The following is a 70,376-nucleotide window of genomic DNA, read 5'->3' as shown; positions in this document are numbered from 1 at the left end:
CAGATGATTATGATCTCTGTGTGCTCATTTCCATTCTGTACACAAAGCGATGTGTGTAAACCATGTTTCAGCAATATAAATGCTGCAGAGGATATCCTGGAGACAAGCATTTGTTTTCCCCTTGGAGATATGCAAACCTTAGATAAAGAGCATACTATCCTATTCGGACGTAAAAGTATGACATCATCTTCTGCTGGCAGTATCTATAATCTTCCTAAAAAACATGTTAAGAGGAGATACAGAGTGTACAGGTCTTGCTGAGGAGATAGGTAGTACAGTACAGCAGTCACAGACAGCATCTGACATCTGACTGCTACTTGCATAAACCCTCACAGCTTGTCATGTCCTCATATGAATCAGCCATTATCTCACAACCACCACAGTATTCTTAGACAAGAGCCTATTCACCATGCATCTTAGAGCTGCCTTGTTGTTAAGAAAAGGCCAGGCACCCAGAGTCTGTACGCACTCTCAGCCTGTCTTGTACAGGAGAGGAGATTAAGCTGTCTATGTGTATTGTGCTCATATCAGATGAAAATGGTTGGTGTGCATATATCAGCAGGGCAGCTCACCTTCACCATAGCATTTATATGCCATATATTTTGTGTGGGTGCTTTATGTCTCAGCAGTTCAATGTAAAAACAAGACTTCTGAGTAACTGGGGGTAAAGATATGAAATTAAATGCATTAAAGATAGGATAATGTAGGCATTGCTCTATGGTCATATTTTTTTTAAGTGGCGTATATCTTTCTCTCTGCAACGTATGTTGTTGAGTTCAGAGAGCTAAGACAATGCTCCTCCTGTCTCTGGCAGTCAAACTGCCCTTTACTCACTGGTAGGGCTCAGGAGGAGGTTAACGATTCCTGTGTTTTGCTCTGCATCCATCACCAACTGTACAAAAACCACCAGAAACCAGATCCTTTTTCAGGCAGCTGTCGCGTGCAGCTGGTAACCCGAGACTGAGTTATCCAAGAGGCTTTTTATTCCACACATGTGGCACTACCTGTCCATTTGGAGATGGATTTGAAGATTTTATGTGCATGGGGCAGCTGCTGTGGCTCGACAGCCTGATAAGAAGGAAAAAGGAGCAGGCAGAAACTGTAAAAGTATCCCCTCTTAGATCTCAAACTCATATCTCCATTCATATAGCATATCTATTTATCCTTCTGGTGATTAGCCGCATGTGTCTGGACATGTCAGGAAAAGAAAGAATGCCTTAAGTGTAAATCTGTCACCCCATATGTGTCTGTGTTTATGAAACTTTACCACTGACTGCTGCTCCACAGTAGGCCCTCAAGAGACACTACACATCGGGCTGAGTGAGCTGACGGATGGTCGGAGAGGGGGGTCAATTAAGATAGCTGCACGGTGTCCAAAATAGCAGGAATTGGTTAGTTTGACTACTTGATTATCTGGAATTATAATGCCATATAAAAACTTCATGTTTATGTGACTCACATAAGGCCTTCTGCTCCTTCACCTCTCTGAGGTGCCAGACTCGCTGCAGAGGTATTTTTTGCACATGTATGATTCAGAAGCGTCTCTCAGGTTTCCTGGAAAGAGCTTCTCATCTCAGCAAGACAGAAGATTCTGTGTTGAATTCTGTGGATTCTGTTATAGAAGCTTGTTACGTGTCGCTAACATGAAGCATCTTTCCTCTATTAGAGAGCAGCATTTACAGAAAAATAACTTGGAAGAATTTCATTTGACAGCAACACATTGTGTGTTTTCTTAATTCACCAGAAGAGCAAGACGCAAAGTACTCAGAAAGCAAGAGCCACTTCTTAGAGAGAATGTAACCATATCCTCTGTGAGCCAGTGCTGGGCAGCCAGTTTGTTTCAGTTTACAGGAACGAACGCTGCTGCTTTAGGGGGTTTTGCCGTTGCTTTCTTTTTCCTGGAGGAACTTTATGGTTTGCATTTACCATCTCTATTTACTCAAAGTAAATGTCCAGTGTGGGAGAGCATGCTCATTAGGTTAGATAACCCGCATTAGCTGAGGGGAGTATAAACACATATAAGGCAATATGATTGGCTGCAGGACAGCTGTGTGAATTTGTGAATTTATGCAATAACAATGTGGTTTTGACTTCCCTTCTCCTTTTCTCTGTCAAATACTCAATCTGCAGCTGGTTGTATGTATCTTTATGTACTCAGCTGGACTTGGCTTCCTTTCTTCCTCAGCCCATTTTACAGGCTGGGTCTCCAGCAGCCACTTCAAACAAGCAGCATACCAGTGAGGAGGGAAATCCATGGGACTGACAAAAAAAGGAACTTTTGTGATTACAAAAGTGAGATTTTGTATATTTATCTGTTAAATCATTTTTGCCACCCAGTCGGTCACTTGCCTGTCTCATTAGTTAAATCCCTCTTAGACTATTTTTTTACTCATTCAACTAATTTTAACCCCCCTTAGACCTGAGATTTTGCTTGGAATGCAACAGAGTGAAGGATGAAGTATAATATGTAGAAAACCCAAAAGTAATGTCGCCATAAGGGGAAGCATCACATCAGAGACAATATTTGAGTCATTCATGAATCAGTTTGCCCATTTGTGGATAATAAGTGTGGCTTTTGGACCAATTTACACACTTTAGACAAACTTCTTTTTTGATCCTTCTTTTAAGAAGGATCAAAAAACTGCTGGAAATACTGCACCCCAACAGATGCACATTGACGCTCAGTCAACCCACTTATTCTGTGTTTGGCTGTTGCAAGCACATTTGCCGTCTTTTTACAAAGCTGCCCAGTGAAGGAGCGCTGGATGTAGGTAAGTTCTGCTCTGCTGAGAAAGGGGATGTCTGGCTCACATTAGATGGTGCTTGGGTTCACATCAAAGTGGCATTGCATTAGCCAGAGTAATAAAAATCCCACTTCAGTGAGTTGTCTGGTTTTAATGTGTTTGTATTAGGAAGTTATGTTTTTTTGGCTAAAACTGAGGGAAGTTTAAAAATAACAGCTAATATGCTGCGTCTTAAAGTTTTTTCTGTTCAAAGGAGGACCTTAATGTATAATGATGTTCTATCAACACTGACCAAAGGTGTTTAGGGTGTTATAGCTGCACTTTTGGTGTGATTAATGTATCATTTGATAAATGATAGCTTTTAGTCTTTTGTTGTCTTTACGTTCAGTGAACCAAAAGCATGCACTAATCTGATCCAATAGCGATTCAATGACAACGTTCAGACAAAAACCTTGTATGCTACCCGTGTGGACATGACACCAGATCACTAAAGTTATTTCAACTTACTCATCTCTGCAACAAAAGCTAAAACTCGCTGACACATGATCAAAGAACTTGTTCTTCTTAGGAGCCTTTTTTGTCTTCCAGACTTCAAAGCCCTCAAACATCTTACACTTTTCTGCTTTACAAAGAAAAAAACACAGAAAGAAGAAAAAAAAAAGCACTTGCTGTGTGACTCCTCCCTAGAAAAGACACAAGGGTGAAACCTGGCAAACAGAACAGTTGCTAATAATACCTCAGACTATGCACTCAAAACTGCTTTCTTTCTTTCTTTCTTTTTTTCTTTCATTCCCTCTCTCCTGTGCATTTTGAGCAGGTGAAAGTTTAGTGAGTCAGCTTGGACTTTCCAGCCTCTCCTCTGAACTCTCTAGAAGTCACCTCACGGTGCCTTTCCTGTTATCTTCTAAAAAAAAACACTCACATGCACAATCTACAAGGGAACCGCTATTTCACATCTCACCTTCTCCTTTCTCATCACTGCTCGATTTTTACCCCGAAAACCCATCTAAAGGTTAAAAGAAAACTGGAATCCCCCCTTGGCTGAGGATTAGGGTGCCTCTCGGGCAGCTTCATGTCTCAGAGGAGTGCGAGGCTGATCTTTCACCTTTTCTCTTCACTCTCCCGGTTTTGGCTGTGGGGCTAAGGAGTTAGGGTGGACAAGTTAAGTGTACTGTTACTTGGGTGTGACAGTGTGCCAATGTGGAATCTAGTTTCACAGCCTAACCTGAACCCTATCTGAGAAATACTGAGTCTTTCTTAGATATGGCAGAGTAAACAAAACACTCTGTGCCCGGTCATTCCATCTCGTGGGGTTAAGTGCATGGAGGTCAGTTCTTGGAACTTTTGTGTACCTTTGGACACACAGCGAACCAAAGCAGATTCAAGAAGCATTACAATACACACCTGCTCAATGGTTATCAAAAATTTAAAGCAAATATATTTGACAATGTTTAGTTGATATTTACAGCATTTTGGTCAGATGTACACTTTTGCTCTTGCACTTCATACTGTGGCTGCAGGGTGTGGTCTCTGGGCTCAGTCGCAGGATGGAGAGGTGAAGCGGTGTTTTTTTTAGAGAGGAGTGCCTGATGAGGGAAGGTGGCACTCCTGTCAGACATGACTAATTAACTAATTAACCTCTCCAGTAGGTGTGAGGTCAGACACGAGTGGAACAAGAAGCCCAGCAGTGAGCTTAGCACAGAGCTCTCCACAGCTGGACATAAAGAAGTGGAGCACAAGAGTGGCACTTGCTGTGTGACTCCTCTCTGTGGGAAATAAAAATAGGAGGACTCACAGTGGCAGAGGCAACTGCTACCAATACAAATACATTTTGTTGTATATATTCCTAATTCTAATTGTGCAGAACTGTTAACCAAAATGTAACCGTTGCTTTTTACATTCAAGTGACTGCTGTGGTTTATCACCAAGTTTGTGTCCAAGCAAAGCAAAATGCAGTTTTGTATGTTTTGCAAATTCTTCTTAGATTATATTCCTGCTACAATTCTTAAGACTAATGTTGACTCAAGCCACTGTTAAATGTACTGACTCATGAACTTTGTGGTCGTGCATCTTCTTGTTTTCTTGTTTGACTGAACCACAGCACTCTATGCAGTTTGCCTACTCCATCTCATTTTCTGATGCCAACTACAACTTAATGCTATTCGAAAAGAGGTAAGACTTTGAGGATTCAGTGTGATTTAGGGATTTTGCCTACAAACAAAACGTGAAGACATGCAATAACAAGCGAACATAAGGAACACAGATTTTAATAGACATTTCTAAATACTTTGATTTATACATATTAACAAATCACATCTGTTTATTTCTTTAGAGTCACATAATCAAGTAGTCTTTAAGTGCTTAGAACAAGCATTGCTCAAACATACATCATGTGATGGGTTTTTATGTATATAACCAAGTAAATATGACCTCATAGCATTTTGGAAAGTGGCTTTCCTGTGACTCATGAAAAACACGGATGTTAGACGGCTTAATCACCCCGATTTTATCCAACAGTCAGCCTAAACTATGGGCGCAATAATGGAAGTCGGAAGGCTCTAAAGACAAGTTGTCGCTCCAAGTGTGGATACTCATTCTCTTGGTGCAAATATATATAGGCCCCTAATTAAGTTGTTAGGTTAAAAAATGGTTTTAGGAGCTGCAGACAGATAGTCTGAAGACTGGTCGACAGCAAACAACAGGACTCGACAGGTAGATACAGGTACAATGTCAGATAGCAGGCCAGACAGATTGTTATCAGCCATGCAGTAGTGCGCATTGTTGCAAGCGCAAACAGTTGAGAGAGAAGAGCAACACAACACGCATGCATCCATTCTGCATCCAGATGTGTCTGTTTGCATATACAACAGCAGGAGTGTGCTGTTTATTTGTTGTGAACAAGTGAGTGCATGTGTGTGTCTTTCTGCAGTACTTTTCCAGTCTAGTTTTCAGACTTTTTGGGGGGTAAAGGTGCATCACTGATGGCCTCAGCAGATGGTGTAGTGTGCTGATGAGCATGTGTCTAAAGTATAAGATAGCAAAAGCTTGTCATTGCTTAAACTCTAAGCAATGACAAGTTTATGAGCAAGCTTATGCACCATTAGGTTATGCTCCAATATATATCTATCTATATATTATAGTTAGTTTTGTTTTTAAAAAAAAAAAAGCAGTAAGAAAAAAGGTGGAAAAAGAAAAATCAAATTTTAATACATGCATGGAAACATCAACAAATGTAAACCAACAATGTGGTCAGCACCCAGCTACTTATTTAATCTTTTTTTAGCACTGATGAGGATTTCTTTGAGTTTTAAAATGATCTTGAACAAGTTCTTCAGACTTTCTGAACGTCTTTCAAAGTTTTTCTTTGAACATTGGCTGCCTTTTCACTCATTTTCAGTCCAGTCCTTGTACCTGACCATTTCAGGTGTGTGAGCGTTTTTTGCCTCTTAAGTAACTTAACACCGACCTTTGAATCATTCAAGCATAAAAAAGGCATGTAAGTCACTGATGAACCAGTAATTTATGTCTACACAAAAAAATGTAAAATGTACCTGCAGGCATTTTGTTACTAGTAGCCCCCTTTCTTTGCACGAAACTATGGAAAATGCAAAAGATAACACAATTGGACAGGCAAACAAAAACCCCAAAGAGCTATTAGCTGAAAACTTGGGATATCTTGACATGTTGTGCAGATGAACAATATCTGAAATTGAAATCCTTAATATATAGGGAGGAAATGCAGCAAAGACCTCACACAAGACTTGAGAAATGTTCAGAGGACAGGCTTCTAGTGTGCCGAAGCCTCATCAGAGATGGTCTCAGTGCAAGGGTTTCATAAGAAGCCATTCGCCATTCTTAACCCTTTAAAACCGGTCGGAACAGGCACGAAGTATTTTTAAATCCCGGTAGCTCGGCAACCACGTAAGCTAGCGCAATAATTTTTTTTGCATATGAAACCGGAGGAGTTGTACTTACATCTTATGTCATCAGCTTGCCCTACGTTACGGTTTCCTTCCACATATAGCTTTGCAAAAACTGCATAAAAAGCACTTGCAGCAACAAAAACATAATATTCCAGAAACACGCTTTGCCGATCCGATCAGCTGTTCATAACACTTCCTACATTGGAACAGACGTCAGAGCGAACTTTCGCATGTCCGCCATTACCTGCCCGAAACCGGAAGTGACGTCATTTTCGCGGAAATGTAGTTTTTTTTTTACCATCAGGGCCTCATGAGCCTATACTGGTGTTTTTAAAAGTTATCTTTGACTTTCTGACTTTCTGTGTCGTTTCTGGGATGCTTAGAAGTCATATTGCACTGCTGGAAATAGTTTATTTTGATGCATATGCTGATTTTTTTGCAAATTTGCATTATAATATTTATTTTCATTTTTCCTGCAATATATAAAAATTGGTGTATTTAAAAAATAAAACTATGAAGACACTTAAAATAAATTTCCTGTGGTGGGAAACTATTTTGTGCAACTTTTTTGTATTTACAGTTTTGAGGGATAAGCCTCTTAAATTTCTCTAACTAGAAATATATGTTAAAAAAACAAAAACGATTTTCAATTTTTTTGTAGTTTATTGCACTTTTTTGCAATTTATGTAATTACTATGCACTTAATGCATACATATTATTAAGATTTGGGCTATAATGGTTGTATTGATGTATAGCAACTTGAAATGCTCCCAAAAATGGCTCCACAGCATGTAAAAGTATAATATAAGCTCTGGCGGACTTGGTTCTATGGTAGGTCTTAAAGGGTTAAGGAAGAAAAGACTGAGGTACACCAAATTGCACAAGAACTGGACTGAAAATCAGTGGACACAGGGTCATATGATAAATCTATATATGAAACTTTTGATTTAAATTGTTGTCAGTATGTATGAAGGTAGTCAGGAGAGAGCTCCAGCAAGCCATCTATAAAACTTGGCTGAGGCTCTGTCATGGTTTGGAGATGCATGTGAGCCAGTGGTGTTTGGGATCTTGCCAAAATTGTCATAATTACTAAATTATGAACACAGAAAAGTACAGCCAGATTTTGAGGCATATATCATCCAATACCATCTGGTAAGCATCTGATTGCCAATGCATTAATTTTTAAGAATGACACTGATCCCAAACCCACTACCAATGGAGTAAAAGAATACTTGGAAAAACACACAGGTGAACACCATCAATCAACAGATTCAATAACCAGGTCCTCTGAAGCTCAGACATCAAAGTTACTGAAGTAGTGTGGGATCATCTTGACAGAGAACAGAACATGTCCTTCAAGAAGTCTGGAGAACGAGTCCCGAAGACTGCAAAATTACAATTTCCTTCGGGGTCAACCTTCAGGATCAATAAAGTTTTTTTGAATTAAATTGAATTGAATTGAATTGAATTGAATGGAATTGAATTGAATTGAATAAAACTTGCACCCTTGAGTTCAGGTTGTGTTAAAGATGGTGTTCACACCATATATATTGAGTTCCAAGCTCTATAGATAATTGTACAAACTCTGCTTTTGCCTTATATAATGTATTTCCATATATTTTTTAACACGTGTCAGTTAATCACGGCACCAATGTCCCATTATCTTGCAATATCAAAGAAATCAGGGGTTTCTGGGACTTTTACACAACACTGTAGCTCTAGTTCTGTGAAGTTGCTATATTTAATTTGCCTTTTTTTAAATATTGGACTTCCTTGCTTCAGCTAAGTGCATCAAGCTGCTAACTTTAATACATGCTGTGTCCTGTTTACTTAGTAATTACTTACTGAATAGGTTCTGATAATATCTGCCAAATATGCAGAAGGTCCCGTGAAGCTTCCTAAAAGCAGAGGATGAGATTAATCTCTGCTTGCTAATGTGTTTTCTGAGAATTACCAGCATCAGATGCAACCAGTAACAAAATAATGGGTCATTGCAAATTTTGCTTTCCGCAAGATCTGAACTTTTTGAAAGTGCAGTCCATGGTACAGTGCATCTGTTGTCAAACAGTTTTCAATGAGGTCTTCTTAGGACTGCAGCGTAGCACAAAGTATGCGTATTACATGACATGATGGTAACCACGTGTATTTGTCATTCAGTTCTGGTGTCTATCAAGCTAATATCAGTTAAACTGTACCTCTCACTACAACTGCAGTCTGACCTATGACCTCAGTGATATCTTACTCTAACTTCCTTTTAGTTATTGCCCTGCATTGCCCTGATCCCTTTACACACAGCCATGTGGGGTCAAACATTTTTAAATTTCATAAAAAGACACATTGTCGTATGTTTGCCTTTCTTGTCAAAATTACACTTTGAGACAAACGACTTTTTCACTGCAGCGAATAACAATGTGCGTAATAAACAAAGACCAGACAAAGGCTTCGTAATTGAATCAACCGTCACTCTCTTTTCTGGAGCATCCCTCGGCCTAATTAAGGATTGCTCGCAGGTTGTCATGGGAGACAATGACAACCTGAATAGAGCTGTCACTCTGGATCAGACTGGCATGTTGCCTTGGCAACGAGGGTCAGTGGGTTTGCAGTTCATGTGGAGGATGTAAGATCGGAGGAGGAGGAGGAGAGGAGGAGCAGGAGGAGGACAGAAGCGTAGAGGCTGTAAAGAGAATCTATAGCCAAGAATCTGCTGGGGGTCAGTCTTGCATTAGTATTTCACAAAAGCAGTTTTAAAAAGCACTGAAACAGACTCTCTGAAGGTCAGTGTTGCATTAGGGATGTTTCAAAATGCTATTTGCTAAGTGTTATATACTATGTGTCTGATGGGACTTCACGTCATTTAACCTTTGTCTGTGATTTATCTCCATTACAGGGATTTTGCAAACATATGACTCAATGCTCTTTAAGGCTTTTAACCATCTGATCTGTGTGCTTTTCACAACGTCTCGTGCTTAAGACTGGATCACGCCAGAATGATTTGCATGTGTCTCCATAAGCCGAGTTACTGTGTAAATATCATGTTGTTGTGAAGCTCTGAATGACTCCTCTGTGTCAACAAACTGTGGCTCTGTCCTGGAGATGCCATTGTGTTTTAATAAATCAACATGGATGAAAACATGTCTATAAATGGCTCTTTAGGGGGTGAAAGTCTGTCTCCCTCCCCTCCTTCGTATCAGTCCACTCAGAATGCTCTTTTTATTTGCCGAGACATTCGGGTGAAGCGTGCCACTCTTTATGTCTTGGCAAGAATCCACACCCATCAATTTCAAAAGCTCTTTATTTTTTCTACCACACACACACACACACACACACACACACACACACACACACACACACACACACACACACACACACACACACACGACAGAAAAGTGGCCCCTCCATTCTTCATAGCAGCCCTGTATTTTTGAAAAGGCCTGGCTCAGATATCCTATAGGCATGAGTAACAGCTGTCACCATAGCTGGCCCCCACTCAGCACCAAGTGGGGACCCAAAACTCTCTGTGTCTTTCAGTGTCTCCATCCCACTGTCTAGCCCTTCGCTTGGCTGACACTGGCTACTTTCACTGTCTCTCTTTCAGATCCCGTTCATCTCTCTCTGTTTACTTTTCTCTCTCTCTCTGCTCCGTCTTTCCCTCTAATTATATTGCATTCTAATTTTTCATTTAGGAAAAAAAAAGTGCTTCCTTTTGCTTTTGGAGGGAGACGCCACGAAAAAGAAAATGATACAGGAGATGGGACAAAGAAGAGGGCTGGTCCATTCATTGAGTGTAAGGCCGCAGACTGGGCCACACGTCCCCTTGACACACTCATGCACACAAACACACACTTCACCCCACCCCAGTCAGCCTCTAATCTGCCCTGTTCCACCCTGAGGGCCCGAGGCTGGGGCAGCTGCTACTGATGGAGCCAGAGAGCCAGCTGTCCTCACACACACACACTTCTCCAACTCATTCATTTGGGACAAAGGAGCCAGGATAGGGGTGAGTGTGTATGTGTGTGCGGGGCTCATGATATTGGAGTGTGCCATGGTCATGAGGAGGGGGGCCCTTCACAGTCAGTAAAGTGGTTTTTATGTTCACTTTGTGTCTCAGCAACAGTTGGCAGCACGTGTGTCAATGACACGCCTCTCTCCTTTATTGTCCATGAAGTCAGAGGGTTTGGGGTGACCTGGGCCAAACACAGTGGCACACTTATACAGAGATCTATGTGCTCAAATAGAGGACAGTAAGGAAGTCAGGTAACCTTTCAAAAACACAACCAGTCAAGAGCAGAAAAAACAAAAACAGATATACTGTTTGCACTGCCTATTTCTGGAATTTCATCATCTTGCAACATCTGCAGGAGGCTTTTTTCCTGTAACACGCGGGTCTTCTATATGATTGGATTTGCACGTGTGTTAATAGAGAGTTAGCACTGCCGAGAAGGGGCATTAAGTTCTTGTATGTTTTGGTTATAAAGGAAAAGTTCTTAGCAGAAATTCAAAAACATCACATCAATGGATTCAACCTTTAGGCTCTGATTGGTTTATCTCTATCTCCAACTGCTTCACTTTCTGGCTCCTGCTGGTATTGGTTATCCTCACTCTTTGTTCCTGATTGGCTCAGCTGCAGACTGCACTCAGGCTAAGCTACACGATTGGTGGAGTATCAGCCGAGCAATTGCTGTGATTTGCCCTTGGTTATGCGTTCACCAGTGTTTTCTAGATTCTGCAGCTGCTTTGGAGACACGGTGAAAGCCAGCGTGTTTGTTCGAGTGGGTGCATGAGGTGGGTTAGGTGTGTAGTTAGTAACTAAGGGCCATATGGCCGATGACACATATATACACGCGCTTGCTCTTGTGCACACACACCTGACGGCTGCCTCACACCTGCTGCACTGTCTAAGGTTGAGTAAGACCTGGATCAAAGGAAACAAGCCCTTGGGGGCTTGTGCGTGCGTGCATTTATGTGTGTTTGCATGCGTCTGTTTGAAGAGACATTCACTGCTTCTGAATCCATGCCAACAAAGAGGACTCTATTTGAATGAGAGACTCATGTCTGGCTTTGTAAAGAAAGAGAGATTGAAGACAAAAAAAAACCCACACTTGGGATATGGAGTTTGACAGGAACAAGAGAAAGATGAGGGATGAGGTAGAAGGAGAGAGTGAAATTTCCCTATAAGAAAATTCATTGTAGGACGCGTGGGTGTATTGATTGTTATCATCTTAAATCCAGCAATGAAATATATTGTTACGCCTTTATTAACAAGGCTGGGGATACCCTTTCCTTTGGTCTTGGAAATAAAGTTCCATTGCTCTCATATATACACCCACCTACACACAAACGCACACTTACGCAGTCAAAGGGGGATGCTGAAAGGCTAGGTTCTTTCGGTTCACCCACAAAGGCAACAAAGTCCGTCTTTGTCAGTTTCCAAGTCAGACGTCAGTAAGTTGCCTTGCGCTGAGGCTGTGGATAAATATGCCTACACGTAGTCCCCTCGTCTACAAGTGCGACAGTAGCTACCCGCACCCACACTGCAGACAGTACAAGATACTGTACAAGATAATGTTTCTAATATAGACCGACATCATAAGCAGGACTTCCTAATTCCACCTCCTTGCATGCATGCATGTCGGCATGCATGCAAAGGGGCTTTGATACATAATATCTACAACGACAGCAACAAGATCCTCTTTTGGCGTCAAAGCTGAGCGAGATCTTTTCACTGTGGCCTTGAGTCTGTGTGTCTGTGAGCACACATGCATGTCTGTGTTTGTTTGCGACAGAAACACACTGGCTAAGTATCAGAATGTAATAGTTGCTGGGTAGAGTTGAGGAGTCTGCTGAGGTTGCTGTGGTTGGCTACCCACTTTCTTTGTTTCATAAACTGTCTGTCTGGCACTCCACTGTTAGACCAGGACAAAGCAGCAAATGTATACTGTACTCAAGAAAGCAGAAATGTGCCTACAATTTTATGCTTTTTTGATTTATATTTCAAGGTTTTATTCCTCTGTTTTTACACTTTCTCCGCGTTCAGTCCATTCTCATTTTCTGGTTTGTTACATCAATTTCTTTTCATAAAATTTAGTATGATTTATATTAAATGCAGAGTGTTATTTGGATCCCTTTTTAAAGAGATTAAGTTAACATACTTAAATCTCCTTTTATTGGGATTTTGCTGTAAATCCGCTGTTTTCATTGTGGAGTAATTCACGCTTCAAAAATAGCCTTATGCAAGACACTGAAGCCCCAGAAGGCTGATCTCAAACTTATTTCACCTCCCAGCGGGGGGATCAATCAAGCATTACTTTGGTCTGTCCATATTGCAGCTTTAGATGAACCGTCACTCACTTACTACATCCCTGTTTTGCAGTGATTAGGCAAACATGATTGCACTTGCATGCTTTGTGGGTTGTTGGTGCAAAGAAAAAAGAAACAGTAGGTTACTGATTAGATTACCTTCCTTATGCCTTAAGGTTACATCCAGGGTACACATAAGGAAAAGAGGATAGACAGAAATGACAAAGAAGCTCTGTTTTAAGGAGCTGATCAGTAAAGTCTCACACACACAGACATTCACAATCCCACACTGTGAAGAAGCTATTGTTCACTTGCTGCAGCTGCATCCTGTGTGGTAGGTAACACATGGGTTACTCTGTAACAGTTCTCACTCTCACACACATGCACCAGAATTACTCTTTGTTTTCCCTACACCTTTGCAAATACATGAAAATATCCACAGATAAAGGGTAGTCCCTTCTACAGCTAAACAAATTAAGATCTAAATAACAAAATGCATTATACATATAAATACACACCCGAATCAATCACAAATATTAAAGCTTTCCCCCACTATTGTTCATTGTGTGCACTGCTTGGATGCTCGCTTTAGTCCTTCTGCAGACTAGACCACTGGAACATTGTTATTTACACAGCTATTCTTAGTTTGCTCCCATCTTACTTAAAGACCTACATCTGTCAAAAAATGGGGGCTGTTATTTTATTTTGCTCCCAAGACATATTCCTCCTATGTTTTCCTAAAGCCTGAAATGAACTGGGGAAAAGGGGAATTTAATTATGCCACTCCCTCCCCTCGGAATCAGCAGCAAAATCAGCTACATCTTGGCGAGCTCATCTCACTTAATGAATTTAGTGTAATTTTGACTGAAGGTAATAAGATCTACTACCATTGTTACCATTGAAGTGACAGTGAAACTTGTTTATTTTCACGTTGCAGGGTTTTATTTCTTTTCCATTTTTTATTCTCCGATTCGCATTTTACAGCGTGCATTTGTGTATATTTGCACTCATATTCAGGTAACTTTATTAATCCCAAAAAGTTCATTTTGTTTGCAGCTTACCCAAACAAGCTACTCACACGGTCAAACTCACACAACCTACAGTCTTTGAACATCAGTCACAGTGTGTGCATATTTTTATGCAACCACAAGAGAATAAGCTGTAAGAGATGTTAAATATTAAAAGGGATTGGAGTTTTCATCAAAGTGCACATGGCACGAGTTTATGTTTACACACTAGTGTGTGAGTTAATCATATTTTATAACACAGTAGATAGCAAAGCTTCTGTTATTGTGTGTTATTATGGTCCACACTGATAAACTCAGTGCGAACAGGAAGACCGAAACATCCTTATGGTAAAGGACCCTAAACAGGTGCCAGCACAAGCAATTAATCACTCATAACAATAACAGCTGTATAAAATACACATGACCACACGTGCACGTACACATGTCCACAAACAGGGAAAAAAACATGTACTGGGCATGCCACAGTGGCTGTGACACCTGCTCATTCACAAATATATGCAGCAAGAAATGAAAGTGCAGAAAACTTTGTCTCATACACAAATAGTCTTACGGATACACAGGCAGATACACACACTCCTCATAATTCTTCACTTGCAAATTAAACTGTTGATCTTTAATTGGCTTAGTCGCGTGTCTGTTTGAGCCTGGCATTATTGCCCTGTGTTTATTCTTTCTTGAAAGACCTGATTTAAAAAAAATCTTCCCCTGTCAACACGTTGCCTGATTGATACCGCTGTTTGATTAATTCACACACACACACACACACACACACACACACACACACACACACACACACGTCATAATCCCTGCCCTCCTATTGGCTGCTGTTGGAGCTCTGTTTCCAAAGCAACACTGGAATACTGCTTGTGTGTGTGAGTGTGGCGCCACCCCTTTCAGGAAGGAAGCGCATGTAAACAAAGGTGACATGTGCAGCGCTCTGAGCTCGGCCTGATTCTGTTGTAAACAGCGTGTGACTGTGTGCACACAGTGCAGCTGACCTCTGGGATTACATGTTATTTTCTTGACTTTGAGCACTTTAAGTATTTGAAGGCTCGTACATGGTGTTACGATGCCGGGTTATGAAAATTCTCAAAACACGCTGAAAAACAAGTTATGAGAGTTTGGATTAAATTATTTGTCCATATGTATGAGGTGTGGTCCATGTAAACAACTGTCTTACGTCAGTGTGGCAAAGCAGGTGCAGGTGCATCATGCACTAGGACACCAACCTGTCTCCACAACCCGGTGTCACATGTTCCCCTCCCCTTGTGGTTTTTTACGGGATGTCCAGCCTTTTGTACTGTTGTGTGTGTTTACTTCTGCAGTCTAGATAGCATAAAAAATGTGTGTGTGTGTGTGTGTGTCTGTTTTTTTCTGCAGGCCTGCAAATAAAGGTAGCCAAAGTTCATCAGATTTAGCCCTCTGGGTGGTACGTAACAAGTCAGATGAAAAAACTCCTCCTCGGTAAGTGAAAACAGAAGGGGGAATAATAACAAGGTTATTAAAGAGCATAACAGCAGATAAACACATTCATAACAGTGATCAAAATACCCCAACACTGAAACACCTATCCCATTGTGCAAGAGCCCTCAACAGCCAATCAGATTTCTGTTACCAACAGCAACAACTCATGTTTATGCCTATCTCCAGCTAATACTGCTCTCCTATTGGCTGCTTCTTGGGCAGGGGAGAACACCCCCTTCCCCCTTCCCCTTTTCTCCTGTTCTTCCTCTGCCTGCCCATACATCCCCACAGATTAAGTGACACCAGCAAAAACAAAAAGCTTATTTTTGTTTTTCATCAGTAACAGTGCACCCACATAAACACCGGACTTGTTTAGATCTAAAAGTATAGGTTTGACAACTGCTGAAAATAATGTACAGTAGACAGGAGGATATGGGTGAGGAGGAGGGATAAATTGAACCACTGTTGCCATGCGCCCTCACTGTGTTACCAGGTTAAGTATGATATGTTGCTATGAAAAAAAGCCCTAGTGTAAGGAAGAGGGGCAATTGCATCACTCCCTTGAAAAGTCCTTGAAAAACACATCTTTCTCCTTTTGTGCTCTGTGCAAAATTCTAATTGGACTTTCAAGTCATCCTCTGGGAGGAATTCCAAATTGAAATGCAGCACATGAAGCTACAGCATGCAAACTTTTAAATGCTCTTCATGCATGAAGGAGACTCCAACTTTAACTTCAATGAGTATTTTTGCTCATTGGTGTTTTAAAAAAAAACAAAAAAAAAACTGGTCATTTCTCTTTTTTCACTTATTTGTTGAGACAAAGCGTATGAACATCCAAGCAGCTACTGTTTATTTTAATCTGGCAGCGAGTGTTCTGAGGCTGTTGGTAAAGCATTTGATAAGATATGCTGCCAAGAACATGGTTGGCCAGTGCAGATCTAATGCTATTATGCAATAGCTCAGTGGTTCAAGGAACATGTTTTTAACTCCTAAAAGCACATCAGAGCCCCTCATGCATGTAGGAAATCTGAAAACATGTTGTGGTCAAATTTAATGTTTAACCATGTGCTTTTCTTGTTATGCATTCCTATGTGTGTACTTCGTTGAAAGAGAGTCTACTTGTTTGTGCACAAGGAGGAAGGTATCGTGATAGTGAGCGGCTGCATCATCACTCTCCTAATAACCCTGAACCGTAATCGAGTGACGGCACAGCCAAAGCAAACAAGGCTGCCATTAGGGATTCTCCTTTGCTCTTTCCTTTACTTCTTGGTCTTCTGTCTGTGTCCTCTGTCTTCTGCCATCTTTTCTATTCTTCCCCTTGCAGTCTTGTTCTCTCTGTGTCAGGGCAGGCAGTGTGGCTGGCTCGGCCTCTCTTTTAAGTCCTTTAATTAGCACATGTGCTAAAAGTAGAGGGGCAGTCTGACAGTCACACTGTTTACTCTGTGCTCTGTGCTTTAACCCATTCCCCAGTATGCCTGCAGTAAAGCAACATGAACACACTCAAAATAGCAGCATGTCTGTCATTTCAGTTTCCTTTTTTTAATGCTTCCACAGAACTGTGATATAACTAAACAATCAATGCTCAGTGGACTATGTCTTCCCGTGCACTCGACTTAAACAATCTCCATGCATGAGAATGTCACACATGACACTGTAAGTCCTGAAATATTCAACATCAGCATAATGGAATTTGAAATCTGTCTATGCTATGTATCCATCTAATTGTTTTTATGCACATTTTTTATTTATCCTTGAGTCAACCTGATCACCCTGTCTGCCCTTTCTGCATGCCAGGACGGAGCAGAAATTCTATCATGGGATGAGCAAATAGCTTGCAACTTCCCCACATTTTATTTGTGTGTCTGAATGTCTGCCTGTATTTTTGCAGACAGCAGTGTTAGCCCATTTCTCCTCCTCCTGGCTGCACTTCTATGGCCATGCCTTCCGGCCCGCTGCTCTACTTGAGGATTGTGGGCTCTGAGAGGGGATTCCTGGCATGGCTCGGAGTACATGTGTTTCTGGAACGATAAGCTCAGCAATGTCAGTAATGTGTCAGTCCCAGTGAGGTTACAGTCTTCTCCCCATATTTAGAAAATTACTTAGCATTGCCCCCACCTTAGCCAGACTGGCAGCTAGAGTAAACCAGAAAATATGACAGGAATTTAGAGGCAGAGCAGGGATAAGAGGAAAAGGTTTGAGTGATAAAGAAGATACATTCTTGCATTCATTAAATTCTATTTTCTCGAATGAATAATTAACCTAAAGTCCTTGTTTAATGGCATTTTGTGCTATATTTGTCTCCTTTTGCTTGCTTTCATTTTCTATTCTTCTCTTTTCCTCGTATGTCCCCTGCTTTGTCTGATGTAACCAGATGAGACTATAAGACCATAAGCTGTTTCAGTTGTCCTGAGATAGCCTTTGTCACTTGTACTTATTGTAGTTTATATAAAGAGGCAAGCCGAAACCCGCAGTCTCATCTGATCAATTGATTTGGCATCATAACGCTTGTTGTATGCTTGGATCTCCTGTATTTGTGTATTTGGAGCTTAAATACACTCACCTTAAAGTATTTTCACAAATGTCAAATATTAGTTGTGAAAAAAAAATCACTTCAGGCACGATCACATTAGAAATTTGGCACTTGGATCATGTGATCTAAATTTAACTGCTGAGGTTTGCATGAGGTCACTGGTGTCATGAGTCATATAATATATTTTTTAGGAACCCTGGGAAAACAGCAAAACAAGCAATAAGAGCTAATGTTATAGATATTTCACTCAGAAGTTACAGATTTCATCCAGTCAATCCATTCAGTTGCTACTGAACAAACACCCTGATGCAATCCCAAGGCAATTGCAGACATACCAATTTGAAAACAAACATCCAAATGACTGCATCCTGTACAAATGGTGGGCAGTGGATGGATTCACTTCTAAATTTTACAAAAAATAATCTCTGCTCAGCTGATATATTAAAAAAGAGAGAGAAAGGTCTTCTTGGCTTTCACCAGAGACTTAAGTGTGGTATTTGATATTAACAGTAGTTTGGTTTGTATCATGAGCTCATCTGCGATGACCTGCTGTATGTGTGTGTGTGTGTCACTCTAACCCCCAAAGGGACACAGTGGATCTTTATAGTGTAGGGCAGGTGTGTGTTTGTGTGGGTGTGCTTCTAACCTGGTCACCCTCCCCTTTGCTTACACACAGCTGTTTTGCCCAGTGTGATTATAGGCTCTGCTGAAAGATAAGTGCGATCATTACCGCTCAACTGAGAGGTTTATGTCATGTGATCTCATCCCTGTCGCTGTGGTGCGGTCATCCCACCAGCTCAGGTGTGAGCATGTGAGCGCTTCGACATTTACAGCTACCCCAGCCTGACTGAAACCTCAAAACCACCTGAGTGATATCATACTAACAGACTGATAGTGACTCTTCACAAACAGGAGCCAAACGTGTGTTTACATATTGTTGTTATGGAATCACCTTGGCCACCACAGCAATGTGAAATTCCCTGCGCCGTCAATCTAAGGCCTTCTGAAAGTTGCATGTTGTGCCGGTTCATCACATAACTTCTGTGGAATGAGCTCATGGTGAGAAACAGTGAACTGCAGAAGTAGATAGGGTGCAGCTCATCTCTCCAGTGAGTGACACACACACCCCATACTTAGATTAGAGACACCCAACACCAGCAGTCAGCCTAGCTATCTCTCTATCTCTCTCCGCAGCCTGCCAGGGCCAGCTGGGCCGTGATCTCATGGTACCATATCTGGCCAAGCGCGAGCGAGAGCTGGAGATGGGTGGGGTGGGGTGAGAGGGGATGCTGCCTGCCGGCTCGCCGCGTAATCTCATCTTGCTGTGGTTACTGTAAGTGGACTGAAGCAGGAATATGAGAGTTAGCCGTGAAAGTAATGACTCTGAGAAGGGCAGAATATTTACAGTTGACCCATAAGCCTGCAAATGTTTGGGGTATCCCAGGATGGCAAAACATGCTGTAACATTTCCCCAGGCAAAAAAGCAGCATTTAGATATTTTGACATCACAGCACAACACACTGTTCTTCTTTTAGCCAGGTGAAACCAGGGCCCTGTTAGCATCATCACATTTTCACATTTTCAGCTGAACAGTCATGCAGGGGTTATAACTGTTGCTTTACAACAAAAAGGTTCTGGGGTCAAATCCACCGGCCAGCTTGGGGCCTTTCCGTGTGGAGTTACTTTCTGGGTAATTCAACCTCCCCCAGCCAAAAAACTTGCACATTAAATTAACTGTTGATTCTGAATTAGCCTCAGTTGTGAGTGTGAATGGTATTTTGTCTCTATGTGTGATAGACTGGTGCCCCGTGGCAGCTGGGATAGGCTCCAGCCCCACTGTGACCCTGAATTGGATAAGCAGAAGAAAATGGATGGATGAACAAAAGGTTATCACATTACCAACTGCCAGTCTTGTTCAAATGTGTCAGCGTCAAATGAAGGAGATTCATCCGTTTAGGAATTATTTCCAAGTTGGAAAGATGATCTCGAAATAATTCTGCTTTCAAATACAGCTCACATTCAAAACCAGTAGCTTTCCATTTTAGCTAATGCACTGTTTTGCTGAGAGCTGGTTATAAAATCATAAAACTGTGTTATACCTCAATTCAATCTGAAGCTTTATGCTTTATACAATGCATCTAGAGTTTTGCCATTGTGGGGAATGACCCAGAAAAAGTCCTGTGCATAGCTTTTTGGACAGATTAAACACACATGTGACATTTTTATTCTACTTACAGTACAAGGTGGAATTTGTAACATTTGGAAAAAGCATTAAAAGTTTCAGGTAGAGTCTTTCCTGGCTAAGTGTTGTGCCCTTGTGTAGAATAAGTCCAGTGAATAGTCTTACTGGAATTAAAATTATTTAAAAAGCAAACTACTACTCAAACTACTCTGTTTACCATTTTCTGTGTCACAGCTGAAAACACTAATATTCCCAAGTCAGACTACATCTGTCTGGTCTCATTGCTTCACTTTCAGTCTATCGTGGCTCTAGATCTCTGGCTCAGACTCTGTGCAGACAGTCGGCTGCCTCAGCAGTCTGGACTGTTGCTCCAGGCTTTTGGCACCCCAGTCAACACAGGGAGAAGATGTTTGTTACTACCGTGCAAATAGTAGCAGGAGAGACAAGAAGTCCTTTCCAGCAGCTAGTTTTTTTGTTCTCTTGTAGCACATATTATACCTGTACCCAAAAGGAATGCAGAATAAATACAAGCATGTCGCTGTTTTCTAGTCTTGCATAGTGCTTGTATGAGTTGAAGCCCAAGGAATTAGGCCTATATTATGCATGATATAGGCATGTTTATTTATATAGGCCTGAGATAGGCATACTTGCATGTTTTAGAGAGCACAAAGAAAAATCAGATCTATACCAGCTTCTATCTAAACTAGGTCAAGTATTTAGTCAACAATACTCTAAGTGCTTAATTATGACTGCTATACGAACACAACACTTTGTTTACTCAGGCCAACATTTATATTCTTGATAAAATAGGTCCTATCTGGGGCATTAAATATTGCTTTTTGCAAAAACAGGTCAAAATTAGACACAACTGTGTCTGCTGTTGCTGCGGCTTTTTTTTTTTTCATTGCAGAAAACAAAGAGGGCTCCACGAAGAACACTGACCTGTTTGGACAAAAAGCCTCAAATCTTTTGGAGGCTTTTGGAAAGGTGTGCAAAATAAATAAAAAAAATTAATTCTTTTTTCAGGCCTCTGTCATTATTTTATAAATGTTTTACATGTTTCCTCGTCTGACCTGTGACTTGGCTGGGACTTTTATAGGTAGGGACAATCATTTCTCACTCAGATATGGTTAGGTTTCATGTTTAATCACAGAATCCAATGCACACCAACCACAGACAACAAGTGATCACCAACCACATTAGTCTTCATACTGTTGTCCCACAAGGCTGTTAAGTCCCAATCTACAGTTTTGACAGCACATGCAATAAAATGACTAGTTTTTATCATTTAGCATTTATGGTAATTTCTCCCAAGTCTCCCATATGCCTACTAGTGCAGATATTAAAGCCCATGGAAAGTCCCCCAGATACAAGCCTGCATTCTTTTTTCTTCTTTAATTCTGACTGAGTGAACCTTCCTCTGTTCTGAGAACACTGAGCAATCACCTGACATCTGTCTAACACAGCATCCTTTGGTTGTGTGTGCATGTGTGCTATGCATGATCTTGAGCATAACTTAGTGCAAGATTGTGCACATGCAGTAGCCTGTTTTGCTTTGTGTGCACCTGTGTGCTCATGCGAGTACACATGCAGAGAATGACCAGCGGTTGGCTGGCGACTGAGTTGCTGCCAAGAAAATCGAAATGAGTTCCTCTGAAGTCTGGTTTCTCTTTGATGTGGGCTACCTTTTACTGTCAGCTTGAGCTCTGAGCTGACCGCAGCACTCACACACTTCCCCATACCTGCCGTTGTTGATCTGCTGACCCTCATTCAGCTGCAGCTCTCATCTCGGTATAATTTTCAATGTGCACGTGGCTGCAGGAATAGGAAGACCTTCCCTAGATTTGTTACCATGTATTATGCATAAGTTCTACATTGTTGAAAATTGACTTTTTTAAAATCAAAATCAAGCATGAGAAGAGTAATGTTAAATTAATTTTTAACAAATTTGTTTGAATGTACAAAACTACAACTAACTCCACTGTCTACTGACCTAGTAGTTAGCCACACATGCACACACAGGCTTCAGTTCCAGCCTAAGTAATTGTGCACTGTGCTATAAGGCAGTTAGTCTATCAGCAGTAAAAGGTCAGTGCCTGCAAAAACCCCACATCTCAATCATCATTACATTATAACTTTTAGCTTCCCTTTTCTTCATTTACTCTCTCCCTCTCTCTCTCAGCCACCTAATCATTTGATCTTTACTTTCCTTCCACCCACATTGTGCGATTAGCTTCTTGTGAAGCAGAGTTGTAACCAGTAGCACCACACTTTCCTGATACCTCTGCATCACTGCAGTCTGCCATGACGCCCCACATTATGTGCCACCCTAGGTGTTAGTTAATGTCTGTGTAGCTAAATGTAAAGGAGAAAATGAGATTTCTGAGAAGATGAGTTTGATTCCAAATGTTTATTCACAAAGCATTTCAAGTCAGTACAACACAAATCAATACTGCATTGCTCTGTCTGCATATGTGAAAGAAAACTGAATAGTCCATTAAGAAAAGTGTCAGCTTTACATCAGGATTTGCAAGCAGTTTCTGCTTATTCCAAGAACTTCCTGACAGCTGCACTCATAAAGAAAAGTCCTTTGTTTAGACACTTTCAGACACCTTCTTCTGGATCTGCACCTGACTTGTTCCCCTCTGACGAGTCCAGTCCACTTTCTTAAGTCCATCTCTTGCACAGTATCGCTCTCTGTGACCTTCTCTGCTTAGTCCCGCCAGTGTCTGTTAAAGGGCAGTCACTGGGTTACCATTTGCCATCTTTAATGTACTATGCAGTACAGTCCAGCTCCATTCTCAGTGTCCATCAGGCGTTCTGTCCACTCCACATACACCTGAACAAGTTCACACATGAGGTCTGAACCCTTGCACAGGGTAATCCAGAACCAACGGGCTCACCCAGGATGCACTGGAAGAGTGTGCTCTTGCAGAAGGGGGGAGTTACAGCCACAGCCTCTTAATCCAGACATGTGAGGCAGAAAGGCATGAGGCCCCCAGCTGAAGCTCAGCTCCTTGACTTTCTTTTCATCATCATCATAATCATGTGAAGCAACTTCAGGGGGGTGTCACTTCAGCGCTCTGGGAGTGTGATAGTGGGCACCCAGTCATACACACTGCGCCTTTCCTCACAGAATACACTCAGCTTGTCCAGAGCAGGGTCTTTCCATGGGTTTGCACTAGGGCTCTGTAATTGTAAAAGAGGGAGATATTTAGAGTCACAAAAGTGGCAACACCTACAAGACATGCAAAGAAAGTCAGACACGGTAGTGATGCATGTATGATTCACTGGCTACCAGCTCCTAACTGAGTGGGAACGTACCGTGACAAGAATGCAGTGTGCGTCCTTGGGCTCGCCGGTTTCATCTGCACCCACGAGGTCGGCCAGGCGGTCGATATCATTGACACGCACCACGTTGATGTCGTTGTCAAAGCAGAAAGCCTGGATGAGAGTGAAGTGGATCTGAAGAGCAATGTCACACTCGTATTCCTCATCGGTGGCGAGAATGCAGAACGCCACGCTGTCTGGGTCACTGTAGGAAAGACAAGAAAGGTGATTAGCGCATATCCTGCTGTGCGTGTGTTCGACTTTTTTTCTTTTCTGTTTTTTTAAAGGGCAAATGTAACTGAAAGTGGCACGAAATGCAATACTTACACATTCATGACTTTGGCAGATTCGTAAACTCCAACTGTCAAGTAGTCCTGCTTCTCAGCAGCGATCAGCAGCTCCTCCAGGGCTGCGCCTGCACTTTGCACCCTTAACAAAGAAAAATACATCATCAGCACACTGATCACATTACCCTCCCCAAAAATAACAGCTACAACGCTTTAATCCAGGAGCTTAAATAACGTTGTATCGATGAGTAAAATATTCACCTATCAGTGTTTTCCATTGTGTTCTCTTGTCCGTGAATCTCTTCCAGAGTCATAGTTATAATCCAAGCGCGATCGGGATGTTGCAGTGTTAAGAAAAGGCTGTGTAGTTGTCTGTGTAGTCTCTTGCGTTATTCTGAGCTCGGAACAGTCTGTGGGTGGCTTTATACCGCACTTGGCGTCGTTTCTCGGCAAGGGGCGGTCTTTCCGATCCTGTCTCCTACCATTGGCTCAGAGGAGCTTTGGTGAGGAAAGCGAAAAAAAGTCCCCGAGCAGTCGAACTGATCTTGTTGACAACCCCACGTGGGGCAAGATTACAACCTTTCAAGAAATCCCCCCCACCCACTCCCGATTTCTCCTTTTCTTGTCAACATCCAGCATCACCACTAAGGGCAAAAACTACAAGTGATGTTTACGATGAACTTTCACAGTCATTGCAAACAACACGGTGATATGAAGTTTTGTTTTGTTTTGAACCACTGTGGCTTCAGTTTGCCCCTGGACACGCTGACATGTTTATGATATTTAGAAAACATATAAGTCACACCGCAGACATTCTAAGAGATTCTCTTTTATTAATTATTATTATCATAGTTTGCAGAGGCGTTATTTACCATTTCGTAGCAACATCCCCGGTTTTTGGAATTATGTAACTATTACGCCTCGTGTTTTTCCACAGTGGGCATAGAAGAATTCAGACTATCCTACAGGTGACAACAGAACTGAGTGTGCGGATTAGCCGAGGGGAAATTGGCGGATCTTTTTCCTGTGGGTGAGCCGCATTAAAACAGCAGCGACGATTAATTTATGTGTGATAAACTCTGGAACAATCCTTTAGCGGAGTAGCGGATTTCCCCAGTCTGGAGAGTCACTGGGGAGATATTTATATATATCATCTATCCGAACTTTCCTTGTGCAGCTTTCCATTGCTCTTAATAAACAGCCGGTTCCTGGTGCACCTGCTTGGCGCGTCATACCCTACTAACCTGTTACTCAACGTGCTCATGTGTTTACAGTCTGCCCAGCAGTTACCGAAATGTCCCCGGAAGGAAAATCTGCAAGCCTGTCCTGACCCGAATAGGACCAGAATTCTTGGTGGCGATGTGTTTTGTGGGACTGGCCAACCAGCTTATGGCCACACGCCAGTTTTTTTTTTTGTTTTTGTTTTTTTTTCGCCCATTGAAAAAGCAAAGGCTTAAACAGTTTGTCTGGGGCGCGTGGCATTTCTGCACAGAGGTAAAGTGCAGTTCCGCCACACAACATCACTATACATCCCTCCACCTGTCTGTCCTGACTTTCCATGGCGCTGGGGGATGTGGATCAGTATGTGTGTGCGTCCTGCGTGTTTTATTACCCAGATCTATTCAGTGCCCTGCGGCAGATGCCCGACAGATGCGCACGGGCCCTTCCCAAAAAAGCGCCACGCGTCGCAGCCAGGCGCCTTTTCTGGTCAGTTTATCTTATCGGTGGGATAAGCACGCGTTTACATTCATCATCAGTCCCTTTTTTCCGACAGATATTGCGACCGCAGCGAGGCCGTGCATGTAACTGGGTTGTTGTCTGAACTTGTCCACGTGTGAGCAGTTAATGAGCACTGAATGTGAATGAATTACCAAAAACCTCACAACTTTACAACTTCTCCTATCTATCTAAGGGGTCTAATATCTTCTTAACAAGTGAGACGTGCCCAAAAATGGGCCTAATTACAGGAATAACGCGCTCTGTTAAAGGTTGTTTTCATGATCTGTTTCATGTTAAATGGTGAGTCAAATAATAAGCCAAGCTGACATTTGTTTGGAGGCAAAAAAGATGGCTACATGATAACGGAATGACCTTTAACCTTATCTAGCCTACACAGTCAACTGATGAAAACAAACTTGGCCCGCAGTAAACAGAGGGCTTTGTGTCACAAATCTGGATTTACACCTCCACCTGCTGGCGTGTCCTTTAAACAACTTGTCTCAACATGTTGAATAAGCCACATGACTCATGATTCCAGCCTTACAATGGTGAGTCACCAACCAGTCTCTGTGCTGTTACTCTCCACACAGCTGAGGTCAGACAAATACTGTTTTCCAGTCATGGAGCAGGAATAGCAAGGGGATACAAAAACAAGAGATTTGCAAGTGAAAAAAAAAGAAAGAAATAATAAAAGGTAAATTTACATAATATATAGTTAGAACAGGATTACCCATGCATACATTCGCATTTTACTCACATATAAATCAATAAAGTGGTCTGCTAAGACAAACAATAAACAGGTCAGAAGATTTGGATAAGGTTATATAATAGGGGGAATTCCAGAGTGCCTGTGAAAACCCCACTGGAGAATACATTAGAAATATCTCTCATGTGATCTCGAGGAAAACACCTGACTATGTTAAAAGGTGTGGCAAACAATTCCAGTGAGAGTTTATACCTGTGAGATTGTAAGTCCTCGTTTCTCTGCCAATGTGGCTACAAAATTGCACAGCACACCTGCAGAAAAGGTGGATAGGTAGAAAAGTGAGTGGAGAATATTAAATAAATCCATCTCCTGTAAGTGGGTTGACTAGAATTGGTAACAGGCTATTTTTCACAACCCTTGTTTACGTCTTAGTCTTACTATCAGGACATTAAAAAAAAATCGTCTGGTGCTTACCAGTTTCTAAAAATATTTAAATCCTTCCTCAGACAAACAACACATGTCTTATTACGCTGTTTAACTGTGTGTGCGTGTTTGTGTGTGTGTGCAAAATCTACATACACCGTATGATTCAGTATTTTTAGTTGCAATGACTTTACATAACTGTTTTCTGTATCAGCCTCTGACATCAATGTGGTCGAATTTAAGCCCAATCTTCTTCACAAACATTGCTTCAGTTTGTTGAGATTTGCAGGCATTTTTTGCGCTTTAGATTCCCACCACGTCATTGTAGTCGGATCTGGACTGCAACACCTTTATCCTTTTTCAGTCATTCTTTTGTAGATTTGCTGTTCTGCTTGGGACTATTATTCTATTGCATGACCCAGTTTCATCCAAGCTATAGCTGTCAGTCAGGTGGCCTCAGATTTGTCTCTATACTTCAGTATACAAAAGAGTTCACGGCCAACTCAGTGACTTAAAGGTGACTGGTTCTGTGGTTGTATCCAAATCATTACCCCTGGCTGTCTTGCCATGTTGTTTCTTAGAGAAGAGGCATTCAGCAGAGGCAGCAGAAGTTGCGCTTTTAAGATCATTGCTTTTGGTTTTCTTCTTTGATATTGTGTTAAAACACACCTAGATGACCTCAAGTGGTCAAACTTGCTCGTGATCAGTCAATCAACTGCATGCAATTAGCAGCACTTGGCTGCTACCTACCCTCTTATTTCCCACAGTTACCTTTTCATCCATTTTCTGCATTTTTGATGTCCCGAGACATAAATCCTTAGACTTCAGAAAGTATACTTTCTTTTTCACATCTGCATCTCTGCATCAACGACATGGACGATGATTTACTCTGACATATAAAAAGTTTATTATAGTTGTTCAGACATGTCTTATACATAAAGTGTTCAAATGTACATAAAGAGCTACAATCACTTTTTTTTATATTTACATGTCATTCTTGGACTACACCAAATGCCAGTGCTTTTTGTTCAAAGTGATTAACATTTAAAATCTCATTGCCTGTCAAGTATAACAAAAAGTAGCCTCGATACCATTTACAATACCAACAGTAACAAAGAAAAAATACACAAAAATAAAAAATGCATCACTGATAAAACAGGTCATAACATTTTGGAGCAATATTTACTGCAAGTTTGCTGAGCAAATAAGTCAAACCCCTCATTCTGCTCATCGTGTGCTAAGGTATTCCAGACAAGGTTACGAAGGTAAGAATTGTGCAGAGAAGTTATAAAAGAGAAGATCGCAGGGGCAGAGTTGGTTAGCCAACAACGGTTAAGTCCAGGATTCAGGTTCTTTTATCACATTTTGTGTTGCTTTACTGTACAACATAAAAACAAAGCATTCACAAATTAAAAGGAGCATGGATACCCTTGTTACAAGGGAGATAATGACAAACTTTACAAGTCTTTAAAATGGCCAAATGTCCTGCAATGGCTTAAGCATTACTGTGGTCAAACAACCATGGTGATCAAGCTTCATGAGAATCAAGCACTCTATCTTCTACTACTTCATAAACGTTGCTGACTAGTTTGCAGCACAAACGACTACACTACTTTTCATAATAATTTACTATGGCTATGATAAGTATGATTTTTGGGAAGTCACTGATAAGCAGCATATGTTAGCACTGAGATCTGCTGGACATTTTCAGATAAACTCACTCAAGATTTAGTGACAGTCGGGCCATCAATTCATGTCTGTCTTTAAGTAATCTACTGCCCATTCACTTCAATTATTCCTGTGCTGGTGAATAAATGCACAAATTCTGGCAAAGCTCAATATGTTGTACAATAATTTGACAGCTCTCAGTGCTAACTCAGTAGCATGTGCCCTCTAGTAATGCAGGCATTTGTTTAATCTCTGCAATGTCCTTTTGAAATATGAAAATATCTCCCCAGTTTCTTTTGACTGCTGGAGAAGGGAAACAAGAACAAAGTGCAAATAAAGTAACTAGTAGAAGACTTTCAGAAGGGAAAAGCATGGACGAAAAGATGGATCTTATATCTGGAAGAATAACTGCATTATTCCCTTCTCCCTTTTTTTAATATTAATGTTCCCTCTGGCACCCAAATCATTAGGAATACAGCTCCCTCTGCTGGTTATACTGAACAACATGTCCTTACTACATCTCATCAGAGCGGTGCTGCTGTAATATGACAGACGGAGGATTCCGGTCTATCCAGGCGTCCTTGGAAGCTTTTGCATTATATGCGACACCAGACGCCACTACACCATTGATGGATCCTTCCTGTAATGCCCCGGCTGGCCCCTGCTTCATCTCTGCTGCCTGAGCAGGAGTCGGGAAGTCTGCCGAAGAGTTGCTGTTGACGCCCATTTCTGAATCAGGTTGTTCCACCCTCTCATAGTCAGGAGTGTGATTCTTCTGACTGCCCGCAAAGATGGCTTCAACATTATCCACCTCTACTTGGTTAACTAACAAACCTTCTTTAGCCTCAGAGGAGGATACGGCATCTGTGCTTTCAGCTGGCAGTGATCGCAGGCCCCTGGAGATGACTGTTAGTCATGATTGAAAAGATAGTTTACAAAGGTTAGGCGACACTGCCGGAAATTTCATTTGTGAAATCAGCTATCTTATTAACTAAAGCATGCATATCTTAAGGTACAGCAAGGATAGCTGAAATACAATAAAAGACAGACTTGATATTTATATACAACTCACTTGAGGAGGGCGTGTAGAGCTCCTTTGTTTGGGTGTTTCCACCAAACGGATTGACTGATGGGAAGATGATCAGACAGAAGGAGAGCAGGAAAACCTGAAAGTCCAATGAAAAAGTGAGAAAAATAGCAGAGAGTGACAAAGACCTTCACACTGAGAAAAAAAAAGAAGCAAATTTACCATAACACAAGTGCTGGTTGTGCTGGCCTTCATGGTTGACATCTTCACTATAGCCTGAAGTTTTCTCAGTTGTTCAATCAATGACCTGTTTATTTAAAAAAACAAAACAAAAACAAGAGGACGTGTTCAATGTAACTGATTCAGAAGCTTGACCCGACTATGTAAAAACCCAGAAGCAAAGAAATGGCTTCTTACATGTTCTGTTTCTGAAGCATTTGGACTTTCTTCTGTAGTTCCAGGTTGTGTGCAGTGCAGATGGCCACCCTGTGACAGAAATCAATTCATCATTTAGTATTTATCAAGAATCAGGCACACAAGTGTTTGCTTTATATTAAAAATCATTTCTTCTCTGCTAATTTGATTTTAGTCAATTAGAGAATTTATTGACCATGATTTTAGAAATTCGTTCCCGAGGGTCTTTCGTAAGTCGAAAATTTTCGTAAGTCGAAGCACCCATCGCGCCTTTTGAGTGAACAATAGGCTATAGGCTAATTGCTAACTGCAACAACAATACGTCGTTCAAGTGGAACAGCGAAGCGCAAGTACGAAAGCCAGGGGATTGTCACATGATTCGGAAGGCATTGTGGGCATTCTGGGCTCAGCCAATCAGAGCCAGCAGATTTCGTTACGTGGGCATTTTGCCGTAACACGGGCAGAAATATTGCCATTAAGTGCCTTCGTAACTTGAATTTTTCGTTGAATGGGGTATTCGTAAGTCGGGGTTCCACTGTAGTCAGTCAAAATATTTAGATAATTAAGATATTCTGAAACAATGTAGCCACATCCTTGGAGTCAGTAACTATATAATAATAATAATATATATTAAAGATTATATTAAAGATTTTGATTTATCATCTGTATCTCACCTGTTTTCCAGTCCATCAACATACACCTTCTTCTTCTTGCGGCTCTCCTGAGCAGACTGCTTGTTGCGGATCTTCCTTCTGATCCTCTTCAAAGTCCTCTCCTCTGCCTGTTACGCAGAGCAGAGCAGAGCAGGCTTTCAATCACCACGTTCACAAGACAGATGACAATGTGTATAAAACACCTTTGAGCAGCTGTGCCACAGAAAGACCAATTTAATATTCACCCAACAAAGTAAGTATGTGACTAAAGAGATATCAAAAACACCTGAAGTGAAAATTACCTTAGTGAGGGGCATGTGTTGGGGAATGGTTACTCCTTCTTTTGCCAAAAGCCGCTTCTCCTCCTCAGTGAGCACAATCTCTTTAAACTGGAACTAAAGAAGGGAAATACAAAGTTTTTCTTTTAGAAATTTTGTGTGTTCTTATCTCGTTAACAACATGTGTCAAACATCACTGAAAACATCAAATACAGTCTCTTTGGTCTTCTGGTCTGGCATAAGAATAGGAAAAGAAACTGACCTGGTCTTCTTTGATGGACTCTGTTGTATCTTGTACCGAGTCCTCTATGGCCAAAGTGCAAGGCAGCTCACTGCTGACATCCTCCTCCATCGCCTCAGTCACAAGGTCATCTGTGAGAGGAAGACTATTTATTTAAATCTTCCATCCCCCACAAATTCCACACAGACCACATCTCATGATCCTTTTAAGAGATTTGAAATTCTACTATAAAATAAAATGTTAAAGTTTCAGTAGTTCTTCAATAAATGATAAATACCCAGATCAATGAAGACATCTGTATCTGGCTTCTCTGCCCTCACACTCTGCAGCACATCCATATCCCTCCCTCCGCTCTGCAGCAGAGAGTAGCTGTGATCTGCTTGGACTGTTAAGGCCTCAAAGCTTTCTGTTTGTGCCTCTGAATATGTCACGGCAAGGTCGGAGTGCACCGGGCTCGGTTGGGAATAGCTGGGACTGGGCACAACATCACTATCACTACTATGAGGACTGGGGCATCCAACATGGTTGTTATTTCCAGCCCCGGAGCTGCTGTCGTCTGAAATGCCACTGTCGCTGCCCAGTGGAGAATGGGAAGGAGAGATGGTCTCCGTGTTGTCCTCTCCATCTAACAAGCTGGATAGAAAATCTTCAGTATCCATATCTGGCAGCATCTGGGAGACAAAGGTGTGTTAAATTCTAAAGCAAACACACACACATACATATAAGACTGTTAGGCTTTAAGAAGCTGTATTACCATGTAGTACATCTGGTATTAAGACTCAAAGATGTTTATATTACTGCTTCCAAAGCATGACTCATTTTAGCACCTAGTTACTTCAGATAATGCATTAAATCGCCATCTAACCACTTTCAATAACAACATTAACTTCCTCTTACATCTTGTTCAGACAGCCATGACTCAATGAGCCCATTCCCATCAGGAAAGAAGGGCTCAGTGGATCCATTCTCTCCATCATGGAACAGCAGTCCAAACAGGTCTGCTCCATCCATGTCCGGAAGATCTTCTGCTATTGACATCTGCAGATAAACAACAAAATACAGAGGATAGCATATTTAATATCTGGTAATAATAACATTTTAATGTATATAGAAGTTATGTTGCTAAAACAGAAGTATAATATCACTGTCTGGAATATTGAGAGTAGCAATTTTACAACAAAGTTCATAGAGTGTATTACAGTTCAGTTGTGCGATCACCTTGTTAGAAGTTTGGGTTAGGTTAACTGGTTCTAAATAGGCCACAGGTGTGAATGGTTATGTGTTAGCCCTGTGACAGATTGGCAGCCTGTCAAGTGTGTACCCCGACCTCACCACTGAACTGGATAAGCAGAAGAAGGGAGTATGGATGGTTGGCTTTAATAGGATAAAATTCTATAGGATTTTATAAGTCTACTGGAATTTCTTTTATGATCCTAAAATGATTTTAAATTGAGGCTCAGTTAATTCTACAATTGAATTATTATGTTTTCTAATGGATCAAACCGTTTTTAAATGACCCATGAATCTCTCTGTTGTTGGGGTTTTGCAGCCACGTGACGTTTTGTAGCCACGTGACTTAGCTTGCTTATTAAAGTTCATATCATTACTTCCCTTCCCTGATTGCTGTGTAAAAGTGCTGATACCCAACAAAATACTACGACTTTTATAACAGGTCAAAGTGCGCCTGATACATCAGCGTTGGCACATTGCACCGTGACGGTCCAGTAAACATCCACTGGATGCTGCTCTGTACTTTGTCTTAGCCTCCACGCGGAGACTGCAGGTGCATAGCTGTATTGAATGCATGTCAGCCGTGTAAGTATATGAAAAGCAGATGTAGTTCCCTAACAAGGGGCCGATAACACGTATAGTAGCCTCTTATTGCATCAGCGCCACGGTTTTATCATGACCTCATCCTATAGTAAGCCCCGCCCCCATGCCTTTGTCACGGGGTCTGAATGCAATATCAAGTGTCAAAATAAATAAGATGCATAATTTTTAGTTTATCCTATAACGTGAAACGACTGTTTGAACGCTGCACTGTTTCCCGAGGTTTTGAAAATGGCTGTGCGCCAAATGCAGGATGCTGGTATTCAATAATATAAATAATACTACTAATATTTTTTTGATATTTATATTAGCCATTTTATACATGATCGAAATGACTTAGTTAAGCTAGAAGTTTGCGTAGGTGATAATTTTTTTTTTGCTTATGAATTTAAGAAGCTCAAAAGTGTAATCATCGTCAAAAGGCAGGAAACGTCTTCTTAGGCCAACATCGAGGAATCAGCAGCATTCCGGTCAAGCATTAACATTAGCCTTATAATACTGTTATAATCTTTTTCTGCTGAGGGCGTGGTCCCCTGTATCATTAAAAACACAGGGAAACATCAACAACTGGTAAGATTTGCATAAGTTTTCTTACCGTTTGATGGCAAGAGACGAAATACCATTCAAGTGAGTGCGTCCGAGTGTCTTTTGGTTACGCTACTCGTGTTTTTTCAGCTGCCGCTGTATACCGTCAGACCGCTTCCTACTAAAACCACCTTCCAACGAGGCAAAAATTGCGTCATCACGTAAAAGCGGAAATGAGTACGTGGTCTTCTTTGGCGTTTCTGGGAAATAGAGTTAGTTTTGTATCTCCGGTACGCGATAATTGCACTGCTTTCTTTAAGCAAATGTACGGATCATGTTATAAATAGACCAGGAATTATCATATAGAAAAATAAATAAAAAATAAATAGATAAATCTGGTAAATGTAAAATTCGGTGTTAAAAATAAATACAAATACATAACAAATAAATAACAAATAGGTGTAAAAAGGCAAAAAGATATCATTATAAATCAAATGAAAATTAATTAACCATCAATGCATATTAGCAACTTATTTTATAATGATATGAATTCACTGCATATAATGTCTGTTTGGATTTACAGCTATAAAACATACATACACACACACACATGCAGCCATAAGCATTAAATAATTTTAACATCAAGAAGACAAAGCAGCATTTTTAGTTTTAAATTTATTTCATTCAGCACATTTGCATGGACACGGAATCATAAAAAGACAAATGGATTCAAACTCTCACCAGAATCGTTTCACTCAAAACTGAAATTTTATTTTGCCATGTGAACTACTAACTGTTAGTTGGTCTTCATAGCTTAATGTCATCTAGTGGATTTTTTCAGGCCACAGGGAAAATACCGAGGTCAGCCAGTCTAAGAGCAGGGACATCTCATAGAGACGTATTATATAAGATGTAAAATCTCTACTTACTATCTCATCACAAGCATTAAGGAGTACAATGAAACCAGGCTGTCTGATTTCATAAACAGATGAAAAAAAAAACTAAGGCATCGAGGAGAAGTGCAATTAAACATTTAAGACAAACACATTTTGTGTAGATACTGCATGTTTTGCCACTTTTTTAACAAAATATTGTGGATTTATGTCTCTTCATAAAAAATAAGCTACAGTGATTCTCATAGGGCTTGTTGTTACAACACAACTAAGCGTAGGCCAAGTGTGAATTAGAAATATATGGCCTGCATGACCCAAATAATAAGTTCTGCATGCCATCTAATCATTGCTATGCTGACTTGGATAAATGAGATTTCAGAACATTTCAAATTTCTTGAGATTTCCTGTCCCTGCAAGAAAAAACAGACGATGACAGCAGCAACATAGCTACAGAGACATAAGAAAAGACCAATTTTAGGACTTGAGTGGGGTTATATACCATAATTTCAATTTATACTACTGGACTGAAAATATTCTTGTTTTAATTTTTTATTTGTAATAAATCCATGCATCCAAGTCCATAACTTAATCAAATTTCCGGAGCAAAGAATTTTGTCACAGAATTGCACAGAGTTTAGATGTCTGCCGTAAACTGCGGTACACTTTTAGTCGTTCTTTTTTACTTGTTGCTGTGGGTCTGACTGCCTGTTTTACCACAGGAATGCTTTCGACAACCCGTCTCTTGTGAAAACGGTGTAGCAGAATCCGATAGACACCAGTGATGGAGCTCCTGCAGTCTTTGCCCTGGTTGTTCAGGATGTGCTCCAAGGTGATTCCCAGTGCCTCCAGCGAAGACTTTATCTCCATCTCTTCCTCTGTGAGATCAGATGGATCACTCTCTGCGAGGTAGGATGGGTCCAGTTTAAAGGGTTCCATGGCATGCGGGAGGTCCACGGGGAGCAACCACTCGCAGCCCATCATCTGCTCCACTGTACAGCGGTCAGTTGGTATGGGTTGGAGGATTCCCCTGGTTAGCCTCTGGCATGCATCTGGCACCCAAGAGGGAATGACGTAGGCCCCATCCATGATGCACCGCTTTAGTTTGGCCACAGTGTCCGCCCTGAATGGCATTGTGCCTGTCACCATAAAAAACAACATCACCCCTAGGGCCCAGATGTCTACATAGATGCCAACATAATGCTCATCCCTAAAGAGTTCAGGCGCAGCGTATGGCGGAGAGCCACAGAATGTGTTGAGTGTCTCATCGCGGCGGCTCAGTGTGCTGAATCCAAAGTCCCCCACCTTCACGCAAGAGCCGTTGGTGTAGAAGACATTTTCTGCCTTCAGGTCACGGTGAATGATGTTATTTTCATGCTGTGGGAGAACAAAAAGAAGATCATATTATATGAGAATCGAAAATCTAACTGTAGAGGAAGGACTGAGTGTTCGTTGTTATCTGTACTTCTACTTAAGTAAAGAAAGTCTGTACTTTTGCCACCTCTGTTCATGTAACCTGACACAGTGAAAACAGCAGCAGAAGCATCGTGTCTATCTCGAATTAAAAAACGTGTTTTGCTCCTTGTTACTTCTTGAATATTTCATCCTGATATCAAGAACAGATCTTTATAAATTATTTTGTCTCGTAGGAATTAGTTATGGCAGCTGCAACTACAGTTCCGTCGATCTGTGTCAGCATGTGAACTGCTCTTCCACATATTAAATATTCTAGTGAAATATTACAATGCAATATTTTTTTTTCATCTATTTTTATTCTTTGACAACCTGCAGATGAAGAGAGAATGAATGACTAAGATCTAAATGCGGTGCACATGAAAAGAGTGAAAGTGCTGGTTACAAGTAATGAATCATTACACAGCTATTGTAATAGGTTAGAGGATTAGATGAACACACTGCCTTATTCAGGTCACCGTAGCAGCAGAGAACAGGCAGCACTATAGATGTCAAAGTTATATGACTATCAAGACTTTATATTATCAGACAATTTTAATATAAACGTAAATGCACTGACCATGTGTTTAACAGCAGAAAGAATCTGAGCAAAGACAAACTTGCTGTCAGTGTCAGAAAGCTTTCCTTCTGTAGTAATCTTGGTGTAGAGCTCCCCTCCGCCTGCGTACTCCATCACTAGGTGCAAACGTGACAAAGTCTCCACCACCTAAACACATACAGTGCAAGTACATATGTTAGAATACATTAGCAGAAAAGTACTTGATGTCAGATAGATTTAATGATCAAAAAAGCACAATGGCATTAGAAAGACACTTGAAAGTCCAAAATACCTCATAGAGGCGTATGATGTTGGGATGGTGTAGTTTTTCCATGCTAGAGATCTCCCTGGACAGCAGCCGCTGGGTCTTCTGATCCAGCTTGGTCTTATCTAAGATCTTTATGGCCACTTTGTCTAGCGATGCAAAAGGAGACATTTGGTCACTGATTGCTGTACACATAATACATCTCAACACAGGAAAAAAAAAAAGGTTGAATTTTTAATCACTTTTCTAATAAATTTTAAATTAGTTGTTACATAAATCTTTTGTAGACTGATGATAGACAATGTAAGCCTGATTCCACTTAGCAGCTCAAACAACACTCTTGTCTGGATAACTGAGATGAAAGTTTTGCTGATCCTGAACTAAATTTTCATGATTATATTCTTCCAGGGGGGTCATATGATTTATTTTCTTAGACAGTCATAAATTACTCCAAGTCTCAGTAGATATGTAGGCTCACACCAAGGATGGCAAAGGGTTAAAAAAAAAAAAGAAAAAAAAAAGACTGGAATAGAGTGCTACATTAGCTGCACTGTTAAAAATCAAAATTCAAATTTAAAAATGAATAAATAAATGCAGGTTTACAATGATCAAATGCACTCTGAATTTTGAAAAACTGATATCTTGGCTGTGTTCCGTTAAATGATTCATAGAGATGCATAAAGTAGACCTCAGGTAACTGAATACAGAAAAGTTCTTAAGTGGCAAAATGGTGTTGAGATATCTAATTGTGCTACAGTATGCATTATTAAGGCTGGCATTAGACTCTCTTTCAGCTGTGACATAGCTTTCAATAGCAGCATTTAAAATGCACTGCAGCTCATTTTGTGTTTTGACTAAATGACACCATTGACCTAAACATTGCACGCACACACACACAGAACCAGAGCCAGCCACAGAGTAAAAACACACAAACCTTAAATGGTAAAAAAAAAAAAAAACATGCATGAACACGCACACAAACACACACACACAGACAAACAAAGCTACACTAATTTTCCTCTGTCGTTGTAGCCTTTGATGAGGCATGCAGCAATTTTAGCCGTCGCTAAGGAAACTGGAGATCTCTAATCAATCCATCTGTTCAAGGGCAGCAGACAGTCTGTCTCTTTGTGGCTGAATCAGCCCCCTGGCCAGGCACAAATCGCCATGTTAGTAAATTGCTATAAGCACACATTTGGTAGTGTTGCAGCCCATTAATGGAAACAGGTTATCACCCAACTTATTGGGTCTAATAAGAAGCCACCGTAATAAAAGGAAGCTTATGCGTCTTGTTTTTTTATTCCAATGTGTTTAGGCGATGTTTTTATGTGACACTGTCTGTAAATATTGCTACAAGTCATTCGTTTCACAGTGGGGTTTACCTTTGGTGAGAGCATGAATTCCCAGCTTAACATGGGAGAAATTTCCACACCCGAGCTCTCCATGAATTTTGTAGAAGCCGATTCTTCTGCCCACTGTTAGCTCACGGACCAACCTGCCACCAGTTTAGATAATAAAGCATTTAACACCAATTTTCACAATTTGGCAAGTAAAAAAAAAGAAGAAAAAACCCACAATGAAAAATATAACATGTAACTTACAATCACCATACCTTTCATCCTGGCACATATCCAGGTTCAGCCTTTCCAGGGGAGTGAGGCGGCGGACGGTGGCTCCCTCATCATCTGTGTTTATGTCAGAGCTGTCCTGCCGGCTCCAGCGGGCGTTCCTTTGGCTGCTACTAGTAGAGGCCACCGTGCTTCCAATGGAACCTCGGACCGAGTCTCCATGAGAATCCGCGCTCTTGACCCCAGTTACTGAGCTGGTCCCAGTGGTTCCTCCTGCTCCTGACCCCTTAGAGCCTGCTGTCTGACTCCCAGCTTCAGCCCCTTCCGGGCTACTCTCAGAGGGGTAGACTGCAGTCATCCTGCAGGTGACACACAAGGCAGTCTGGGCTTAGTTCATAGCAGGAATTGATGCAAGACTGGATACAGAATATTTTTTTTAAAAAAAAGCAGTTTTTAAAAAAATAAATTTTTCTCAATACATTTTGAATACCCCGTTTTTCTTAACAGAATCACCTTCAAAGTAATTTTTTTAAATGCAGATTAAACTATTATGATAACTATAATGAAAACTAAAAATACATGTAATATATCATAAATGTGATGCCCACTTCAATATGTGCTCTATTTTTATTAGCAGATGCTGTGAGACTGTTTTGTTCCACACTTTTACAATATGTTCACAACAGCAATAATATTATTGCAGACATAATCTGCGTGATGTGAAATGAGAACGCGAAACGTATGCACGATAGTATCAATTTTGAATTTATGCATATAGCCTACTATCCTGGTTCTGCTGTACTATGATGGATTCGATATGAAAACCGATAAAGCAAATTTGCATGCGACAGAAGCCTTGACTTACCTTTGAATGTGTGATCCTTTTCCATTTAGAAGGTAAGTCCTTTAGTGTTCTTGTCGAAATCTACCAAAGTCACATAGACAAGTGAGCCAATAAGCATGGTTTAACTTGGAAGACTGCTTTTCTACTAAATGAGTGAAAATCAGCGGGTCCAAGCTCATGCTTCATCCAGAATTTCCAAAAATCTGCTGTAGCTTAAACTGTCCTTGCAGCTTGTAATCTGAAGGCTAAAGCACTTGTTGATATTTTAGTTTTCCTCACTTACGGATGTTCAGGAAAAGGTGACGAGCACGGAGATAAGATAAACGGGGAATTTAGGCTTACTGGAGTCTTTTTCTGAACAGGTCCGTGGGCTTTAATAGACTGCTTCGAGTCTCCAGGGTATAAATAGGCCACAGGGTGAGGAGGAGGGGAGAGGAGCTGGATAAGAGGGGGGAGGCTGGGGCAGAGGGGATGAACAGATGATAGTGTCAGGGTGCAGCCATGGAGTGGTTACCTGTAATGAAGGAAAAGACAGACATAAAAGTAAGCGTCTCCTATGTTATGTTTTCTGTCTATATCAAAGCTCATGACAGCCTCTTTTACTTTCCAGGTGCCTTTTTTTTTTGCTTAATGTTGGTTTACCTACCTAAGAACATCCATGCAGTATTCTACTCTCTATATGGATCAAGCGTCTCCAGAAAAACACATTTATTCCAGATTCCATCTTAAGTTTGTTTTTAAAAGGATAACACAAATGTACCTGTGCAGTATCTTCTTGAGAGCTTGTTAATGTGCGCAGAAGCTCCTACTTCGTCTGCTGCTTGACTCATGCTCCAAATGTGCTGCAGGCTGGGGTTGCTAGGAGAGCCAGAATAAACAAATCTGAGATACTCATTACTCTCTGCGACGAAGAAGAAGACACTCACAACCTGAAATACCTGCATGACTAACCTTGATCATTTCATTGCAGTATGTCACACCTACCTGCTGTTTGTGTTTGATGTGAGGTGTGCGAGTGCAAAAGAGTGTAATTAGGTGATAACTGTGTACTGCTCTGGGAACACATGTCTAACAATGTCCCGTGAGATGGAAAAGAAAAGGCGAATCCGATTGGCAAGGCGCAAGTTAAATAAAATGTCTGTTCTACGGTGATTAATCTGGCAAATAAAATAACTTAATGAAATAATTTGATGAATAGTAATTGGAGTAAATCTGGAGTTGTTTCAGAACTGCGCTGTAAATCAACCTTAATTCCACCAAACTGAGTCCAAAAAATGGTTTTGTCTTAGATACTATATATCTAACCATGTAGTATTTCAAAGCAAACTGGAACGTTGAACAAAATTCTTTTCAGAGTGAAAGAATGGACTCTTGATACTTAAACCAGCTCAGGTGCATAATTTAGCAACCTGACTCCTTAATGGAATTACATCAAAAAATACAACTGTGTACTGTACATGATATATAAATTATATATGTATTGCAAGCTTTAAATCTCCCTTCTTTTAACACATTGGCTATTAAGTCAAAGGTTGGAACTAAAGTATAAAAGCTGAGAGACTGCAAATAATCAATGAACCAACAATAATTGATGAGGTTTCTTCCACTGTTAGCCAAAACAATAAAAAAAAATATATAAATGAGCCACACATTCAAATTGGGTGTTAATTTTCTTTTGTTACAGCAACCATGGGCATAATACTTAGATTCAGTCTCACACACACCGGACTGGTCTCATACACTCACCAAGACTCCAATTATCCAGGTAAATCCACAATTTACACCCATTTGACTGTTTTGTTTTTAACAAAATCCCTGTATATCAACACTACGGCCCGATGGGCTTGGTGCATCTGAACAAACTAATAAACAATAAACTAATTGTGCCCAAAGAAAACATTTGTGCTGGAATAACAAATAGTAATAAGTCGTACGTAAAGGAAAGAACAGAAACGGTTAGTGTAACATGGAGCTTTCAAAGGCTCTCCATCAACTGTCCATATATTAAAATGAATGAATCTGTGTTGAAGGCTCGCCAGAGAATCAAAGCGGTTCTCTTTTGTGAGGCCTAGAGTCTTCCAGCTTTCAAACACCTTCCTGCCATGGAACCATGAATATCTGCGCATTGATCTAGGGCAGCCTAAAAGGACTTGCTAAGGGAGGAGAGACGCGCTTTATAGCACAAAGCAACATGTGCCGAATACATGCCTTTTATGTGAGTAAATAAAAACACTAAAGGACAGCCATGCATGAGATAAACTGGTTAACAATGAAGGAGAGCATGGAAAGTTTTGGTACCCCAATCACCATTATTAACAGTTTTTTGTCCAGACATTTTCTTTAAGGATATTCCTGAATGAACAGGATTGATTAATATGTCTGAATATATGCAAATACAGACACGTTTCCATTTCTTAACATTACAAACACTATAATAGTCTCCAACGTGATGTAATAATCAGGGAAACATTTGCCATATTGAGTAAAACAACTGGTAAACTACACTGGCTCTACTGATAGCAACTGAGTTTAGAGTATCTTCAGAAAAGGTCCATAAATGGGTATTTACTGAGATTGCTTTGTCCTCGGCTTCCAGTGTATAACACATTTAGCAGGTTGCTTAGTGATGAACACTGACCAAACGTGTTTGTGTAGGGTTGAGGATTAGGCATTAACTGGATCTCCTCAAGGAAGAGAGTACACAGTGTCATATTTACAGTTGCACTGAGCCTGCGAGTACCCGTGCTAATCGTGTATATGAGCAGACTGAAAGACATAAACACACCAACGCGTGCACAACAGCGGATTTATGAACCGTTCACAGTGGTGAATGCACTGAGATTCCACTCAGATTGCACTGAGTTACTGTTGCTGCAAAAAGTTGTTGAAAAATGAAATATTGCAATGAAGAAAAAAAAAAAAAAGATATTTTTGTCCATGTAACAAAGAAAGTTACTGATAATGAGAAAAACTAACAGACCTAAGGTGTTATGAGTATTTTCCTCATTGAGTTATTGAGGAAGTAATGCTAAATATTTTAAATTCTAAATTAGTTGCATTCCCCATACAGTTAATGCTATGACTTAATATTGAATGCAATCTTCACTTGTTTGAAGCACCAAATGTAAAAAAAACAAATAATAGAAATGTATGAAAGTGTATGAGACTGCAAATAGCTGGGCGTTCAAAAGCAAACACAATCAGCTCTGCCACGTGTGAGTCCTTCTTTACTCACCAGACAGCCAGTCACTTGTCTTAAGATCCCTAAAGGGAAGAAGTAGGGTCTGCCAGCTGCTGATCACTCTGCTAGCATCAGCAGCCTCTTCAGACGCTCCAACAACGGAAAACACAAGAGCCCATCCACAGCAGCTGTGGATCAAGATTTACTTGCTCTTTCCATCTGTTATGGTTCCTATTGCAAAAATGCCTGTTTGTGTCTTTACTTAAGAAGGGTACAAAGCTGCTGTATGTAAACGAGTTCCTCCTCTCTGAAAAACCCCTCACTTTGCTTTCCATTCATTCAGTTCACCCGCGCTTGTATCTCATTTTCTCTCATTGAGTGCACACGCACATTAACAGACTCTTTCCTCGGACAGGCACATGCACGTGAAAGCATACACATGTGCAGACAGCGAGCTCACCCCACACAAAGCTCCCCAGTGTGTTAACAGAGGCGCACAGCTGACAAGAGTGAAAAGCTCAACAGTGAAAGAGTTTCAACAATGAGGACCATGGGCCCTAGGAACAGAGAAGCAGGCCTCTCTGGAATCTATGGGGCAAATATTTCACAATAAAAAAAAAAGAAAGAAAAGAAAACCAGAGTTACCTCTAAATCCCTCTCCTCTGACGCACATTTACACACACAGTCCAAAGCACAGTGGCAGAGGCTTCAAAGGATACACAGCAACTTATTACAAGGAAATAACTTTGACAAAGTTGCTTTGCAAAGACACTGCTTAATTGGTTTCCGCATATACTTTTCTGCTCCTGTGATTAAATGCTAAAAATGTTGTTTTTCTTTTTTCTTGTTATGCAGCACAACTCACCTGAGCTACTATTCCCTAAGCCTGGCAATACACAGCACACAGTACTGGGCAGATTCAAGTACATCTTGGTGAGCAACAGAGGGCTACATCTCTGAGGCCTTAACCAAAGTCAACATGACATCATTAGAGGGGAACACAATAACAGGACAATGCTGCAAACAACATATATCCTGCATCTGGTGCTTCAAATCTAAATTCTATTCGGTCGTTAATGTTTTCTGGCTTTAAAGAGCCGTCTGAGTTTGCATGTTATTCACTGTCAGCACATCAAAGAGGCGTGCATCAAAGAAAGACACATGAAGCACAATGTTTCATGTTCACTGACTGAATGATCATGAAAAGAAATATAATTTTAGAACTTTTTTTTTTGCTTCAAGTGGAGATAAAATTAACTCAAGAAGGCTATTTTCCCCCTCTTGCCTTTATAAGACAGCAAAAATTTTAAGCTTCAGGTTTAAGTGTGCAAAACACTGCTTAATGCAGTGCAGATTACTTGCTTAACTTTTCACATCTTCCATGTATTTCCTCCTTGGGGCAAACCGAAAAGTCAAAAAGTATTACTTATTAATTTCATATCATTTCCTTATAACAGGAGGGAAAATTTTAAATTATTAATGCAGGAATACCAGTAGAGCAGGCTATAAGGAAGCAAAGCACTGCTCCCAAGCCTTTACCACAGAGGGAGATGATGAGGTAAAAGGTGAATTTGGGGGAAATGACTGGCATTCGTCATAACACACTGGTAAAAACCAACAGGTGTTAGAGCCAGACTTTATTCATTCCGAGCCTGATGTAATCGAGCCCGGTCAAAAGCGGTATGAGAAGTTGAACAGAGTTTAGGTGGATCTCCAGTTAAGTGTTGGATTTTGTAGGTTTCATGCATAAATGTGCAACCCCCAACAAGCGGGGTTGGTGGCTTTAACTTTGAATGCATGTGCATACGTGACAGAATTTTAAAAAAAAAACAAACAAAAAAACAAAAACAAGTAAAACGAAAAGATATTAAAGTCCAGTGCAGTAAAAATCTGGGTCCACTGTAGGGGCTCTAGCCAACCACCCTCAGAGAAAACGAGATAAAGCTCTGCTGGGTCGCCAGCGGGTATATGAACTGAGGTTTCGATGTAGGTTTTAAAAAAAAATGCATTTTGTTGGCAACGTTTTCAAACAACACCCACTTATCGAGGAAACATTTTAAACGGCATTAGCTAATGACTGAGTATTTACGTTCAATGATAGCGATATCTACAAGCAGCAGGCCAGTTCTCTTTTACCTAAGGCTTCTGATCATAAGACTAGCGTAAAAAAAAACCCAAAAGAACGGATATGCTGCATGTGAGAATCGGTCTTACTTGGGTGAGCATCTTCATGGGCCCGTGGCGACAATGTATACCGACCTTGCTCCCAAATCCATCCTCTCCCGTACCCGGTGACATTGAGCTCACCGGCTCTGCTGCAGCTTTCTCTGTTGTGAAGGAAATCCGCTGAACGAGCGGGTGAACCGACGAATCAACGGCGTCTCTAGGAGTCCGCCGTCTATCTCGTAACCAATAAGAGCCGAGAATTAGGACCACTTCAACTCAGTACTTCAGGAGCTGTCCCGGGCATGCGGCGAGACACAACAGGTAACCTAACCTGCGCGTCACGCCCCGTGATAGCTGTACAGGCTATTAACGCAGCAAGGGTTCAAGGCAGGGTCAGGAGACCTACGTGGGCTGTCCAGATTAATGAACACGCAAACAGAAATTTAAAAATGTAGATTTAAATGAAAACAAAAATAGAGAATTCTTTAGTTTGTGCAGGAGACAATTAAAACGTTTTTCATGTCCACAGATACCCACAAACACATTTTTATATATATAAATAAATATTTGCCTTCGGGACACACTAGTTGTCGTTCATTTCAAAACGAATGCCTAATTAAAATAAACGAAACATTTGACGTTTTAGTCTTCACTTCAGAATGCCAAAAACTACAATGAAACTACAGTAACTTTCTTTGCTTAAAACAAATACTTACCAACATCTTTATTGTGCTCTGTGGATAACCTGTGCAAAAGGTACAAGTTAAAAAAAAAAAAACAAAATATATATGGTACAGGTATGTATCCATGATACAAAATAAATAAAAGGCTAAATTTTCTAGCACAATCACATCCAGCAGATATGCAACTCCATTATCCTTTTATTTAAATGTTTATTTATTTATTGGGTTTGTCTTGGTGGATAAATCTGATTGGATAAAGGAGCAGCTGTGTTTACCTGCTAATGGATGTATATAAGGCAATATGCATGTATGCACCATACACCTGGTGTGTATTACTGAACTCTTTGAAATTGCACTAATTGAAATGCTTTTCTAATTTTGTGTTTTCGTTGTTGTTTTTTTAAAACAGTGTTAATTTTTTAATCTTCAAGATCTAAGTATAAAGCTGGAGAACTAGCCCACTCTTGAAACCGGTTTTATTTCAAAGCTGATTTTCCCCCTACAAACCACTGAAAGTTAATAAAATAAACATCATTATTAACAACAAGAGAAATCTGCAGCATATGAGCTGCAGCAACATCTGGGTCAATTTATCATAGAAAGTGACCCAAGTTCAAAAAAAAACATTTGAAGAAAAACACAAAAATGAATTGATGAAGGGCTGCCGACATTGAGAATATGGCATACGATGGCAAACAGCACCTACAGCAAGACAATGATAACTCTGTCCATAGCAGTGAAGGCGGTGGGAACTGACATTCAACATAACAGACATCAGGACGTACTGAGGTGACATGCGGCTTCTCACATGCAGAGATGTGTACCAAAAATAAAATGTCCATTGCAGGAGAATAAAGCTGTTAGGGGCTAAGAGTGTCCAGCAGTTCCTTAAAGACTCTTTTTCACATTCTCATACAACCGCTGCATGTTCTGCTTCCTCAACATTCACCATCTCTCCCTCCATCTGTACTTCCACCTGAGAGTTCACCACGTGCTGCCCGTCAACTTCAGTTGTGGTGACGTGTACAACCTGGATCTGCACTCCAGCCTGTTTTAATCTTTCCATGTCCTCCTCACACATCTCCGCCACCCCTCCATCCTCCATTACAACCGTGGCAGTCTCTTCCATCTCCATCACATCTACAGGCTCCACTGTGACGTGTTCAACCTGAATGCCGTCTTCCAACAGGACAGTTTCGGCTCCCTCTATGTTCTGTGCTGCTATGGTGAGAGCAGCGGTTGCAGCAGAGTCAGTAATGACCAGTTCGTCGTTTAACTTATCCTCAATGGAATGGACCTCTTTGAGGTGTGCCTTCAGCTCTTTCGGCTGGGTGAACCACATGTCACACATGGTGCAGTGGTTGGGCTTGACTCCGGTGTGGCTCACAAGGTGGTCTTTGAACTGGTCCCAGCTGTTGAACACACTACTGCAGACCTGAAGAAGGTGGAGAGCAAAAGAAGAGGTCATGATCATAGCACAGTAATATAGGGAGTCAAGTGATACAACAAATTACAATACGACAGCAGCCTAAACAGAGAAGCCCACACCTCCCTCTCTCCCGCCACCTTCTCCGGGTGATATGGGCAAACCCAGAGCAATTCCCAGGCAAGCTACAAAACTAATTTCTCCACCATGTCCTTCATCTGTCCTGGGGGATCTTCCTGTTTGGGCATGCCTAGAACACCGCACCCAGGAGGTATCCTAGTCAGATACCCCGAAGCAACTTAACTGGTTTCCTTTGATGTGGGAACGAGTCCTGAACGAATGACTACAGATTTATACTAACAAATAACTGATAAATTCTCACATTCATAAAGAAATAACTACCCCTCCTCACCTCAGCCATTATTTCCAAATATCCATAAAAGCTTTTCCTGTCCCACATTCCTGTTTGTTCTCACGTACATGTATTTTGATAGTTCAGAGTTGGAAAACATCTGTTTCTTGTCATGCCCACCTTGTTCAACATGTTAATGCACAAACTTGTGTAGCTTATAAACAGACACAAAGGAGCTCAAATGATTCCTTTGACAGTGCAGATATAAAGGGTGCATGTCTGTGATGACCCAAAACAGTTGGGTCATCCTTTTTTCACCCCAAAAGTGGAACATTTAGTATGTATCGGGACTTTTACTTTGAAAACTGACACGAGTTTCAGTGCTGCCCCATTGAACAACTTTCCGAATCCCTTCAGTGAGAACCTGATGGCCCTGATTGAGGACAAACTGTACCTGGCATTCATAGAGTTTCTTCCGTCCCTTCTTGGCTCCCGCCCCATTCTGACAGGCTGCCATATGGCACTTCAGTGTGCTATTCCGTGCAAATCGCTCATGACAATCTGGACACTCGTAAGGTTTTTCGCCTAAAAATGGGCACAAAAAGACAGACATGTGTCTCAATGTCAGAAACACAAAAACAGATCTACTGGACAACTATGATAACTTATGTTTAGTTGCCAGACCTTCGTACTTTTCATTATAAACAAAGTGAGTTCAAACAGTGTGAAATTTTCACCTGTGTGCTTTCGCAAGTGCTCCTTAAAGTGTCCAAAGTGGTCAAAGTGCTTCTTGCAGTATTCACAAACATGCACTTTCTTTTGGGGTTTCTGGTTTCGAGACAGTTCCTCGGCATCAAAGTGAAATGTGCTGATGTGCTGCTTCAAGGCACCCTCTCGTGTGTAAGCTTTACCACAGTGGTTACACACGTGGGGCTTCTCCAGCGAGCCCAGGTGTGTTTTCAAGTGCTGTTTAAGATGGTAGTACAGCTTGAAGCTGCGGTCACACTTGTTGCAACGGAACATGTTGTCTGCTTGAGAAATCTGGACCTCGACAATCTCGACATTCTCCAGCACCTTGGAGGCAGTCACCGTTTCCTCATGATACACAACCTCATGCTAAGCAAAAACACAGAAAGAAAAAAAAAAACCCAAAACCTTTGAGTTAATTATTTCATGTGTATCATTTTAACAGTAGAAATCAGAAAAAATGTGCATTTCAGCTTTTATACCTCTTCTATTCCTCCTTTCTTGATCACCTGTATTGTTGGTTGCCCTTGCTGGTATTTGCTAGTTATGTCAGCAAGAAGAGCCAAAGCAGAATCATCTGATGCAGCTTGAGCATTCTTTGCCGCATCAACCACTTCCTCCAGCCCCGACTCCTCCACCTCAATGGGCCCTTCACCTATAACTTCAATCTGCACCTGCAGAACAGGGAAAATATTCAGCCTTAACAACTAAATATAGGACATCAAGCTGACTATAAAAGTGCACTGCAAGCATGCTGACCTGCTCCCCTTCCACTGAGGGTAGGGTTTCTGTAATCACATTCGATGTCTCAGCAATTTTCCTCTTTTTTCCTTTGCTCCTTGCTGTCAATGAAGAGCTTTCATTCATTCTACAAAAGAGGATCATTAAGAGGTCAAATGTTATTCAAGTTTTTAAAGTGAAATCTGGTAAATTCTAAAGCCAAAAGTGATGAGTTCCCACTTATTGTTGAGCGCTTTGATGGCTTCCTGCATCTGTAAATACTCAGCTGCTTTCCAGACATCATATGCCTCTTCTTCACCAGCTACAGCTAGTGTGGCTGTGTATGTGAACTCCATCAGCTGACGAAAGGCAGTGTTGCTCACACCTGTTAAAATATGACAGTAAAAGCAGTGGTGAGTAAAAGCTGATTGTGTGTAGCAAAATATCTGTCTATCAGCAAAGTCCCAGCTTGGAAGACAGCAAGTCTTCCAAGCTGGAAGACTAATATTGCAACCCGTTCTGATATACTAATAATAAATTGCAATTTAAAAATTACAACAAACCTGGAATACTTACATTAAATATAATGCAAAATCTCTTCCTGACACCAATTTAATTTTTGAATGTCTGCATTTTTCATAAGCAGGGATGTACTTTCATATGTTCCTATCACTTAGAAAAATATTCTACATAGTTCTACTACCAAGAGGTGGGAGTGTGATGGTCAAACTATTAAAAAACAAACAAACAAACAAAAAACAAACAAACTGAAAACTGTAAATCAAGCAAGCAGAGTTAAAGCAGACTGGCTGACTGATAAATCAGCTGTTAAACACTAACAAATATAATCTATATTAAGGATATATTACAGCCAGTATGCAAAGGAGTTCTTAAATAATGTTTCCAAGTGTTACCACTATAAAGTTTGCCTACCAGAGAGCTAAACCATAAACTGCAATAAACTGTAATGTGTCCTCTCAGAAGGCATCTAAGTCATGAATTAAAAACAAACAAACTAAAACATAAATCTGACATCAAGCTCAATATTATTATACAATTTGTTAAGTTCTCAAACAGCAATCTTCTCATTTTTCTCATAATCCACTATGGCTCAAGCTATGATCAAGAGTACTTATTTGGATGAAGGAGGGGAAAAAAAGCTTTAGTAAAAGTTGAGTTAAAATCATTCGGTTTCGTAAAACCACATTTACTCTAAGCTACTGTATTAATAGCGACAGTGAAATTCATCTATAGGTGGAACAGTCTCTCTGGACATATTCTTCCTGTTATGACACAATGTAGTTTCGCGAGTATAACTAACACACTACATACCTTCTATCTCCACCAGTGGCTCTTGGGTATAATCTTGAAAAAACTTGTGGAAAAATTGACTGCATGCTGCCAACACTGCTTTATGGGCTCTGAACTGATGTCCTGGAAAAGACATGAAAAATGGAAATTAGTGTTGCCTCAGAATTTAACGTTAAACTTATAAAGATTACTTACACCAAATGCCTGTTTACCATCCACTATCAAGGTAATATCTGTAAACTGATCCAGCTGACGCTGTTCGTTAAGTTTGTCCATCATGACTTTGTAATGTGCTGGGTACTCGCTGCCCACAGTGGCCTCCACTTCCACCTCCACCTCCGCTGCCATTATTGTCTGATCTGTCTTCTGTAGGAAGAGAGGAAGATGTATATACACATGATCAACCTTGCTCGTTGTTACAGTTTTACCACACAAATCTTTCTCGCAGCCTTATTTAAATATTATTAATTACATACTGGCATTTAATTAAGGTTCTTTTAAGTTACTTAATGTTATCAGTAACAGCTGTGTTTCCCTACTATTATATAGAAACGACTGCTCACTGTTTATGCATTACAAGACAAAGAAAATATTTTGGGACCACTGCAGCTGACACTAAATCCAGAGCAAAAAAAAAAAAAGGAAAGGACTTTTGTAGTAAAGCAGTAAGTTCACCAGTTTGTTTGTTCAGATTGTTACTGACTGATATTGGCCAATCATCTCATCTGATGTGTCAATATGAAAATGTTTTAGTGCGTTTTTAAGTTTTAGTTTTTTGGCAGAAAACAATACATATGAAGATGTTTGGCTTATTTTAGAAATGGTGTCAATACACAGTTTGTCCAGCAGGGTGTGCTCCAGCTCAACTGTTTACACTGCTCTCAAAACAGCCATTCAGTCAGGTCCAGAGGTATTTGGACAACACTTCAATTTTGCCTCTACACACAACCAAATAATATTTTAAATGAAACATTCAAGTGTAGATTGAAGTGCATTAACTGTTTAGAAGGTCATTAGTCTTTAAAACAAGTTTGTTTAAAATATAGTTTGCCATGTTCGCGGGCTCAAAAGTAACCACACAACTGAGAAGCAGTTTCATGGCCAGGTGAGGTATGTTGCCTTGTGCTTCCATAACAAATTAAGCACACAAAAGATTTGGAATCAACTTAGTGGCTTTTCACTGGAACACTCAAGATGAGGTCCACAAAATATTTATACAAGGGAAGGTGCTGATTAGGCTGAAAATTCAAAACAAACCTATTAGAGAGGTAGAAGAAATTTTAGAATTGGTCACACCAACAATCTGCAAAATTCTTGAAAAGCGCTACCTCAGCTACAAAAACACCCAAAAAGCACCCACAAAAGAAGAAGACTACAATTTCCTGCTCTAGGGAAAAAAAACCTTCCCGACATCTAATAGAATCAGCACTTGAGGTTTGAGGTGTACTATTGTCTACAATCAAGAGCCTTCATAAAAGCAAAAACTGGGTTTATAACAATTTGTCTTTAAGACTATTTCAGGCAAAGTCAAAAAACAGGCAAACAGCTCATAAGCTGTAACAGACCACATCCTCACTGGTGATTATTGATCACGCAGAGCAGCAGGATGAATTCTAAAGTGTACAGGGCTCTATACCCTGCTCATATTCAACCAAATGCCGGTGGCGTCATTCCTGCAACCGCAGTGAAACTTCTCCGAACTCAGCTCAACAGTGCATGCTTTTTAGATACTGACAAATCCGAAGAGAGAGACTCACAAAGAGACGAGCAGGAACTGAAGGCACGCGTAGTTAAGGCCTAGCAGAGCATTTAACAGCAGGAAATTATTAGTTGATTAATCCAGTAAACAACAGTGTTATTAAAATCTTCGTTGACAGGAAGAAAGTTGCTGCCCTTTGTAACGCTGTACAGTATTGGCACTACGTGATATTTCCTACTTTCTCAAGTTAAACTAATTTTTGTTTCTTTGATTTGTAGTCAGCGATTTACACAATTTGATACGTCCTTAATGTAGTACAACATAATGTAAACGTCAAAAGTTTTCCCATTAAGGGAGCATGTTTAGAATTACAGGGCGGTGTCTTAAAAGAAGGGAGACCTGAACGATAAATCATAAACATTTAATCACTACCGGATATTAAATAATACCACTGAAAGGTTTGGTGTGCTTCAAATCCTTTTTTGGCACATGTTAGCTCAGCTCCGTGTTAGCTTAACTAGCCAACACATAACCCTCCCCCCAAACCGAGACACAAAATAAGTCATTTCACACACTCGACGGACGCGTCTCATCGCAACCCCGCTTACCATGAATAGACACATCGCCACAACCCTTTTGGTACTGTAACATGACGGAAATAAACATGGTACAGCTCCACAGTGTTGCAGGTAACGGGCCTCTTAGCACGCTCGCCATTTCGCGTTTGACAATCAACATTACGTCATCAAACCGCGCATTAAAATACACTTTTCCTTGACAGATATTCTAATTGTAACCATAGAGGGTCGAAATACACGTTGCAAGCCATCGGTATACATACCTGAAGTTTGGTTATGCTGCTTTAGAAAGTTATTTAGCGATAATATTTCCTTCGACGCATGTACCGATGTCCTACTCTCGTTGCTCCAAAAAGGGCGGTCGTTCAAGCTTCAGGCCTCGGATTCCCAGAAACCCTTGCGAAGTCAAGGACGCCGGGGAGCGTTGCTTGGTGACAATAGAAAAAGACAAACACTTACCTGGCTGGGGGAAATAACGACTACCAAACAAACAAAAATTTAAAAACTTTATTCTCTTGTCACTGAAGTTCCTTTATTTTAATTTATTCAACATATCCACATCCTACATTTTGGAAAAAAAACCTTAATTCAACTGAACTCTCACTTTCATCATTTACTTTTTATTAAACGCATGTATTAACGTGTACCTATTTTTTCTTGGTGTATGACAACTTAAAATAAAAGTATGAAAACAGGAAAATGACCAAATGGAAACTTTCACCGGTTAGTGGCCTGGAAGCTCAAAGTTCGGCTGAGTTCATCCTACTGCATAAGGGGGATTAGTGCGCTTGATGATTAACACGAGTTGATCTTAAGAAATTCCAGCTGAAACTCGGAAGCTCTGTTAAATTGAGGAGATGGGTGCACCAGGTCTACTTTGCTCTAAAATAAAACTTACTACACTTTTAACTTGGTAGTCTCACAGCACATGTCACATGTTGGCAGTGTAACTGGCAGTTTGTGGACACAAATGCAGGACTCATGAGATGAGAAATAGTTTAAGTTCAAGTTCAAATTTTATTCGCCACATGCAGTGGCAGGTTGCCCTGCAGTGGAATGAACCCACCCCCCGACCTTACACACACGACACAGACATCATATGGGGATACAAGTCAGAGAACGGTTGCATTACAGAAAAACCACTGACATGTACACTACAATGGGAAAGTACAAGAGGAAAAAAAGAGACCTCTACTCATGCTGGGCTATAGGAGGACAGCATGAGAACAGGAAACAAAAAAACTCCTCTGCACAGGAAGCACATAAATGTCCACAGTACAACATTATAGAGCACGTGACCAGCAACAGGGTTGGGTAGGGGATAAGGAGTAATCCCAGGCAACACAGCAGCCATCCTGCCACTGCGCCAACTCTCCAGCGCGGGCCCAGACCCGCCTCATGTTCCCAGGAGGCAACAAGCATCGAAGGCATTGGAAGGGGAAGGGGATGAGTGAGTGCTTATCAGTGTAAATGTATGTGTGTGCGTGTCCATAGTTCAGCTGAGACAGTGTCCTTCGCCCTACCAGGCGAGGCTAAGTAAACAGTCTACCAGCCAACCCAGGTGGCCTTGCATGGAGTGGGAAGGAACAGACTAAACACACTTGTTATCAGGGAGTTTTTGTTCAGCTCCCTCCAGCCTTGAGCCCACAGCTGGCGCCGAGGGGATATCCGTATTAAATGCACTCAAAATCCATCTTTAATTCTGAACCTCACAGGAAGACAACAAGTCCAAAACATTTGCAGGATAGCAGAACACAGGAGACAACAAAAGACAAAAGAATACTGACACAGTATACACAAGATATTGAAGGGAGACGTAACAGGTGAGGACACAGATGACTCCACTATCAAGGTACTCAGAAGGAAGTTAAACTAAATCATGATGCCCTGGGATGTCCTATCCCGGGTTCAAGTAACGAACAGACTCTCTTTCCAGCACCCTGGCATAGACTTTATACGGAAGGCTGAGGAGGAGTGTGATCCCTCTATAGTTGAACACTGTCCCCTTCCTTAAAGATAGGAACCACCACACTCCAGAGGTACCTCCCCTGATCTCCACGCAACATTACAGAGGTGTTTTGACAAGACAGCCCTACAACATCCAGAGCCTTAAATAACTCAGAGCAAACCTCTCATCCACCCCAGGGGTGCATAATTATTTAACTGCCTTAGTTACCTCAACAGTTCCCCACACAAAGGTGCGGGGAACGAACCCTCTTGTCCAACGTACAGGCAGCAAGTCGATGGGATACTAGGATACCCATCGCAGCACGCTGCCTCTCACAAAGGGCAACTCCAGACTGAGACAGAGTCCAGCCCCTCTCCAGGACACTGGTTCCAGAGCTCAAGCCATGCGTTGAGGTGAGCCCGACTTTATCTAGTCGTGCCAAATTAAGTATCTCCAACAGAAATTGTTTCCCCTGCGTCGGGACCTTGGCACAACATCGGACGGGATTATTTCAATAAACCAATGACATTTTGACTGATCATTATTTGTATCCTTCAGTGACTGTACAGAACTGTACTGAGCTAAAACCTCCAAAATTTCAGAAGCAATAAGTCTTTGGACAGGGGGAACAAATTGTGTCAGGATCACCCTGATATTATTTGTATCCCACTGTAACTTTACTGTATAAAGAGCTAATATCTCCCAAATTTCTGGAGTACTTAGTCATTATTAGAAGTGTTTATGAACTAAAAATCATGAATGTGGGATACTGTTTGTCCATGATTTCAAAAGGCCAGTGCATGCTCCCGATGCAGGGGAAACAAATTCTTTCGGGGTTACATAATTTGGCAAAACACCTCCACCACGATAAGGTAGCATTCCGTGGAGGGATCATCAGAATAAAACATCAGAATAAATGGTAAATGGCCTGTATTTGTATAGCGCTTTACTAGTCCCTAAGGACCCCAAAGCGCTTTACATATCCAGTCATCCACCAATTCACACACAGGTGATGGCAAGCTACATTGTAGCCACAGCCACCCTGGGGTGCACTGACAGAGGTGAGGCTACTGGACACTGGCGCCACCGGGCCCTCTGACCACCACCAGTAGGCAACGGGTGAAGTGTCTTGCCCAAGGACACAACGACCGAGACTGTCCAAGCCAGGGCTCGAACCGGCAACCTTCCGATTACAAGGCGAACTCCCAACTCTTGAGCCACGATCGCAGATAAATAAACAATTTTCCACAAACTGCAGACAAGTTTTTTGTTTCCTTGCCAGCTTTAGTCAGGCATTGGAAAATATTATTAAATACAGACTTTTTTTTTTTTTTTAAATCTACCAAGATAAATTTTTTTATACCCTTAAATTCTCCCTTCTAACAGAGGGAGTCCACAGATGCTCATATGTCAGTCGAATAAATAAGAATAAAACAGGAAGATCACCATAACTGAATGAGAACACTAAATTAACATGACACAGGAGACACTGAAAGACAAAACACAGTGAGGATTCTAGAACAGAATGAAACACAAAAGGGAATTCATTAAATACTACTTAACCTAGGCACACATAGACCTCTGGAATATATAAATCGCATCCAGGAAAAATATCAACAATACAACCTGTGTCCAAGACTGACCACGACACTTAGCTCTTTCATATACACTAGTTTGGTGAATAGTAGTTAGTAGGCTCTGTTGAAAATGTTATGCATTATTGTAATTTGATCAGTGTGGCATTAAAATAGGTTACAGTATATACCACAGCCCCAGGCTCTATAAATCAATAACTTGGCAGGTCAGTCACGTCATGTTCTATTGTGTCAGCTGATTGCTACAATGAAATTACGACACCACCTCAATGCACCGATCAGGTGATATTCTTTTAAAGACCTTTAGTCAGGAATCAGAATCCATCATAGAACAGAAACTGTACCAATGAAGGTTATCAGTGATCTTCTTATGGCCTCTAACTGTGGACTCGTCTCTGTACTTGAACTGTCAGACCTCAGTGTAGCATCAGATACTGTTGATCATTTACTGCAGAAATCAGAACACATCACTGGCATTAAAAGAAATGTGCTGCACTGGGGAAAATTGAGAATCAAATCTATCTGATAGACTCCAATGTGTTCATGTAAATAGGGGGACTTCACACAGCAAAGTTTGTCATGGAGTTCCCCAGGGTTCTTTTCTGAATCAAGTGCTTTTTACATTAAACATGGTTGCCTTATAGGCAATTTTAGAAAACACCAAAGACATTTCTATTGCTATGTAGATGATACCCAGCTTTGTTTATCCATAAAGTCAAATAACACATATCCTACATAATTTCAGACAGGCTGAGATAACGCTGCTCAACCATACAAATCTTAGAAACATGGTGTCTAAACTGGTACTTACTCTGGATGGTATCACTCTGGTCTCCAGTAACACAGTGAGAAACTTGGGGGTCAGTTTTGATCATGATATGTATTCAGTGTGAACATTAAACAAATATTTTAATAGTCTCCAAAATTAGAAACATTCTGCCTCAGAGTAATGCTCGACAGGGACTAGAAATCAAAATCACACTTCTTCCTTTTTAGCTTCTCTTCACTAGCTGCTGTTAAATTCAAAATTGAATTTAAAATACTTTCATATACTAAATGCCTAATAAGAGAAACTTCAGCTTATCTTAAAAATTCAAATAAAGCACTTCACTGTCAGACTGCATGCATACTTTTGGTTCCTAGATTTCTAAAAGTAGAACGGGAGCCTGACTTATGGCCTTGGCTCCCTATTTTGTCTGCCTTCAACAACGGTGGGTGAAGCTCCCTTGGAATGTGCTCTCTGTCTCCTCTACTATCAGAAAAAGCAAAGTCCTGACTCTCTGAAAACAGTATTTCTTATAACTCAGCAGTATAATGCATCATAAACAATATCATTCATTCACACTGAATCAGCAGTCTAATGTAATACAAATCAGTTTAATAACTGTAATAGTTATCACCTTCTTCTAATTCAGGAGAATAATACAAACTAAAACTACATAATAATTTCACAATCTTTAATTAGGGGTATTACATGTCATAAGATAATATTATAATCCCACAACACTCATAGAGAAATGCAGCTACAGTAATAAATATAGCAGGCATCTCTTAATTGTAGACAACAGTACACCTAAATCATTGGATCAACTGGGTTTTCTTTGTACTAATATAGGGTCTTTACCATACAATATAAAGCACTTTGAACCAATTGTTGTTGTGAATTAGCACTATATATATATATGAAGCTAAATTGAATTAAATTCATAGACATTAGGACTCCTCTGTCATCCCCCAAGGTAAAACTACAACAGATATTGCTACAGTATTTGGCCATTGTGTTCCTGGCACAGACTCTTTGAATCAGCAGGAAATTTGCTGCTCCATCTGTCATCTGTTTTGTATCAAATATATCGATATGGGAATATGGAAGGCTGAACTTGTAGAGACATGAAGGGCGTTGGAACAGTGCAAAAACACAGTCAGTTCCAGATATCACCTTATAGTTACATCACCATGTCTGCTAAGGCTTTTTAATTCCTTGATGAACCCCAAACTCACCGATATTTGCTTACCTGGTTAAAACCAAACTAGACTTTGCGCTTTCTCAATTACATGGCCTACATCTGCAGAAAGATAACACCCTAAGAGTATTTGTACTTTGAGTCTGTTTACAGCTTTTATATAATCAAAATTTGGATTGATTGCTTACTTCAATATGGCCCCTAACAAGGTTACAGAATGTACTTTCAAAGTATTTTTTTTTTTCATTAGACTCCTTTGCCGTTCTTAGCCTTACTGGTTCTCTGCACTTTAGCATTTTCCCCTTTGTTGTTTGAGTGATTTAAATTCCTCTTTCAGTGGAAGCATATAAGAACTTGAGTATAATTTACTTGATCTCTAAATTTCTGTACTATTCATTACTCATGAAGCTTTGTTCATCTTATCATGCTTATGCATTAAGCTGCAGCATTCCTCAGTTGTGCCAGATATGCATATATGCATGGGCCTTCCCTACATGTTTTTCTGTGACTTTGCAGAAGCATGCTGGACACCCACCAGAGTCCCGCCCTGTGTGTTCTGCAGAAAGTAAGAAAGAGAATTGCACAATCTTCTTCCATATTTTGGCTTCATAATATACCTATATATGATATATTACATAGTAACAAAGCAACAGCTTTGATTTACAAGTCAAATGCACACACTATCTCCAGCACTTACATAAGATAGGCAAAACTTTTTGTCCTCACACATTCCTTAAGGTCCCTTTAAGGACAAACTACCCTTTGGAAACTGTACATGTGCCATTATAAACATCTGTGTCCTGTCAGCAAGCGGATTTCAAGCTCTGTGACTTTTTAACTTGATAAAAGTGTGATGATCAGCATACTGCTGTGACTGAACTTTGTCCTCCTTCCTGATAGAAAAACAACAGGGAGGCTATATAAGGAGGGAACAGAGGAGGAGGAGGCTTGTTTTTGTTCAGAGAGTTGCAGCCACGCAGAGCTGAACAGAGGGTAGGAAACTTTTTACCAAAGGGTAAGTAACAACATTTATTATATTCTGTTAATTTACATAAAGTAAAGACCCATAAGTCAATGTTTAACTGCTGCAATAAGTAAACTGTTAAGAAACAAGACCAAAAAAACCCCCATTAGAAACCAGACGTTGGGGTATTTCGCAATATAGAATTTTTTGATGAGTGCGCAGGTTCTCTCTGCATAAACTACAACAAATATTTTGCTTGAACTTTTCTGCTTGTCATGCAGGAGTATATTGTAGAACATATTTTTTAATATAATATTCAGTCACAAATCCTCTTAAGTTATATTTTTATATTACTATTTGTATTTACTGCATCACTGGACTAAAATCTGTGTTGCAACACCAGTGAAAACTTCATAAAAGTGCTCTGCTCACTCTTACTAATTGCACAGATTTTGATATATATCCTATATCAAGTCCAGAAAGATTCCTAGTATGATATGAGGAATGTAAAAATTGAACACCTTCTCTGACCTTTTGTACTAATAGGCTGTGTTTTTCTGCTGAGTTTCATACATTTCTTTCTGTTCCTTTCTGTTCTTTCTACCCCGTTCCTCTCTGAAACTAAAGTTAGGGCAGTAAGGAGGCGCCACAGAAATGTGGGCAGGCCTCAGTCTGCTCCTCACTCTCTGCCTGCTCCATGGGGGTGGGGCAGAGAGTGAGGGGGGAGGGCCCCGCTGTCAGCCACCTTCAGACTGGAGGATAGGAGATGTGGAGCCTATGAAGGGGTCAGTAGGTCGAGTGACGGTGGTGGCCCTTTTACAGGCCAGCTGACTGTTCTGCTTGGTGCAGGCTTCCAGGTATGTGCCCGTCATAAGACAATGGTTGTATATCACACTTCTCATTATTTATAACACAAAAAGTGTCATGACAATGGATCAGCCCTGTGGCAAAGCACAAGAGACCGGTAACTGAGATATTATAGGAGATTTTTAAATTTGTTAAAACTGTCAAAGAAATCTTTCTATTCATATTCATAGAAGACATTTTTACTTTGACATGTTGCTTTGATACTGATTCCCAATGCTCTTCTTTTGAGCAGACTAGATGGCCTGCAGCAGAAGCTGGAACGTCAGGGTCTTAAGAATGTGGTCTACATGGTCGTTAACCACCAGGGGGAGCAATCACGACATCTGCACCCTTTGCTGGAGGCCAAACTTTCCAAGAACATCATACTCTACAAGCAGGACGGGCAACAGCCTGATGTTTGGCAGACTCTGGCTGGAGAGAAAGACGACTTTTTCATTTATGACAGGTTTGACATGAAGTGGAAGATTCAGTTACATTTTTCTGGGAAAACCAATAGAACATTGTAATTTTGGACAACATATCTCACCTCCACAAGCCTAATCTTACAATGCTTTTCTGTCCCTTTGCAAACAGGTGTGGCCGTCTAACCCACCGCATTTCACTTCCATACTCCATCATTGGACAGGGCCATATTGAGAAGGCAATCAAAGACACCTACTGCAAACGCCTATGTGGCGACTGCACACATGAGGTATAGATCAAATCTAACAGAGAGTTGTTTTTTAAGTGAGGTAATATGATCACCATATAATAATTGTTTAATCGGAGGCAAGATCTTAAACTGTAATTTATGTAATCTCTGCTTGAAATTTCAGAGTGCTGAGATCCCAGAGGAGTGCACAGATAATACAGAGGTCCAGCCTGATGTCCCAGCTGAACAGGACGACACCAGACATGGTCATCAGAATGGTCACGGTCATCAGAATGGTCACGGTCATCAGAATGGTCACGGTCATCAGAATGGTCACGGTCACGGCCACCATGGGGATAATCATGATGTTCATCCTCGTGGCTTTGGCCATGGCAGTGATCACAACAATGGCCATCATCATAGAAATCACAATGGTGCCGACCAGACACAGCACGGTGTTAGACCACATGGGCATTTCCATGAAGGTGACATGCCTCAGACCCAGCATCAGTTTGATTTAGGCCAGATTCCCCAGGACGTGCACAATCAACAGGTGGCACAGGAGGCTCATGCAGTCATTGAAAGGCCTTGATTATCTAGGAAGAACAGGTGAAAGTTAAAGTACAACTGACAGGGTCTGACGGGCTCTGACAATGAAATTAAGAGCAGCTGATGCTGACACTGACGCAGGCTGTTTGGCGAGGCAGGGAGTGAGCAGCCAGTCGGTCTCTGACACTGTGACGAGGCGTTACCCACCTCCTGACGGTGACACGGGCTGATAGGCGATGCAGTCAATGACGTTAGGGAAACCTGACAGTGACGCTTGCCTCACGCTGCCTGACAGGAGCCTCAGCCAGCCCAGTGAGCCTGACCCCCAGGTGTTGTTAGCTGAGGATGAGAGCAGCTGTAAGCTGATACTGATATCAGCTTCTTATTAACACCAGTCAGCAACACCGGGGCCAAATGCTCTTTTTACCAACAAGTATTACCCTGAGAGAGGAGGGTGGGCATTCCTGACAGTAGAGCAATGGGTTAAATTAGAGTCAAGCAGAATAAATAAAGAATATCATAATTTTAACTATCTCAATGTATCTGTCAGTGGGTTGCCCTCCTCCTTTCTCAGGAGTGTATGTGATTGTCATGTTTTCAAATTAGCCCCTCCATCATGTTTTTTCCATCCTTTATGAAACCAGATGCAGAAACTATGATCTAGTGGCATCTGTATGATGTCAGGCTGGAGAAAAAGGAGAGGCTAGTTCAAAACATGATAAACGCTTCAAAGTTTTCAAAGTTCAGAAGTAGAAATGACACAAAAAACGAATAAAAATAAAAGTAATTTAGAAGGAATAGTAAACAAGAGCATCACAGTTTATGAATTAGTTAAAAATATGTCTTAAGGCTGTATTTGCCTTTTTATTAGGGAAGTCCAATAGCACTGATCCATTACTGAGGAAACCCCCTAAAAGACATTTAAATATAAATCTAAAAACTATAGACCAATCTTATTTTTTTTGTGGGGCATTCTATCGATTATCATTCTTAAGTACATATATAACAGCAGTAACTAACAGATGTTTTGTGCACAAGCTTTAACATATCTCAGGTGTGACCTTTTTCCATAAGAGAAAATCTTTAAATTTTGAGTACTAACAGTACAATTTAGTCTTTCACTTTTCTTTTTACCAAATTTGGTATTTAGCCTTCAAAGTTCACACATTGCTACAAGGCTTTTTTCTTTTATTGAAGTTCAGGAAGACAGCAAGGAAAAACGAGAGTAAAGCAATGAATGACCGTTTGAATACGCTCTGTTCTTAGTGATGGTTTCAGTGGGAAGACATCAGTCACCCTGAAAACCTGAAGATCGGACAGAGAACTGTATTGGAATTGTATGCAAGGTGAAAAATGAGAGTTGAATAAAGATGGTTCAATTACTCGTCCAGTTTTCGAGTATCATCTTTTTTGTCTTTCAGTGTATATATTACATGTGAATGAGGGGGATCATATTAGCTGTAATATAGTATCCTGTCCCATTTAATTCAGTATAGTCACAGCTGATACTGTTTACATCAAAACAGTGCTCATACATTTAAAAAAAAACATTGATCTTCCTTACACCTTCATGTGGGCAATTTACAACATAATGAAACTATTCTCTCACTAGAAGAATAATTGTAAGTAATGGACTGCTTACTGAAACATGAATAAAAAAGGAAGTTTGCTAAAATGGTGTGATATCTGGCTTTCCTCATTTCCATAGGAAATGGAAATATTCTCACTGCCTTCCTCTCTCAGCTCAAATATGAGTGGTGCTTCCAGGTAGGTTTAAATGTGAGAGTATTTTTACGATTGTATGGTTGTCTGTGTTAACCCTGTAATGGACAGGAGACCCATCCAGAGGGTACCCACCGTTACAAAGCTCAAGGGAAAATGGAAAAGTGAAGATACTAGATGTCACATAAAACATTACCTAGTAAAAGTAATGTTATTATGGAAATTATGATACAAATAAACATGGCTTTATAAAAAAACAACAACACTTTTATAGGTAAATAATACTATTAAACACATAAGCCTATTAGCCTAAAACAGTTAAAATTCACTGTTGAAATGATTGGGAAATTCTTAAATGTTATCATTCCACAAACAAGTAATAATAATAATAATAATGGATTGGATTTATATAGCACTTTTCAAGGCACCCAAAGCGCTAGTATGAACATACTCTATTAAAGTTTCTTGTTATGTAATAATGTAGTAATGATATTTCTGATGCAGTCATGTTTATCCGTTTACCCCCTGTTACCTGTGGTTACCACTACACATCACACACACACACACACACACACACACGCACACACACAAATAGTCTCCGACTAGATGAAAACTGTCATAAAGTTGATAAACTGGCTCAGGACACTGAGGAGTTCCTGATTTAGAGAGTGGGATTTAATGTTTCAGCAACTCAGAAAATCTGTGAGTAGATACTTTTTCCCTTTAGATGATCTGGAGATGATTTCTGTAAAAAGTGTTTTCACTGTTTTCCCAAATATGTGTCAGCAGATGGCGATAAAGATCTAGACAATAAACCACCACTACACCACCATTGAGCCATCGAGCTGATGTGTATACTGTTGAAGCCCTTCCATTCATACAGATTTGATAGAGCCTTTAATTGACAAATTCACTGACAAATCCTCCCAAATTAGCATATTTCATACATTTCATACAATGAAATAAAGGGACTTCTTAGGTTGTTGGGTTACTCTCACATTTTCAAGGATCAAACCGTCTGTTTCTAGTTTCCTGCAACATATCAACAAATGTGCAGAAGCAAAGCACATATCGCACTCCCAGTTTATGTTATGCAATTATTTATTTGGCTAAAGGAAAACGCTTTGCTTGCATATGCTGATGACACGCTTACATTTCTGGTTTATAGTGATTGCACTGATGAGTTCTTGTTGGTTTGCCATTGTATGACTGTTTGCTTGTTATTGAAATAGCTTTAGATGCAACAAACATTAACAGAAGTGTCATCTAGAAGAGGGGCACCTTGAGCTCATCTTTCTATACTAACATTGGTGTAATGATGCCAGTGTCCAGCTCCAAAATATGTGAAATTATCTCAAAGACTTAAAGCACACCAGCTTCTGCTCAGTGTTATATAGCTGAATTGCCTGTTGGACTGTGTGTCTGAAAAGGTCAACAAGCAACCGGTGGTAATAAATGAAGCTGAGGTGGACTGCTTGTGTGGGCGTAATTGGACTGAAGATCCAATACAGAGGAACAGTGACTTATGGGTAATTACCTGCAATGTCCTGAGACAAAGAGCTGTGAGTGGCTGTCTCTCTGATTCAATCAGCCCCACACAGAGCTGGGCAGTACACAGCCTGTCTTAATTGTCCGATATGCTTTCCCTTCGATGCACGGATGCACAACGTTTTCTGCAGCCGTTTTCTCTCCATTTATACCGGCAGCACACGCTTGTGAACTCGTTCGCACAAAGTTCCTCTGTGTTTCTCACAAACAAGCGCACATTCTTTCCACTCCAACTGCCACACATACACGGATGCAATTCCAGTGTTCATCTCTGTCAGACACACACACGGAAATCTGTTTGCATTTAAAACAGACCACATTGGGCAACAAATTTTCTTCATTAATAGCCTTCTTCTGTCACTCAGTGCTGATCTGAGCTGACCTTTACTGTGCAGTATGCGCTTTCAATGCTATTACACTTTTAATGATACAGCTGGCGGTGGCTTTGGGAGGTCTTGTGAAGAGCTTGTTGAGCTGCATCTTGAAACGGGATTAGTCATAAATACTGTTGTAAATTATCTATAATAAGTAACATGATCTCGATAACTCTGGGAAATCTAATTTGTCTAGTTTACGTTTGCATTTAAAACGCTAGATTAGTTGAAAATAAAATAACTGGTCCAACACGCAGCGTACAAATTGGAGATGGAGTTAAATGCAGCTTAGAAAGGCGCTTTGTAAACAGCATTAGCAGTTAGATTTGCCTTTAAAAACGTTTTTATTTTTTCATTCATGAAGACAACATGACAAAAATAATGACCAAGATGCTGTATATTTATTTTGTAACTTGTCGAGAGCTTATTGATCACATATACAACACCAGAAAGGCTCAATTGGCAAGAGAACAATATCAAATAAACATCATAAACAAGTTCTTAGCCCCGAGTAAAACAGCAGCCAACAGACAAGGACAGCGGCTCCAAGGACAGAGGGGGTGGGTGTGAGGGGTTTGTGTCAAAATATGAAGAAAACAAGCCAATGCAAACCGAAACGTCATACTTGAGACCACAATGGTGATGGGTCTGATTTTGGCATGCAGAACATTTCCAGCTTTATTAATCAAGATGACAACACGGCAGTGAAAATATTACTCATGCAACACCATTCACAGTTAATTTGGCTAAGGTGGTGGGGCAGACAAATAAATAGCACATGGAAGGAAAGAGAGTGAAACCACTGAAGGTCATTAAAAATCAGACTGTATACCGCTGTACTCGAGTCAAGAATGAAACTGTTTCCTCAACAAGCTGAAAAATGTGTGGCTCGGTGCTCTTTGCTTGATAACGAGCAACAGCCAGCGCAGATTCCAGCAAAACTACTTCCAGACACCGTAGAACGACAAAAGCCACACTTGGACTGACAGGCTGGGGGCTAAAAGGCATCATTATAAAATATTTCACCCCCGTCAAAAAATGCACTTTCAAATAATGAAATGCTGAAATCACATAGCGGGAGGAAAGTCCGAGCACAGAGTTACAATATACCTATTCACTCTGCCTCTTTTTTGATATGACTTCATTAAAAATCTGCATTTATCTATCTATAAATCTTATAGCAAATATTAAATACTCCATTACAATACATCTTTCTAGTAATCTGTTAAAAGCAATCTGTGTAAAATACGTTCTTTAAACAAAACTGAAGCTTATCGACACTGATACTGTTCCTCACTTTCTGATTACTGTGCTGACTAGAAAATATATAATACTAGTTTATAGCGCTGTTTTTTTTTTTTTTCACTCACTTGATACAAAATATGTCTCCATCAGATATATATTGTACGTGTACAAAGTGCTTCTTCTAAAGTGTCTGTAACATTTATAAGCTTGAAATAACATTTGAAATGTAGTAAACATTTGCACAGCTTGAAGAAAAGAAGCACCTCCCAAATATTTCTATCGTACTGTAACCTTTAAAAAACACTTTAACAGATTTGACTTTTTTTTTCTTCCTTTTTTTCCTTTTTCCACATTTCAGTTTGTACACTTTTAAAAATCACCATGGTACAACTGATGCAGGATCAAAACAGTGCTTTTCCCATGATCTGATCTTCCTTCATAAAGTCAGAGAGCCTTCTGGGGGTCTTTGGATGAGTGTAAACACTGCGAAAGAGGGCGAAACGGTCACGTTACAATGCTACTGATTACGGACGTCGCCTGCAAAACACTTACGTACACGTTATAATGATCGTTGCGCTCTCTCGACTGACACCACAGTAAGGCTCAATGCGGGAAATATACATGCACTGAGCAGCAATATATTGTGGCTACTACTAATGACACAAAATATATATGCTTGTAATTTTACAGCAACAGTCAATATATTAAGACTTTTCTGCAACAGCAAAGACACGCTGGGATCATTCGCGCCAGGCTGCAACGACATAATGCTGAGATATAAAGGCAAGATAGAGAGAAGTGGCACATATTTATCAGATTCCCATAAAAATAAAATCATTTTATGGCTCTTGCGTTGCTATGAGATTGTCTGATTAAAAGGCATATATTATCTGACTCATCTATCCACTTATCTGTATTAACAATGTATTTCTATGCTGGATGTGCTTCCTTTGCTCTGTGGAATACATTTGTGTTATGGTGAGAAAAGCTCATTTGGAGGCTGCCAAATGGAGGCTGTTCAGATTCAGATTCATTTCACCCACATTGTGCGCGTGCGCCATTAGCGTGCTGCCTGCTGTAACCCTAATTTCCTTCGGGATTAATAAAGTATTCTGATTATGATTATGATTGTATTACAAAAATCCCCCATTTCCATGAACCAGGACAAATTTATTGTAAACATTAATAAAGATATCTAACTTATTAAGCAACAATATATAACGGAGCTTTTCTTGGGAACCAATGCTCGCAGCTACATACATGCCAGTTTGCAGGTGGTCAGTACGAACTTTCATAATCACTTTGGATTTGAAAGGTTTTGTGAGCATGATTAGCAGGATGCTTATTGTGGTTTGCAGCTGATAAACTAGGTGAACGAGGCAAAGACTAAAATATGATTAAGGGAAATAGTTTTACGCATTATTTTCTTGTATGCATGCACGCACGTGCGTGTTGCCGTTGCAGTGCTTGTGCAGATTTTTAAAAGCGATATCTCTGCACAGTTCACCTACACTGTCCACTTCTAGATCTTGCCTGCACAAAGCAATGCATAAATGCACAAGTTGTGATTGCATAAACATAGTACCATAGCACAGAACTGGCAAGCCACTTACAATATTATAGGCACAGGCTGTTAACACTTGGCAGTTAATAGGTAGAAAGATTTAGCTAATTACATTTAAAGTATGCTTTCACAGTTGCTTCATTTACACCAGAGGAATACGAACCCCAAGAAGAAAGCTTGAGCATTATGGTTTAAGTTAAAAAAATACGCTGCCCTAGTCTCTCTGAATTGCTAGCTGTGTGCATGTGTCCCTTTCTCTCCGGTAAACTACTTAATCAACGTGCCCTTGAGCAAGGCACTTGGTGGTGCTCTGTAATGTATAGCCCAGTTTTCTCCCAGCTGTGAGTGAAACTGAAAGAATTCTTCCTCATAATACATGTGCTGCACTTCAGTGCAACGTATGAACTTGGCATCAAAATTAAATGTCAATAAATAACCTAAATAACCTAGTCCATGAAGTGTTTTCATTTCTCTACTGTCTACTTATGTGTAAGTTAGTGGTTTCCTTCATTTCCCAGATTTCCTTTAAACACTTTCCACGGAAAGAAAGAGGTATAACTGTGACTGGACTAACTTTAATTTGCTGTTGGTGTTTGTTGCCCTGACTTTGGTATCTCTTGTGTGTGTATACGCGTGCTGGATGTTTTTCTCTATTTGTTTAAAGCATTAAACATTCTATTGAACTAGAGGTTAAGAGGAACATAGCTTGACATTATATGACCTCAATTCCATTACTTACTCTGAAAATATGAACAGCTACCTTTTAGATAAAATGAAGACCGGAATGCAAGCTAAATCTGGATAGGATTGAACAGTGTACTTGGTTGTTTTTTATAAAAAATATATCTCTAGTGAAGTGCTAATATGATATGATGAGATAAGAACGGTCTATTGATAAACTGATAAAGTACCTCGTGGGGTAAACAGCATCACCGTCAGCAATGACTTTTGTTTGGTGTGAAAACTCACACCATTGTGCACTGAAAGCACAATGGTGGTGTAAAATTAAGACTGTAACAGTGTCATTGCTCTGGGCACAATAAGCCAGAGATACAATGCAACACAAGGCAGTTAAGCATTGATATTATGTTTGCTTGGCTCACTGTAATCATGCATGGATGCATGAGATGCTGACGAAACAGAGCAAACTGTGCATTTGGTTTGTGATGTTAATATTTGGCTGCCTCAAAGAAGTTAAGAGAGTATCTTGTAGCCTTTTATATCTGCCTTTAAGCATCCTCTGAAAATAGACACCCGTACACATCTCAGCCGCCCAGTGTGCTGGGAGTTACTTGGTTTCCAATGGGAATCGGGTAGGACGACTGTGGGTAACTTCCTGGTGAATCAGCCTTACACGTAAAGGTCTGATGTCATTGTCATTTCATTGTGAGAGGTTCCCCAGCAGGTCTGGGGTAATGTACCCCACAGGCATAGGTGCCTTGAGTGGGTGCTGTGGCAGGCAGGGAGGGGGGGTCTGGTGGCTAGGCAGGTTAAGGAGCAGACTGTGATGACTGTCTAACTCCTGAACCACTGTGTAGTCTGCAACAGGAGCAAAAAACTGGGGGGAGTCAGGAAGAATGTAAGGCGACTGATTAACCTCCGTTGTGGCTGCAGGTCTGGGCTCCACTGGCTGAGGATGTATGATGTGGTACCCCTCACCGGGCATGGCAGAGCTAGGGGGAGGAGTGCTGATTTGCTGGATACTGCTCTCTGTACTGTAGGCACTTCCTTCTGGATCCACTACTAGCAGCTGAAACTGTGGCTCTTTTTGCTTCCGTTCCTCAGACTCCTCGCTGTCTTCACTCTCTTTCCGCTTCTTTTTTGTCTCCTTCTCGGCGGCTGAGATGCTCTCCTGGATTCTGAGTTGCTGTCCAGGAGACAACACCACACCACCAGAGGGCATAACATTGCTAACCTGAGCGTAGAAGTCTGTGTTGACCCAGGTCTGGGGCCCTCTGGTTTGGGTTTGGATGAGCTGTCTTTCATCTGTCTCAGAGGCTGAGGATCTTTCTACAGTATCAAGGGAGGTTTCCTCTTCATCAGGTTGTCCTGGTAGAAGCGTGGCCATCAGCATTAGTGTTTCTTCTTCAGGGAGATCTGTGTTGTAACAGGTGGCCTGGGCAGACTCAGCATCTGGACCACTTGAGGAGAAGCCAAAAAAACAAGAAAGGCAAAGAAATGAGTATTCACGGAGCTATTTGATTAAACAAATAACACCTTTAAATGTAAATCTTTGCCATACCTGATTGAATTAGAGCAACTTATGTTGATGTGTTGACTGACAGGTTGGGACTGACCCAGGAGTTTCTGGGTGTCTGAGCCCCGGTTATCCTCCTTCTCTCCACTATCTACATCCTCTGTCTCATTGACCTCCATGAGCTCCACCCACGGCTCATCTTGGTAGAAATCTGGTGCATAAATGGGCAGGCCATCCATTCCTCCACTACTCAGCATAAAATTCAGCTCATCCAGCTTCCCCTTCTGCAAGTGTACAAACAAGTGTTCTGACATTTAGGCTCCAGAAATGGACAGTTTCCTCTGTAAAACACTCTGACTTTGCAGACTTACGTCTAAAATTTTAAACCCAACAAAAAGTGTATGGCAGCTTGGTCTCCTCACAAATTAACAACATAACTTATTTATTAATTTACATCAGGATTTATTTTTTTTAATTGTTCAGAGGTGAGATTGTTTTGTATGGCTTTTAAATGCACTCTGTGAATAATACACCCACAACACAATCCTGAATCATGATGCTCTTTCTGTCTAATTCCCTCTGAGTGGTCCTTATGTCCATTTTTTCTTGTTATTTATATTCAGTTTTGTTTCACGTTTAATTGGTGGTTGAGTCAGATGATAAACTGGTAGTGAGTGTGAGAGAGACGAGGGAGTGATGTGGTGATTTTGTGACCTAACATATCTCTACCAAATGAGCCGCACAGACAGACAGGAGAAATATAATTTTAAAAATGTGATTACACAATCCATTATATAGTGATTTTACTTCCAAACATTGCCTTTTTAAAATCTGATTAAAATACACAACAATTTTGATCCCCTCTGACAGCCACGCTACTTGACTGCAGGGGTCTAGCATTTGCTTGAAAAATCACAGACCAGAAATACCTTCAATAGCTCTGAATCGATGCCTTTGATTTTGGGTGCAGGAACAGGCGGCAGCAGAAATATCATTAATCTGCAATGACAGAAGAACTTGAAAATTCATTCACAGAGAAAGAGAGAGAGATGTAAGAGAAAAGGTGCACCTGTGATTTAGCAAATGTCTCATTGTTTCACAGATGTTTTGGACACCACAGATGCATGAAAGAGAGGGAGGGTGTGAGTGCTCGTACCGGTTCTGCTGAGAGATGACTATGAGCATGATGAGTATGAGGATACCCACAGTCCCAAATACAAAAACCAGTGTGAGATGGACAGGAGACTCTAAGAAGCAAAATGAAACAGAACTCATCATAATAATGATCACAACCAGTCCTCTGGCTTCATCAATCATACTGTGTTAAATGCTCAAAGGAAAAAAAACAATCATCTTCATTATTTGCAGTTCACCAAAAATGCATTGCATCATTCTAACATATGCGTTACCTGTGCTAGGAATCTCAGTCATTTGAATGAAGATGGATTCACTGAACTCGCCAAATTTAGTGAAAACCTGCATCCTGCAGCGGATGTGT

The 70,376-nt window shown here is 40.6% G+C and overlaps 6 protein-coding genes across 14 annotated transcripts in view; 1 reads left to right on the top strand and 5 right to left on the bottom strand.

Annotated features, from left to right (window-relative positions):
* Positions 1-22,563: 22,563 nt before the first annotated feature.
* On the bottom strand, positions 22,564-24,183 carry gadd45ga (growth arrest and DNA-damage-inducible, gamma a). Its single transcript, XM_006789826.3, has 4 exons — positions 24,047-24,183; positions 23,826-23,927; positions 23,493-23,703; positions 22,564-23,357 (listed from the first exon to the last, which is right to left on the bottom strand). The coding sequence occupies exons 1-4, from the start codon at positions 24,097-24,099 to the stop codon at positions 23,244-23,246; spliced, it is 480 nt and encodes a 159-aa protein (XP_006789889.1). The 5' UTR covers positions 24,100-24,183; the 3' UTR covers positions 22,564-23,243.
* A 3,333-nt stretch (positions 24,184-27,516) lies between these two features.
* On the bottom strand, positions 27,517-33,455 carry creb3l3l (cAMP responsive element binding protein 3-like 3 like). The gene is made up of 10 exons (XM_006789825.3): positions 33,340-33,455; positions 31,812-31,952; positions 31,192-31,585; positions 30,936-31,045; positions 30,698-30,790; positions 30,417-30,523; positions 29,746-29,814; positions 29,551-29,635; positions 29,374-29,467; positions 27,517-29,207 (listed from the first exon to the last, which is right to left on the bottom strand). Exons 2-10 carry the CDS (start codon positions 31,950-31,952, stop codon positions 28,816-28,818), a joined length of 1,485 nt encoding a protein of 494 aa, XP_006789888.2. The 5' UTR covers positions 33,340-33,455; the 3' UTR covers positions 27,517-28,815.
* A 1,240-nt stretch (positions 33,456-34,695) lies between these two features.
* Positions 34,696-44,636, bottom strand: nim1ka (NIM1 serine/threonine protein kinase a). Of its 5 annotated transcripts, none has more exons than XM_006789821.2 (9): positions 44,243-44,636; positions 39,608-39,705; positions 39,190-39,361; positions 38,869-38,928; positions 38,048-38,362; positions 37,818-37,930; positions 36,463-36,584; positions 36,192-36,338; positions 34,696-35,536 (listed from the first exon to the last, which is right to left on the bottom strand). In XM_006789821.2, exons 5-9 carry the CDS (start codon positions 38,359-38,361, stop codon positions 34,778-34,780), a joined length of 1,455 nt encoding a protein of 484 aa, XP_006789884.1. In that variant the 5' UTR covers position 38,362; positions 38,869-38,928; positions 39,190-39,361; positions 39,608-39,705; positions 44,243-44,636; the 3' UTR covers positions 34,696-34,777. The 5 variants fall into 5 exon arrangements, with proteins under 5 accessions (XP_006789884.1, XP_006789885.1, XP_006789886.1 ...); XM_006789822.2 differs by having other exon boundaries at positions 44,288-44,636; XM_006789823.3 differs by lacking the exon at positions 44,243-44,636 and adding an exon at positions 42,083-44,207.
* Positions 44,637-45,335: 699 nt separating this feature from the next.
* On the bottom strand, positions 45,336-52,082 carry zbtb35 (zinc finger and BTB domain containing 35). Of its 3 annotated transcripts, none has more exons than XM_006789819.3 (9): positions 51,974-52,082; positions 49,646-49,799; positions 49,455-49,556; positions 48,363-48,507; positions 48,162-48,270; positions 47,885-48,076; positions 47,393-47,771; positions 47,110-47,240; positions 45,336-46,312 (listed from the first exon to the last, which is right to left on the bottom strand). In XM_006789819.3, exons 2-9 carry the CDS (start codon positions 49,779-49,781, stop codon positions 45,788-45,790), a joined length of 1,719 nt encoding a protein of 572 aa, XP_006789882.2. In that variant the 5' UTR covers positions 49,782-49,799; positions 51,974-52,082; the 3' UTR covers positions 45,336-45,787. The 3 variants fall into 3 exon arrangements, with proteins under 3 accessions (XP_006789882.2, XP_006789881.2, XP_006789883.2); XM_006789818.3 differs by lacking the exon at positions 51,974-52,082 and adding an exon at positions 51,741-51,855; XM_006789820.3 differs by lacking the exon at positions 51,974-52,082 and having other exon boundaries at positions 49,629-49,787.
* A 6,012-nt stretch (positions 52,083-58,094) lies between these two features.
* On the top strand, positions 58,095-61,903 carry selenop (selenoprotein P). The gene is made up of 5 exons (XM_035907292.2): positions 58,095-58,232; positions 58,809-59,038; positions 59,281-59,493; positions 59,622-59,739; positions 59,864-61,903. Exons 2-5 carry the CDS (start codon positions 58,836-58,838, stop codon positions 60,569-60,571), a joined length of 1,242 nt encoding a protein of 413 aa, XP_035763185.2. The 5' UTR covers positions 58,095-58,232; positions 58,809-58,835; the 3' UTR covers positions 60,572-61,903.
* A 2,464-nt stretch (positions 61,904-64,367) lies between these two features.
* Positions 64,368-70,376, bottom strand: part of ghra (growth hormone receptor a) — a 28,176-nt gene continuing 22,167 nt past the window's right edge. For all 3 annotated transcript variants that reach the window (XM_087849220.1, XM_087849218.1, XM_087849219.1), the window contains exons 6-10: positions 70,288-70,376; positions 70,035-70,125; positions 69,808-69,877; positions 68,924-69,162; positions 64,368-68,822 (exon numbers count right to left, since the gene is read on the bottom strand). The exon at positions 70,288-70,376 is cut by the window's right edge and continues 65 nt beyond it. In XM_087849220.1, the coding sequence (XP_087705346.1) occupies positions 68,063-68,822; positions 68,924-69,162; positions 69,808-69,877; positions 70,035-70,125; positions 70,288-70,376 (1,249 nt within the window). In that variant the 3' untranslated portion in view covers positions 64,368-68,062. The remainder of the gene's footprint in view (positions 68,823-68,923; positions 69,163-69,807; positions 69,878-70,034; positions 70,126-70,287) is intronic.

Source organism: Neolamprologus brichardi, chromosome 12, assembly GCF_056152115.1.
Source record: "Neolamprologus brichardi isolate AB-2024 chromosome 12, ASM5615211v1, whole genome shotgun sequence".
In the NCBI taxonomy this organism is placed as follows: Eukaryota; Metazoa; Chordata; class Actinopteri; order Cichliformes; family Cichlidae; genus Neolamprologus; species Neolamprologus brichardi.
Note: the sequence above shows the minus strand (reverse complement) of the source record. Positions and strands in the feature narration are given on the sequence as shown.

Excerpts from the sequence above, each read along its gene's own strand:
- nim1ka (XM_006789821.2), bottom strand. The coding sequence starts at position 38,361 with ATGACTGCAGTCTACCCCTCTGAGAGTAGCCCGGAAGGGGCTGAAGCT. Across the intron at positions 37,931-38,047 it reads GATATGTGCCAGGATGAAAG|GTTGGTCCGTGAGCTAACAG; the intron begins GTATGGTGATTG and ends AACTGGTGGCAG. Across the intron at positions 36,339-36,462 it reads ACATCATACGCCTCTATGAG|GTGGTGGAGACTTTGTCACG; the intron begins GTATTTTGGACT and ends GTATGTGTTTAG.
- creb3l3l (XM_006789825.3), bottom strand. The coding sequence starts at position 31,952 with ATGTCAATAGCAGAAGATCTTCCGGACATGGATGGAGCAGACCTGTTT. Across the intron at positions 31,586-31,811 it reads CATGGCTGTCTGAACAAGAT|ATGCTGCCAGATATGGATAC; the intron begins GTAAGAGGAAGT and ends TTTGTCTCCCAG. Across the intron at positions 31,046-31,191 it reads AGATGTCTTCATTGATCTGG|ATGACCTTGTGACTGAGGCG; the intron begins GTATTTATCATT and ends TTCCTCTCACAG.
- gadd45ga (XM_006789826.3), bottom strand. The coding sequence starts at position 24,099 with ATGACTCTGGAAGAGATTCACGGACAAGAGAACACAATGGAAAACACT. Across the intron at positions 23,928-24,046 it reads ACAATGGAAAACACTGATAG|GGTGCAAAGTGCAGGCGCAG; the intron begins GTGAATATTTTA and ends TTCTTTGTTAAG. Across the intron at positions 23,358-23,492 it reads CACACTGCATTCTTGTCACG|AGCCCTAGTGCAAACCCATG; the intron begins GTACGTTCCCAC and ends TTACAATTACAG.
- zbtb35 (XM_006789818.3), bottom strand. Across the intron at positions 48,271-48,362 it reads ATCAAAGCGCTCAACAATAA|AATGAATGAAAGCTCTTCAT; the intron begins GTGGGAACTCAT and ends CCTCTTTTGTAG. Across the intron at positions 46,313-47,109 it reads AGAAACTCTATGAATGCCAG|GTCTGCAGTAGTGTGTTCAA; the intron begins GTACAGTTTGTC and ends CACCTTCTTCAG.